The 59,391-nt window shown below is 51.6% G+C and overlaps 4 protein-coding genes across 10 annotated transcripts; 1 reads left to right on the plus strand and 3 right to left on the minus strand.

Moving 5' to 3' along the window:
* Positions 1-14,218: 14,218 nt before the first annotated feature.
* Positions 14,219-19,794, minus strand: bisc (TM2 domain-containing protein 1 biscotti). Of its 2 annotated transcripts, XM_037213945.1 has the most exons (5): positions 19,527-19,794; positions 18,825-18,959; positions 16,350-16,542; positions 15,801-15,882; positions 14,219-15,325 (listed from the first exon to the last, which is right to left on the minus strand). In XM_037213945.1, exons 3-5 carry the CDS (start codon positions 16,540-16,542, stop codon positions 15,049-15,051), a joined length of 552 nt encoding a protein of 183 aa, XP_037069840.1. In that variant the 5' UTR covers positions 18,825-18,959; positions 19,527-19,794; the 3' UTR covers positions 14,219-15,048. The 2 variants fall into 2 exon arrangements, with proteins under 2 accessions (XP_037069840.1, XP_037069839.1); XM_037213944.1 differs by lacking the exon at positions 18,825-18,959.
* A 650-nt stretch (positions 19,795-20,444) lies between these two features.
* On the plus strand, positions 20,445-28,561 carry LOC119091263 (staphylococcal nuclease domain-containing protein 1-like). The gene is given in 10 exon segments (XM_037213936.1): positions 20,445-20,550; positions 21,964-22,225; positions 22,735-22,889; positions 23,615-23,813; positions 24,320-24,459; positions 24,971-25,135; positions 25,408-26,310; positions 26,312-26,597; positions 27,307-27,518; positions 27,980-28,561. Coding segments are annotated over 10 exon segments (2,673 nt in total). The 5' UTR covers positions 20,445-20,499; the 3' UTR covers positions 28,280-28,561.
* LOC119091264 (methylosome protein 50) lies at positions 28,555-37,886 on the minus strand. 6 transcript variants are annotated; one of them, XM_037213942.1, is made up of 7 exons: positions 37,863-37,886; positions 33,041-33,201; positions 31,569-31,753; positions 30,739-30,938; positions 30,106-30,278; positions 28,991-29,243; positions 28,555-28,740 (listed from the first exon to the last, which is right to left on the minus strand). In XM_037213942.1, the coding sequence occupies exons 2-7, from the start codon at positions 33,186-33,188 to the stop codon at positions 28,626-28,628; spliced, it is 1,074 nt and encodes a 357-aa protein (XP_037069837.1). In that variant the 5' UTR covers positions 33,189-33,201; positions 37,863-37,886; the 3' UTR covers positions 28,555-28,625. The 6 variants fall into 6 exon arrangements, with proteins under 6 accessions (XP_037069837.1, XP_037069832.1, XP_037069835.1 ...); XM_037213937.1 differs by lacking the exon at positions 37,863-37,886 and adding an exon at positions 34,381-34,450; XM_037213940.1 differs by lacking the exon at positions 37,863-37,886 and adding an exon at positions 34,422-34,435.
* A 5,405-nt stretch (positions 37,887-43,291) lies between these two features.
* On the minus strand, positions 43,292-53,477 carry Jupiter (microtubule-associated protein Jupiter). The gene is made up of 3 exons (XM_037214525.1): positions 53,305-53,477; positions 44,548-44,726; positions 43,292-43,848 (listed from the first exon to the last, which is right to left on the minus strand). Exons 1-3 carry the CDS (start codon positions 53,367-53,369, stop codon positions 43,727-43,729), a joined length of 366 nt encoding a protein of 121 aa, XP_037070420.1. The 5' UTR covers positions 53,370-53,477; the 3' UTR covers positions 43,292-43,726.
* Positions 53,478-59,391: the final 5,914 nt, after the last annotated feature.

The following is a 59,391-nucleotide window of genomic DNA, read 5'->3' on the forward strand; positions in this document are numbered from 1 at the left end:
TAATCATTTTATATTTGTGTGCTTTAGATGAAATGACGATATGTGATAATACGCTGATGTGCGATGTTTCGAGTTCGCATGACTGAACGAGTTCCGTTTACACTACACATGCAATACAAAGTTTTGATCTAACTCGCATTAGAGTCTTAGATGATAACTCACCAACAAAGTGATAACCCGCAGATGACTTATCACTTTGTCGGTGTTTTCTGAGATGCCTGATTGCAATCCCCCCCCCCCCCCCCCCCCCAGATAGATATCGCCCGAGTTTGAGTCTCCGATCAGAAATACGAAAATAGTACCAATCGAAATAGAGTTAAAATGCCTGTGATTGAAGATTGATATCCGTGATATCAGTCATGAAACATAAAGCGCACGAGCCAGAAAAAGGTTATGAACATCTTTCCTGTTGTTCTTACCGATGATAAAATCCCTCTGGCAAACATCAATATACCCCCCCCCCCCCGCTCCGCCTGAATTTCATCAACCGCTTCAATAGATATCCTGAATATGAATCAGCATGAATTGGGGAAGATTACGGGCCTGATACCCATGGGATGCGTCAACAGTTTGTTACAAAGCATTGCTTTTTTGAATATTATTCAGCGTTTTCTATGACAATGCAGTAGCGCAAGGTATTTACAAATTTGCTGTGGCCTCATTCTCTGCGCTACGAAGGACATTTTCAGTGTTTTTGTTCCATGTAACGCCACAGGCGCAACGTTATTTCCGCGAAGTAGTGCCTCCCCATTCCCCTGTGTCGAGCTTTCACCCACTTCGTAGAAGTAAAATGACTGATAGTGGCTTAAACATCCCCAGCTCCACCCAGACAGAGTTGGTTTTTAATGACTAACTCTGGCTGCAATGTATGAGTGTAATGACCGTACTGTGTTGAATCCCGACTGTAATGACACGCGACCTTTTGAAGACAACAGACGGCTGGCTTATTCAGCCAGGCGCTCAATAATCCTCAGCGGAAACGAAGCTCTTCATTAAAGCTAACTGTGGCTGTTATTTGTGCCGATGTCAGAGCTCAGAAAACAACATACGTGACAGACCATTGATGATCGCCGTGCATCAGAGGCGCTGTCCGGCGTGCTGTACGGACACCATTACCAGAGCCAGCGCTAGCGTCCTGCTGAGATGGTAACCTCCGGCCTTCTGCCAAGATTGTATGGAGGTGTTTTTACTCAGTAAGTAAATCAAAGACGCGGGGACAAGATGAGATCCACCTGCGCTGTTCCGGCAGGAGCTAAGGTCGGTGGAGGTATTCAGTCTTTAGAGCCACCATCAAAACGTGGGGTTTATGGACTACAGCATATCCTCATTAGAAACCAGCCGACGAGGCGAGATTAAAGCGAGGCAGTTGTTAGGCGAAGTTCCTGTAATGTATCTTTCGTTTAAAAAAAAATCATTGACTCTCATCAATTGTGTGTTCAAGTAGCGTAGTGACCGGTCAAATCTGAGCAAAGGATTAAGACACGCTATCATTAAGATGGGAAGCAATTTTATGCGGCTGGGGGCAGTGTTGCACTGACAACAAAGGTGCCGGCTCCTCGCGCAGCAAAGCAAGCATAAAGCACAACTAAACCACGTGATCATGGATTCGTGAATGGTGTCTAAAGGTCAGGTGACGTCAGGAGACGGGACGGACCGTGCCGAGCATTGCGGCACGTTGAACTTTCGTCACCACATTTGTCGTTGACCTGGAATTATGAAATCTGGTGGTAAGGGTCGGGGCTCACACAACAATAACTGCTTAGCGTTAGCTACGATCCCAGATATTCACACTTTCAAAAATATTCAGAAAATACTGTTAACAAATAAATCCGACGTCCCGAACGTGAGGAACAGTGTTGCATGGGCAATGTGTCAAGCGTTCCGTAATTGTGAAACAGCTTGGAAACGTTAACTCGATAACGCTGATGTGGCCTCAGGTACGCAAGCTTTCACCCCTTTGCCCTCATCTAGGGACAAACCCCCTGTCCCGTGGGACAAATCATCCACGCATAACTGCAATAAGTTTATTTCGAACGGCTGGAAACTGTGGCATTGTGTGGAGCGCAGAGCTTGTTTTTTGAACCCCCAATCCGCTAACACTCTGTTACCGTCGGTTTCCAAGTCGCATCATTCCGGTGCATAAAACTTTTTTGCACTGACCATTCCGGTCAGGCAGGGTGCCGGAAGGCTTTTTGTGCCATACAATGTGGCTGGTGCAATGTGGCAATGATAGCACGTCTGATCATTCCAGGCCAGATCAGGTCAGGTCATTTCCTTGCCCTTGCCCAAGACAGGCATACTTATTACGACCACGGACTCAGGCGTTCTCAAAGTCATATTTGTTGCACAGGAGGAGCACGTTTTTGGGTCTGCCAGAACTATTCCTGACTTAAGCGTGCGTGCCTTGCCCTCTAGGTCCAAATGTAGCATTCTTGCACAGGAGGAACAACATGTCTTTGACCCATTCGGAAACAGCTCTAGCTTAATCGTGCATGCTTTCATACTAAGCTCCTTAGGCTCGGCTGCCTTGCTAGAGGGTCTTTGTTGCGAATTTTCATCGAAAAATATCCCGCCACTGAACGATCGCATAGTTACCTGATCTGGCAACCGGACCCGTTGAACATCGTTCGCATTGCTCAAACCAACATTTCCAATGGGAAATCACAACCCACCGGCCCAGAAGCTTTATGAACTATCAATTGGCACTAGACGTCAACAAACGCGATGCGGCGCCATGAGAGATTACGTCCCAAGGATTGGGGAATTGTGCGAGCTAGATTAAGTAACTTATCATATCGGGTGAGAGCTTCTCTTGAAGTCATGCAATGCTTTCTGCATGCTTTTTAAGGGATGAATAAAGATGATCGGAGAAAAAAATCCGGCATCATCATTGCCATGAGCACTGCATAGGAAGCAACGCACGGAAATTTCAAACGTCATCCGAATTTTAATCCGTGAAGGAGCCCCAAGAAGCTGTTATGGACTTATTCATGTAGCTTGCTGCGCTTCACTGGATATCGTGAGATGAATGGACCTTCGCTTGGGCACAGCTTGTTCGCTGCAGAACCCGCCCACCTGTTCGCCATTGCTTCAGCATGACTGGGTACCACATAAAGCCCGCCCTCCCTCCTCCTGCCGTGCAAATGATGCAACTGTTCTTGAGTAGACGGCCTCAGCAGATGCGTCCCGCAATAGTGAGGGTTAAGAACTGTGAGAACACGGGAATCGTTCACAGTGATGAGGATTCTCTTACTTTGTCCCTGAACAAGCTCAAGCACCATAAATACAGTGCATTGTTCCGTTGTAAAGACAGCCATCTGTACTGACAGAGCTTGTAGTATAGCATATAACTGCAAAGCCCGGCGCTCCGCCTGCTTCTGAGCCCACCTGCGTGTTTCACCACAAGGTTCTGATAATAATAGCCTCTCGGCTTGCACAGTAAATAAGTTGTTTACCCTGTAACGCACACATTCAAAACATACTCAGTGCACTTCCAAACGCTTTTAAAATTCACAGGTACCGTTCAGGACTAGCCAATCTCGGCCGGGAAAGACGAGATAGGAGTGCCAGCCAATACACCATTGCTTCGGGGTGGTGGCACAACATTAGCTTTTGACTTCACAAGTTCGTGGGGAGGCCAAGTGGGCTGGGTAGCGCGCTAGTCGGCTGGCGGGCGGTGGGTTGCGCGCGTGGCCAGCCGGCAGGGGGTGGGCAGCGCGTGTGGCTGGCCGGCCGGCACCACTGCGCCGCGCCGGTTTGCCCGACATGCTCACGCTCGCACCGCCCAGGTGAAAAGTGAGCCCGGTCTTTAACAAATCGAAGCTGCCACATAGTAGCCCAATAATGGTGGCAACAATTCAATTTTTTGTTATACCACCCCTTAGTGCATTGTACCGTATGTATGTTATGCTGCCTTTGGAAAAAGTGTGTTATTGTCCCGGAGTCATCATCGTCTTATTTAAGGCATTCCCGTCATTTGGTCATCTTCCAGGGTCATCGCCGCCGGAAAACGGCCGGGCACAGAGGTCCAAAAACTCGAGAATCGTTATCAGTGCCCGTGACAGCTCTTCATATCAAGTTTTGTCGCAACTGGCGATAGTTTAGTTGCCTGATTGAACATCGAGCATGTCCTTTTTTGCACGTGCTTTTATGCAAATGTCTAGGTTACATTCGTGGCCAAGATATCCAAAATGTCTTGACACCAATCACGTAGCGTTATTCAATTTGGCAGCAGTGGCTCCAAAAAGAACAAACGGATGATTGTTGGTCGTTGTCAATATTTCTGTAACAGATCGCACCTCTACTGGTCTCATCTTCACAACAATTTCAAACTACGACTTTCAGTACAGTTACTCTCTTCTCATTGGTACTTTTGTCATGAGCAGTGCCAAGAAGAAGAATGGAGGGGTTAAGCTGAGAACAAGTGGCATACTTCTGTATCTGTCTCCGTGGACGGGTCCACAGAAATTTAGAATGCAGGCTTATTTACGAGCACCTAGAGCTTTTGAGAACCCGTTACCACAATTTATGAAAGTGATTCGCATATTACGGACCAAACAGCCTGGGGAGGTTCTACGCCAGTTTTAAGTAAATAATAAGATTTTATGTCAGCGTAAGACCACTGATCATCTAAATAATAAGATTTTATGTCAGCGTAAGACCACTGATCATCTAAATAATAAGATTTTATGTCAGCGTAAGACCACTGATCATCTAAATAATAAGATTTTATGTCAGCGTAAGACCACTGATCATCTAGGCACCTCATAATGAAAACCTCGTTTGGGCATGTACTGCATAAAGCCTCTTTTAACCGCTATAAAAAACAAACGACATTTTACCCATGGAACTTTTCGCGATGAGACGTACAAGACATGCTATGGAGTTCCGTGGGCCGTCACGGTAGATGAGCTTGCCGCAAATAGTGCTGACGCGGCCCGACACCACGCACGCTCGCTCTACCAAGTGTACATAACTCATCTTTGTGATTTGCAACATGTCGTAAAATATCATTACATTCGTTCAGAATCAGCTTATTTTAAGGTGACTACCTGACAGGGGTGTAGCCAGGATTTCTTATAAGGGGAGGGAGGGGCGGAGCTTAACGACAACGGAACTCGCCGATATTTGCTTTCTCTCAGGAGTCATTTGTAGTGAAAAACAAGCAAGAAACTTGCAATTCAAAGGGAGCCACCTCGCTTTGCCTTGATGTCTGCTGCTGGGAGTTTTCATCTGCCAACATTTAGCAAAAAACATTGAAGTATGCCATACCGCATCCGTTCAGCATCGTTTTCCGGCAATGCAACATTTTAGACTGGCCCTGATGGCTGTTGACCCGTATAAAAACACGGTGTATGTCGGGGGTGACCCGATCGTGCATGCTGCTGTATATCCTCAGCCTGCTTTCAGTGGCCCTACATTCAGTGCCTCTGTACTTGAAGCTGTTACGCCGGGCGCGTGGGCTCGAAGTCCGTCCAATACGGCCGGCCATTTTGAAACAGGCCGGGGAGAGTAGCCTTGTATCATGTGCTCGAAAGAGTGTGCAAATGATAGACGATGATTGGATTCTTAACATCATGTTAAACCCTTTCAGAATTATTGCTACGACCTATACCGGCGATTTCGTGGCGTGGCTCTGCGGTTCAGCCGCGCGTCCGCGCCCACCAAGCTCTTACTCCCACACGCTCTGACGCTATCTCATGGGCAGGAGATGCATCTCCTTCCCATCAGCCCATGGGCGAGGCTCGGACGATTCGGCCGAGCGATCAGCCGCCGCTGGCACGCAGTGACATTTGCCGCAATCCTTCGACTAATATATTCCATGAACGTGTCAAGATCAGTTGCCGACACCGTGGAGGTGTGTCGTGTGTCTGCGCTCTGCGCAAATGTCACCATGTGCCTACCGTCGCTCGCGTCGCATAGCCAGCCGCCACCGGAGGCGGAGGGGGGGGGGGGGGGAGGGAGGGAGGGGGCGTCGGAGCTGGCGATTATTCCGGAGATTGGGGTTTCCCGAACAGATGGAGAGAGGTCGAAAGCATGGTGTTTGTGCGTATGGGAGGGAAAGGTCAGTCCATAAAGGCAGCTAAGTATGTAGGCTTAGCGCGGAGTCGCTAAGCCGCAGCGATAACTGGCCAGGCGCCTGGGCTTGAACTTTGGTGAAAATGTTATGGTGATTAAATCAGTAAGCCTTTTCATCAACAGCATGTGCCGTTCCTTGAGGAGCATTTGATAATGGTTTTCGCTTATTTATGTATCGCTTCTTGCGCAGTCAATAAATGGCCCGGTTGCACAGACCTTGATGTGATGTGATGTGATCTACGCGATTGAGCAGAACATGCCTTGTGTCAAAAACTGTTGCACATAACCTGACAAATGCTGCAGATATAGCAACCCTTCTCTTGACGTGACGAAGCGAGACACAGCCTACACCATCCAAAGTCTTGATGTCACCCCCGGTCCATTCCCGACTTGGAGGCGCCACGCCCGGCGTCAAATCAGATGACGTCAGCACAGCGGCTTATCCGGCATAGTGGCAGGATAACGGCGCGAAAGCAAGCAGAAAAAGGTAGTCGATAATAGTCTCTAGCCGCCACGGTGGTGGTTCAGCTACGTGGTATGATCAAGATTAGTGGGCAGCTATGAGGTGTTCCAGTTCGTCTTAACGCGACCTGATAACCAAGAGTATAAAGGTGCATAAAACATGTGTCCCGCTGGTGCGGAGGTGACTTGGGTGCCGACATGTCTGGCCCTGTTGTACCATACAGACATTCGAATGACCCTGCTTGGGATTGCGGGAATGACTGCTTTCCCTGAATCGCCTTTAAGGAAACATGAAAATGGCTAGACGGAAAACTGTGAAATTTGGTTCAGCTGATGATACATTCAATACGTATGCTTTGCAAAACAATGGAACTCGGCCGTGTCATATCACGGAACCATGATGCCATCACTGGAGGTTTGCGGATCAATTTTAACACAGCTTTTCGCTGCATGTTGGTAGCGGATGGCACTGTTGGGCAGAGCTAGACAGCGTATCTGAAAATGGCCTGTTTTTCTGGGCCGTTTTACGTTGGGTTTTCTATTTGAATGTCTCATGGGCCCGTTTATATGCCGTAGAATCCTAGCGAGCGTCTTAACCTGTCAAGAAAGTCCGAAGCCCCCCGGGCCCAGTTGGACCCTCATCACCTCCCGAGGCGGGGGGACGGGGTCACCATCTTCCGCGAGGGGCAGGAGGCTACGTCACTGCTGTTGAGCTTGTCATCAGTGCGTAAGAACAGCCCAAGAGCACACGACTCGTTTTTGGTGTCCCTTGGTATCCCAATAACCATTGCAGGCAGTATCTATGAAATATAGTGACCCATGGTTACCTTTTTACGTCAGGTGGGCAGAAGGCCCTCTTCGCAATCGCAGCTCGACTCGGATTACGCTCTTGTGTTGTGCTCTAACGTCAAAGTATTGCCCTATGCTCAGAAAGCTTCATTTTTGCAATTCCTTGTTTCCATGCATTCTGAGTGACCTGCCCTATACGCTCGTCGGACGATTCCAGGGCTTTAAATCGGGCATCGTTAAATGCCTTTGACACCAAGCACTATCTACGACGCATAATCGTGGCCCTTTTGGGCCAAATGTCGGGCGGGTTGCCTACCATAATCACCCACAGACAAAACAAAATACTACAGCGTGAGTGTTGACTGCTTTTTAACTAAAATCCTGGGATTGGGGTTATAGATAGGCACAGGGAAGTAAGTTTGCAAAATGAGTGCGACGGGGAGGGCGAAAAACAGAAAGTGACGCAACCTAGCTCCCAAAATAGTCAACGAACGGGTGTCTCCCTAGATTTGGCCCACATTTTTCTCAGCGTTGTGGGAGCCGAGCCCAAGTCACGGGAAGATCACAAAACTGATAAGGAAGCTGCGCACTGGTTATGCCTTCAGATGGAGAGCGTGTTAAGTACGCTCTTTCGAAAATCAGCGTTTAGTCAGGTTTCATACTTCAGCGGCCCTTTTCCTTTTAACTGCTTTTTAAACTGCTTTTTTAACTGCTTAACTGCTTTTTAACTGCTAATTTTCCTAATTTAACTTCTAATTTATAAGCTTGTCCGGCATATCTGTCACATATGCTTCCAACTAAGCGAACTGACTGAAATATGATGTTTGCATACTGCGAACAGAAATGAGATCACGGTGCCGTGGACGGACATAAAGGTTACCGTCGTTAGGGAATACGCGCAAACATACGAAGTTATTGGCAATATTTTTTGAAAATACTATCTTGTAGTCACGATATGTTTCAGTATTCCAGAAAATCCTACGGCTGAAATCCATTTCTAAGCCTTAACAGCAGGTAATGTCTACTAGAAGAATACGGCAGTTGCTTGAACCAAGCACGTTTAACATGCTTCTGATATTAGTAATTTGCAGCCAGGGACAACAATATTTAGAGAATGAGTGATGGAAATTAATTATGGAGAGCCAACAGCCAGCACATGCTGTAAATGAAAATGAGTGGATTACTGACAGGGTACAGATGTCAGCGCTGGGCACATTACATAATCCTGAAAGCTGTTCTGGCCCATGTATATAGCTATGAAACATAACTTGGTTGCAAATAAATGACAGGGTGTCAATAAGTGTAAATTATATATGAGATCTAAAATAGTTGTGGATCATTCCACGACAAATCAACCGGAGGGATACGCGTTACCCCTTTTACATTTAACGAAACCCCGTATATGAGGCACAATTAAACGGCCAAAATGATTCCTTAAGTTTTAGAGCCCTACGTCGTACCGATAAGGAACTAGCACCAGATGAAAATACGCGCTGACGTCAGGAGTCCTGTTTTCAAACTCGCTCTAGGGCAAACAGTTGGCAGAGCCATAACATTTGGGACAAGTGCATGGCAAAGCTGAATGTCTGGTTTTTCTGAAGCATGACTCAATATAACATTCAAGGTTAATAAAATACATGTAGGCGCATACTTCGGCCTTTGACCTAGTCTTCTAAAAAACACTTAAAAATTTTTATGTTATAAGACCGACATGAAATGAGAGGCAACTAAATTGCCCTTCAGGAAACGAAAGAATTCGATGAGATCTTTTTTATCTCGATAGTAAATCGAATCTGAACATTGGCACACACAGCGGCACACCATGACCCGACTGACCGGGCGGCAGCGGGTGGCCGGGGGTGATCGGCTCACTCCGTCGGGAACTGTGACCGTGGACTCAAAATCGTCCATTTCAGTTTTAGACCCAGCCACTGACACATTCTCCCGAAACTCTACAATACCTGGACGAAAGGTGCGTGTGAATCGACCTTACACACATGTCGTCCTCCGCGAGTCGCGCAGATGGCAAGGCTGTGTGCTCCGAGTCCTCGTAGCGCATCGATAACTCTTGTATAAAGTCGGGCTGAAGCTCAGCACGAGAAGAAGCAAACTACTGGTCTGAATTTACTTCGTTATTTGCCAATCTAGCATTGAGCCGGAGTAAGGCCGTTTTGGGTGCTGGCCCAGCACGGCTGGAACCGCACACGTCGAATTCGACACGGCACGCATCTAATTCGACGCCGGCTCCGGGTAAGCCAGGCCGGGACCCAAACAAGGGCCAAAGTATGAAGAGCCGCGTTGCCGGGAGTCGGCAATACAAATACCTACAGTTCAGCCGCTTTTAAGAGGTGGCTCTAGGGAATGCTCAATAAAAATGACCATTTGAAATATGCCGAAGAACAGAAAGATTGTTCATATGGCGAGGCAATGTTGTGGTGAGTGCGGTTCGAACCATTCGCAATCGTCACAAACAATATTTGTTTGCTTGCTAAGTTGTTACAAATGTTCAGAATTTTCCTGCTAAACTGAATAAATTTGCAGAGCCATTTGAACTGAAGCACAAAGCAACAAAGAGGAGCTTGAGCAAAATCCTCGGTAGTTTTCTAGATAAGAATTCTGTAAAGGGTTTGGAAGAAATTGAGGATAAACGGCATAGACCTGCTAGAAAAGGCATAGCCATTCACCAGTTCAAATATTTATACAACCTGGCCAACAAGTGGGTATCTCGGAGCCATGGAATCTATGGACAAAAGCCCGGAATCAACAGCAGGATCGAACTCAGCACAGGAAGAGCGAACCCGGATCGCGTGATCGTGACCTCACGATTCCTGATTCTCGCGATCATGATTCCAAGGTGCATGTTGACACAATCACACGCAAAAATTCCATGACTGGATCCATTTCTATTCATTCATGTGAGAACAAACCTACTGCTTTGACCATGCAAATGTTCAACAGGCGAAATGAGCATGCTCCCCGTCCCCGGCACATGCCTGCGTGTGTTGATCGGGTACAATAATTTTGATGGTGGCGTTTGTGTGGAACACTTGATACAGAATAATTCAGCACAATTTCTCGACCTTGTTTTGTATGCTTGCCAGGTTGACAACGACACCATGGTCTGGAATGGGTTGTTTGTCGTTGCAGGGAACTATGGAAATCGCAACGGCTCGAGATGAGACAAATCGAACAAAGTTGCAAAAACACTCAAGCCAGTAGGGACTTAGCAGTACACATCTATTTGCGCCATGCTTCAAAACGGCCAGTGATCTCGTCAGCCAAACTATCTGCATGATCATTGATGTTATGTCTGTTTAACAGCCGCAGTATACAACCGCCATGAAAAGGTGCTACCCATGATGAAAAGTTTCCACCCAAGTAGAAAACCAGTTCTTTGCTTTACCTTTTGCTGCCTGACCCAATATGAAACAAAAGCAATTTTCTCAACATGCGTCACCATATTGAGGATTTGGGCCTTAAATTTGTATTGCACTTCCTTGCGACCTCTCATTGGAAAGGCCCGAACACCGAAATCGGGGCAGCGTTAATTGCCTGACGTCACCGTTAATCGCCTGAAATCTGTAATGCTCAAGAATCATATCCTAACGTCACAGGATATGTTTCGCAGCTGCACCTACCACATTGCTGGTTAGGTAGCAAGCAAACCATGGACGCAGTTTATGAAATCCTCTGCAGAACACATCACGGGCAGGAACAAATTGGTACGCTTCAATCGTGATTTATCTGCCGTAAACATGCGTGCACGCTTTCTTTATGCGAATGATCCTGTGGTTTGTTTCGTAACAACGTAGTTTGGGCTTGCCGTTTCATTTCCATTCGTAGGCGTACTTGACATGTATGTGAGAGTTGAAGAAATCCATAAAACGGAGTGACGCTTAGGATACAAGTCAAAAAAAAAAACGTACGAACGCTGAAGGGAACGTGCAGCTGGAGTCGCCTTCCCCATTAATCATGGAGAAGCACATCTCGGCTACAATTACATCGGTGAGCATGGCTGCTCGAATATCCGAGGCAATCCCGTGAGAGATGAATGCAATGATGAACATTGATTGTAACGAATTAGTTGAACAAAGCCTACTACGCATAGCAAACAACGAAGAGTTTAAAGGTACTCGTTTTACTTTTTTCACATTTATATCAATCGAGATGAGCAAGTGGTCACTGGCATAGCATGCTGCAAACGACGACGTTGGAACTGGTGATTTATGGCTGCACGGCTGCACGGCTGCGTCATTGAAATACAATTTAGTTTTCTATCTACGTGACTCAGGATGGATGACAAGTACTTAAATCCAACAAATATACAGGCTTCATTTAAACATTGCTCCGGAACCCCGTTTGATTTTAAGGTCGCTGTCACAGTTCCCGGCGGAGTGAGGCGATCGCGTCCGAGCACCCGATTACTGGTCGGTCGGCTTGTGGCGTGCCGCCGTGCGTGATCCGCCGTGTGTGATCGGCCGTGCGTGATCGGCCGTGCGGGATCCGCCGTGCGTGATCCGCCGTGTGTGATCCGCCGTGTGTGATCCGCCATGCGGGATCCGCCGATGTTTGAGGTCGATTTGCGACCGGGTAAGAAGAGATCCAGTTTCTTTCTTTGTGTCTGAACGGCAATTGACCACTCTTCAATTGTGTATCGGTTTTAATGAATTTTTGAGCATCATACCTTCAGAGAATTAGACGAAAGGTCAAACTAGGTAACTCTATGAACCTTGTTGACTTTGAATGCTGCATTGGGCCATGCTTAACAAAAAAGTGTTCAGTTGCCAGAATACTTTTCCAAAACATTACACTCCGCAACATGTTTCACCAGAATAAGTTGAAAAGTAGGATTCGTGACGTCGTTGCGGGATTTCGTCTGCTCCTAGTACCTTATTGGGTACAACACATGATTCTTAACCTGCACATTCGTATTGTGGCGATATGATTACCGCATAAATGTGTTTTCCTCAAATTTGAATGAGTACCGTGTTGAAATGCACGGTACCCATTCAAAGCACAAACCAGTGCCCGTCCGCGGTCGATCCGTCGTGGAATGACCATCATGTCAGTGATAAAAGTCAATATTCGAACCCTCAAATTATAACAGCCATGCTGACCACGAACTTGACAAACATACGCAACTAAAATTATTTGCTCAGTTGCACGAATGGGCCCCAAAGGATTATTTGGCAAAATGTGAAGGAAACTTTAAGATCTCAATAGATCCTCCAGGACAAATTACAACATGCGAAATTCCTTAGATCCTGCTGCAAACTTAAAAAATACCCAAGATCTTAGAAGCTCCTGCGACAAAAGTTTAAAACATGTCCCAGGCTCAAGATCTTTCAACAATATTTTGGAGAGGATTTAAGATCTCAGCGGATCATTTGATAAAATTTCAAAAAATTGGTTCTCAATTATCATATCCGGACTTAATGCAGTGCTTCTACTACTTAAGCCACCCAAACTGTTTAAAACACCCATGAACATGGTAACCCTAGATATCAATTAACATCACACACATTTTCCTAGGGATGCACCATTTTATGGTCATGGAAACGCACACCACACAATTGAGGATATATTGATGGGAACCAGAATCTCTGCTGCACTTGGCTGGTGTCACGGAATGAACACACGTCTTAAATGGGCTGGCTCTGTTCTGGCTCCAATGTTCCATTACGCAGCTACTTAATGAACGTTTCTAATGGCTTAGTAGTAAGAGATCGCGACTTCTACTGTTGCCTAGGTTACAGAACTATCACGTCCGATGCCGCGATAAAACTCGAATGAATTACGTAAGATGTCGGCTAGCGTCTCATGGCCAGGATTCCAGCCATGCTCGCGTCTCCCACGCTGAGTCATGGAGCTAGTCAAAGTCAACGACTGACATCACTTTTCTATCGCGAACGACTGACACCACTTTTCTATCGCGAACGACTGACACCACTTCTATCGCGGTAATGTCACGGAAGGCTAGCCAAAGTCCATACCTGGGCGGTTCGCGCGACCCGTTCATGTGCAGGTGCACTGGTGTGGTGCTCAAATGCTCTCGTAAAGTTCTCTAAGATACCTCTGCATGTTTAAGACTTATTAAACGCTATTGTACGAAGGATTAATTAACTAGCATCAACGTTTGCGTCTGTCACGCGAACCTTAAGTAACCGGAATGATGCGTGCTGATGTGTATCTTGCGAGTGTCCCGCTTCTTTGGAGGAGGAAAAGCAAGCCAAACCAAGCCTTCCTTTCCACAGTAGAAATATGAACTATTGTCAGGAACAGCACCCGCCATCCTGGCTCATTCTCTCACCACGCCGACCTCGGACTATTCTGGATGTTTTGCCAGCCGTCGCCGCCGCCGGAGCTGGTGATAACGGCCAGATCCCGCGCGATTCTACGCGAGCGCGTGAAAATGGGGGGGGGGGGGGGGGTCGAGCGTCGCCGACGCGTGTTTATTGGCTGACCGCTGCTCGTACGGTCGATTTGAGTGTGCGCGTCATTGGGGCTTCACGACGCGCTCACCTGCTGCGGCTTCACAGCGTCACGCGCTCCTCAACCCGACAAGGAAGGCGGACATCGCGCAAAGTCCAACCTCCTACCTCTCTACCACGACCGAATATCTCAGTAATCACAAACTGATGGACAACTGAATCCTTGCCGGGGACAAATAAAATCATATTTTCCACTTAAATGGGCTCGTAATGCAGGTAATCATGTGAAAATGTCTTCAAATCCAACTTAGAATCTACCGACGCAGCAGTAAGTTCATCACACGTCATGAGCCAGTGGCATTGAGCTTTCGTGTGACAGTGGATAAAACGCTGAATCAGGGCCATATTTCACACACATAATTCCTTCCACAAAAGCACCATTTCCAGAGACAACACCCTGGACAATCCTCATTGTAATTCGCACATAGTGTTCGGCACTACCCAAAGTAGCACCCTTCCTTTCCGAGGTAATAAATCCTATAGGCATATCACTACGCTCGGACGACCAAAGCACCGATGTACACACAGGAATGTTCACTGTCATGCCAAGGACAAGCCATCACACTGACTTGCATTCCAGGGTACACAAGACTGCTACAGTAGTTTCCCCCATATAGAGTATTGTGCTAAACTGTTGTAAAGCCGTCAAATCGGGCAAGATCCGCAAAAAACGCATTTGATTAAAATTGGAGCGCAAACAAAATCCCATCACGCTTCGACGCCGCATCAATTTGAAGCACAATATGTTATGACCGTTTCGGCATGCATCAGAACTAGTTCTGTGAAAGGAGAAGTGTATATCAAATGAAGAGAGATATCTCGAACGTTCTACGGCAAGCTGCATCCAAAGTAAAACGGCTGTCGACTTCAGCCACACCAAAAACGTGCCAAACCATGCCCTCACGGGTCCTTTCTGGTGCACCACCATGACAATGCGGATAACCAACTGCCTTCCTGTCGCAAGATCAGGCAACCACTGCTGGTCTTCATGATACGATCACACACACACACACACACAGGTAGCGCCGGCTGGCTCACACAAACCCAAACAGAAAGAACAAGTCCGTGTGTATCCACACACACACACAGACGCGCTCACTTCCCATCCCAGCGCACGTATCACAGCCTAAGCGTCGGCGAAGCACGTGCCAGCACGCGCTGCAACCGCGGTCGTGTCCTCCTGGCGTGGCTCCCGGCCGGACGGGCGCGGCCCGGGCCGGTCCGCGGCCTACCAGTCCGGCTGCGTCACCCGGTACGTCATGTTATCCATGCTGCGGATGTCGAGGCCCGCGCCGTAGTAGCTGATGACATAGTCGGAGCCGTCCGCCGGCTTCACCACCTGGGTGGCGATCAGGATGATGTCGACCAGCTGGCCGACGAACATGAAGCCGAGCGTGCAGAACTTGAAGAGGCCCAGGCCCGGGTAGCCGAGGTAGAAGCGGTCGGCGCCCAACATGCCGAGGAACACGGAGAGCAGCAGTGATGTCTCGAACGAATAGCCGTTCCTGTCGGCAGCGCATCCATCGACTGGAGTGGGAGCTCCGGGGACGGCTCGGATGCGGGTCTCGCCAGGTCAGTGACCTTTGTCCGTATGGCGCGCATTGTCCCAGCACTGGCGCTGTTACTCGGACCGCCGTTGGCACTGTCAGGTTGGAAATGATAAGCATACCGCAATTTTGCATGTTTTCCGATCCGCTGATTCAGTACGTGCACTACAATAACCGGTTCATGATGGAATGACGAGGACAAACGGCATTCAAAATTTATACGCCCAAGAGCATGTCAAATAAAGTATATACGCACATCACGCAGCCAGAACGTCTAATCACAGCCGTGCAGCACAAATCCTTACTCTGAGCAGACCTGTGAGCGACACAAGCCCTATTTGACTTTTATCGATATGATGTGTGTTAGCTTTACCACAAACAGTGCGATCGATACACTCAGCATTTCGGAAACCCTACTTCTTAACACACTCACGTGTACTTGCACGGTATGTGTTTCTCGAAGGTATTGTTTCCAGACTCCTTACAGATGATTCCATTCGCAACGGTGCAGTTAACTGAAAGCAAATATTAATTCGTCACGGCTGCTCACGACGAATGGTTAGAACACATTGGCTTCCGTTGCGGGAGTATTTTTACACATGACATCGAACGTTCATAATCTGACCAAGTCGCAAACACAACAACCAAGCTAAGATCTCGTTCTCCAAGGTCTACATCGCGAAAGGTCGGTGTAGAATCGGCATCAGTGTTTACATAGTGTATGCCATACATAGGGATGACCTTGCTAAAGGCTATTTCACGTCGATATGTTATAGGTGAAATCCTCAAGGTTATCAGGATACCAATTTATAAACATTCCCGCAAGACCCCTTCACCATGATCTAGAATAAATGGCAAATGCCACTATTAACGTAAATATAATTCGAGATCAAGGCTCCATCACGCAAAAATAGCATGCCACACGCAACAGGGTGCATACATCAAACACACATTCAGGCGACATCTGCGGTTCAACACGCACCCAGTGCCTTTCCCTCCGGCGTACATCCGGCTGGCTGCTGTGTCTTGGGGTCGATATTGAGGTCCAGACACAGGTACTGGCCCATCTGCAGCGTGGCCGCACACTCCGTCTCATAGACCGCGCCGACATGATGGACGATCGCGCAGATTGCGATCATCGCCGGCACCCACCGCAGATTCATCACGCTCCTCATCTGTGGAGGAGGCAGACACATCGGCCGGGGTTTCCATCTGACACTGATCAATCTGCTCGCCGAATTGCATTACGGCCCGCAGCGTCCGTTACCGAGCGAGAAAATTCCTACCGCGTTCAGGACCGGCAGGTACACGAAACAAAGAACGGGGAGGCGTGCAAACCAGCGGGCCCCTACATTCGGCTCCGGAACGAGGAATTTTAGTTCAGAAACACGGGGACAGATTTGCGGTATCATGAGAGGCCGTGGGCACAAAAAAAAATGACAGCCGCAGAACTTGGCGATGGATGACGACGCTGTTTGATACAAGTCTCTGGACTTTGACGAGTCCTTTCCTTTCAATGTTGTAAAGAGGGTTTTTACGCTGGAAGACTTGGCTGGTACGCTGACGTCCATTCATCCGGAGTAATGGGGATTTGAACATACCAAGTAAAAATTCATGGTAACTGACACAACACAGCAGCACATTTGGGAATCTGCAAGTTCACTCACCGAAGAGCCTTCGGTCGGAAGCATGCAATAACAACAGCAATCACAACACCGGACACCATTAATCTAGAAGCTCCCTTGTGAGTTTGTAACATTCCCTTGGCAAATGTTGAATGAGGCATCTTCGTTTTGGTCATAATCATTTAAGATTGAATTAGGCGGAATACACCGTTCGCCACGTGCATACTCTCATTGGACGGTTAACACAGGGGCATGCTGGCTGCAATTCGTGTGCATCAACTACAACCGAAATTGGCCAGGGAGCACTCAGACACGACCAAGGGAAGGCTGGAAGCCTGACTGGTAGGGCGGATCCAGAAATGCGGGCATGAAACTATGGCCCTTTAAGGACCTTCGAAACAACACGCGGGGAGAAACGCAGAGTTGCCCAGTGTTTCAAAGATGCTGCTACCCACGGTACCAACGCACAGATGCTCAAACTTGTTTACAATGAGGCCACATGTCTTGGCGCCAGAGGTGTCATGGTCACGCATGGGTCTCCGTTATCGCGCCAGCTTTAGCCGACTTCATGCCTGAGAATGCCACCGCCGTGATTAAGTACGGGAATGTGAGGGTGTTGAGCGTTTTTGCATGCAAGGCGCCCTGATCACGACGGCTGGTCACATGGAGCTCTGACTCCTAGCGCCTGGCGACCCGCGGTCCGGCGCGGGCGCCCGTGATCGCGCAAATTGTCAGGTTGCATACCAACGCACAATAGCTTGCAGTCTCACACCAGGCACATCACAACAGTATTGATCTCCACAGCAATCTTGATTTTTGACACCAATTTTGACACCGAAACAATGATTTAATGCCATCATACTAACACACTAATTGAAATAAAGATATTCTCTGTCTCGCCATTACCCCCAAACATGTCACACCCTGCCTGCTTGTACATTTCCAAGGGATTTTGTGAACTCCCTGTTTTTTTCATGTGCCACTCAGGTCAGGGAAGAGATGAGGAGTCCAAGCGGGTGAGATGGCAGTGACATCCTCAAGCACATTGACAAGATGCTGCATGTTGCTGCTATTCAATGCAGTGCTTTAAAAAAAGCAAATGTCACCAAATAGCACGGATTCACATAGGCAGTTTGCATCTCTGAGACAAGTTGGTTCACTTGGGCCAATACATGTTTGATATAGACAAAATGAAAAACTAAGTTCAGAAGCATAAACACCTCTGAAACAAAAACAATCACCCCATGTGGCAAACATGGAACAAGGGATAGAGTTTGTGTGCAGAGCAGACACAGGTGTGGAAAATCTGGCATGGGAAATAGGTATAACCAATGCCCTAATTATATATAACCATGCATGTGGGATGACCTCAGTTAAAATCAAATGTATTATACCACCCAATTCACTGTTCACCCATCATTCTTCCCACATGGCGAAAAACAACCATTAAACCAGTTATATCCTGCATGACTGTCAATCAATATTCAGGAATGATCAGCATTGTAAAATCACAATAATGTTATATGGAAAGTAAGATCAAACAGTCCTCTTCTGATTTTTTTTTTGCTATCATGGCTGGGCAGGTGAGTAGCTGCTGACTGAATTCTTTGCAGTGGTATTTGTACTGACATTAAATGGGCCAGAAGATAGTTCCAAGACAACTGCCAGAGGATGTTTTTTAAACTACTTCTGCATGTTTCTTATAACATATGCTGATGTAATAATATAATTAATGCATAAATATAGCTATCTTTTTTGGCATGCTGGTTAGGTAACATTCTCTAGGGTTGTTTAGTAAGCTTTCTGCATTTACATCAGCAGCAAAAACAGACCTGTTTTGCTAGTTCTTCCAGAAGAGAGTTAAGAGTTTACAACATTTCTTTCATTTCGTGTTTGACCATCCTAAAATCTTGAACTCTATCGCCACAACAGTTATAATTCCCACATCACAACTTGATCAAGAGTACCTGAAACCCATAGAATGTTTTACTGATGTCATTTTTTAATGCCTGGATAATGCCAAAAATTTGAGCTGATAGCAGCAAGAGCACACATCTGAATGTGGGCCTGCTCTCTAGACAGACACACATTCTAACTACATTTTCTTCACATCATGCCCGTTATAGTGTCTGGATTAGCCTTATGAATAGGCCAATCCAGACACTTATATCAGAGCATAACAAAGACTTCAGGATGTGTTTGTGTTCATCCTGAGGGCTCACTAAGTTGGTAAGAGCACCTGCATTTTAATCACCCACTTGTGGCATGGTGGGTTTCAGTCCCTACAGGTGTTTGCAATTTGTCCTTGACAGACACACACATGGTGGCAGCCACACAATGAGGGCTGTGTGGACCATACAAATCATTGTGGCATGTTGAACTTTCTCCAAACAATTCTGCATTTTCCCTGGAAGTGCACATGAAGGTGGTAGGGGCCACGGCTCATACAAGCACTGCCAAGTGGCCCCGGATCCTTTAAATCCATGCATTCAAAGGCCTCATAAAATCCTTAAAAATATTTCAACATATTTTACCTTATCTCGAGTTCCTGCAGACAACCATCGCACTGGGTTCAGCAGCCAATGATATGCTCCATCCGTAAATCGTGATGTTGCAATTATTAAGGCGGCATGGTGCACAAACACATGGTAAAATTCAAACAAAACAGCTACACCTCAGGACATCTCCAAAGCTTACGGAATGTAGCAATTAATGTAACACCCACGAGCCTCCAAGAACTGGTGAACACGATGGTTAAGATGCGAGCAATAGTATCAACAGAATTCGCTTCGTGTTCGTATATCGACGTGCCACAAATGATTATAGCGCCACATTTGAACAAAAAGCGGTGTAAATGGTGTAATTGTGCAAGTCTAAAAGCTGCTAATTTATATAAGTATTCTTTACCGTAAACATCCCCTGATTTTGTTGGTATAAACAAAACGATTCAGACGTAATCACGGACCATTGTGCACTCAAATTATTCTATGAAACTTCAGTCCTAAATGTACCGTCCGTATACCTTCTCTGTTGCGCCTGATTTTGTTTGGATGAAAAAATACATAACTATAATTGCTGTATTTGATTGCGACCTACAACCATGCCAAATATGTCCTAGACTTATGATGCATTTTAAAACCATAAAACACAGTTGATTTGCAGGAAATCCATCCGCAGTTTTGACGACAGTTTTATACGTCATGTACTAGTCATCTATGTGATATTTATTTCACTACTAGTATACAGAGCTGTGGATAGGTGTCGCTAAGTATGGATTATTTGATGTGACTGGTGCCACATCATCATGCCTTGATAAAGTACGTTTTACGTCCAATTGTGATTTTGTTTAGTTAACACCTCACTATGCTGCAATTCAAACTGTATTAATTGAAGAGAGTATCTAAAACACGCTCAATACTCCTGTATAGATAATAAAAGCCATTCTGGTCACGTGACCACTCACTCGCTTTCGCCAATCTGTCTTTACGGTAAACCGGGCCAGCAGAGATGAGTGCTCCAAATCAGTCCCAGTTGGTTTTTAAGGGAATCTGCAAGCAGGTACGCAAACAGCTGAAAACACATTCGTAGACAAACGTTTTGGCACGTAGGGTTGCCAAAGGGCTGGTTCGTGGCGTGTTGATTACCGCTGCTTGCAACAACTGTAACGGATAAAAGCGAGCCATGTGGTCCACATGAACAGCTGATCAGCGGTCCTGACCAATTGTAGTGGGAATATTTGCCTTGTTGCCTACCAGCGATGATGTGTTTTGTAATCATGCATGTGACACCGCAGCCAGTAGTGCCACCCAGCCTCTTATTCTGAGGCAAGTCCAACATTGCATTGTCAGGTCTAATTACTTCAGAAACCTATTTCCAGATCAGTTTTGGCTTTGTGGGCAGGACTTTCCATACCAGTTGCTTTGCCCATTTAACCAACCAAGTAGCATAAGTTTATGATGGCCACTCTGCTTTCCCTTTTTGGTGGTTGACAATTGCCTGGTGTGAACACATGCTCAATATGGATATGCATGAGACAAAGGATAGGCATGCAGTATGAATCACATGTGACTTTGCTTATGCTTCTAATTTTGCTGGCAGCACTTTGCAATGCCATCTAGTGATATGTGGTAATGCTGCCCAAACAGCAACAGATAGGGTCATGGACCATTTATGGGTCCTACTCACTCCCTGGCCCTCTCACCAATGCCCTATGGGCTCCAAAGGCCCTGGCATCAGCTGGACAGATTATTATTTCTAACACAAGCTGCTTGAAAAGTGGGTTGTCTGCAGAGGTCCAGAAAACCAGGAAATGCATCAAGCAAATAGTGGGGTTCATGTTTAGATAAAAAAGGCATTTGGCTGATTGAGAAGGATGTGGTTAGAAGACTTTTTGGACCCATCATGGTGTGCAGGGGCCCCATGTATTCACTGGCTGTGACATCCTTGATTGCTCAGAGCCCTCCCATATTGGTCTAATGTTCTTCCCCATTTTAAAGAAGAACTAGATGGGGCAGAGGAAAGGTTAAGTGCTTGTGATGATACCTTTGTATCAATCCTTACCATCATGCATGTAAATTCAGACTCATGGTGCTTCACCCAAATACTCATGGAATTACTCACAGCTGCATTCAGCCACTGGCCTTTTCAGAGCATTGGGGCTTCTGTCAGTGGGGCAAGGGTACAGATGTTGATGGTGCTCTATAAATTTGAATGCTCCTCTTGGCCAAATCTTGGATCTCCCGATCATTCCAGTTCATGGCTCGTCAATGTCAAAAGCCAATAAAAGTGAGGCCCAATATTCACTCAACTGGCAACCTTCTTGACTGCCTGAAATAGCCAGTTTATCACCTTACCTGAAATGGCCATTTCCTTCACATTTGCTACAAGCTTACACCCATGACACTGCAGCCTGATGATATATGCATAGTACCAGTCACCTGCCTCAGCCCTGACCAGACATGTCATCTACAGGTTCTCTCTGGTGATGCCATCACCATCCGGAGTCAGCCGCGGGGCGGCCGGCCCAAGGAGCGGCAGCTGAACCTCAGCAATGTGACGGCGCCGCGGCCGGCGCGGCGCGGCGCCGGCAACGCTGACGCCACGGCCGACGAGCCGTGCGCCTGGGCCAGCCGCGAGTTTCTGCGCAAGAAGCTCGTCGGCAAGGAAGTGCTCTTCACTGTGGAAACGTCCACCAACACTGGCCGCGAGTACGGCTACGTCTACCTCGGGGCCGGTAAGTGGCTGCGGCTTCCTATGAGGAGGGTGAGTCCGGCTACGCTGATGACATGGAGTGTGGAGTATGGAGACGCGTTTGTGGGCGGCTTCACATGTTACAGACATGCTTGAGCATGTCACATCGACCAGGGGCGCTGTGGATACTGCTATATGTACATCAAGAGTGCTGAGGATGGCTAAATGTACCTCCTGCATTGCGAGTATGGCTATGTTTCAAGGACTGTTACTGCGTGTGCTACTTATGAATGTAAGTTGTAGTTTGGTTGTGTGTACCTCAGAGACGATGGGTGTGTCGGTGGCCTCGTCGGGTAAGTGATAGGTCCTGTTAAGCAGAGTTTTGTTTCCTGCGGAGCTCTTGTTTCCTGACTTCGCCAGCCCAGCGCTGCCCACGCAGGCCGCTGCGGTCGGTGTGTGGCGCCCGGCCGTGGCCGCGTGCGGGCTGGCGGAGCGTCGCCGCCCCACCCCGCCGCACGAGCGTCTGCTGACCCCGGCGGCTGTGCCCCGCAGATATCGCCACCGGGGAGAACCTGGTGGAGACGCTGGTGTCGGAGGGTCTGGTGCAGGTGCGGCGCGAGAACCTGCGCGAGTCGGCCGCCAAGCTGGTGGAGCTGGAGGACACGGCCAAGGCGCAGGGCAAGGGCAAGTGGGCGCCCGACGCCTCAGTGAGTCTCCAGAGCTGTTATCTTCTCACTCTCTCGCGCTCTCCCCGCTTGCTGTCGACCCCTCTGCCTGGCTGTCAGTTGTTTTGATCGTGTGAGTTCTGGGCTGTCTGAGGCTCGAGACGCCTTCTATTGACAGTCTGTTCTGTAGTGCTTGTGTGATGGTATCACACAATTTCGAGTTCAGATAGCGCGTAAAGATTTCCCGTGTTGTAAGTATCCTCGAACAAGGAGTCGAAGGACGTCCATAATCTATCACAGTTTTCCGCCTCAAAAGAAGGGAAACGCGTGCGTCAACTTGGCTAAATGGTGTTCACGAGCTATATGGATCGATTCCGATTAACCACGTGGTGACCTATTTGAAGTGCAAATTTGAAAGGTGGGCGTCGATGCTTGAAACGGGTTTTACAGTGATATCGTTTGCACGGGAAACTTCACCACCGCTTGCGCCGCAGGGGCCGATATTTGGTGGCAGTAACATTATAAAGCGAGAGGTCATTTGCGAGATTGCTCTCGTCAATTTAAAACTGCTTACGTAAAGAAACTCAGCATATAATAGTTAATGATTGTTGACTATGACGTTTGAGCGCATAGTTCATAATACATAATTGCGAATCGTTCTATAGCCACGTGGTCAGCGGTGGCATACTGTTGATCTCGGGTCTCTTAACGGCGGTTCTCCATGACCGTGAGCCCCCATGACCCTGCTCCGCCCTCCGCCGCCGCAGTCGCAGGTGCGGGACATCACCTGGTCGGTGGAGAACCCGCGTGTGCTGGTGGAGAAGTTCGGCGGCAAGCCCGTGTCGGCCGTGATCGAGCACGTGCGCGACGGCTCCACTATGCGCGCCTTCCTGCTGCCCGACATGTACCACGTGACCGTGATGCTGTCGGGCGTGCGCTGTCCCACCGTGCGGCTCGGCCCCGACGGTGAGGCCCAGCCCGGCCCGGCCCGGCCCCGGCGCCGGGCCCCGGCGCCGGGCAACGGCGCGCCGACCGTGGGCGCTTCGGACCCTGTGGGGGAGTGGTAGTGGGTGGTGTGGGTCAGTGGCATCGGGACAGTTCCGGTCTGTCTCTTGCCAGTCGTGGGAATGGCGCTGGCGTTGTGGGTTTGCTCGTGGGAGGTCGGTCGTGCCGCACGTGCTTCCTGTCCGATAGCCAACGGCCGATAACCGGCGCTCGATTAAATGGAACGCTGTTTTGTTTTGGGCGGCGCCTGAACGCGATGCGCCGCATCTGTCAGCAGGGGCATCACCACCCCATGTACACCGTACTGTACTGGGAAACCAACTCATGACGGCACCGCGGCGCCTGTCCGAATGTCGCCCCACCCCGCTCCCCCCCCCCCCCTCCCCCAAGCCAGCCGATGGGCGTGGCTGGAGCGCCAGTGGAGCCGCGCCTCCCACCGGTCCGCTGACGGCCCGCCTCCGCTCCAGGCAAGCCGGACCAGGCGCTGGCCGAGCCGTACTGCGAGGAGGCGCGCTTCTTCGTCGAGTCGCGCCTGCTGCAGCGGGACGTGCAGATCGTGCTGGAGTCGGTCAACAACGCCAACTACATCGGCAGCGTGCTGCACCCGGTAGGCACGCCGCTGCTTGCGGGGGCGGCGGGCGGCGGATCGGGCCGCCGGTGCGCTGCTGATCGGGCCACCAGTGCGCTACCAATCGGGCCACCGGTGCGCTACCGATCGGGCTGCCGATGCGCTACCGATCGGGCCACCGATGCCCTGCCGATCGGGCTGCCGATGCGTTGTCGAATGCGAGGGATGCTGTGACGCTAGAGCCCTGACGATGGCCGGGGACCTGGCTGGGCTGGGGCCTGATGGCTGGGCTGGGGCCTTTACATGTGGCAATCGGTGGTCGGTGTGGAGGTGGAACTTTTGTTAGAGCCGCACCACTTGACCAGGAGTAGTTCTTTGTGGAAGAAGTTCACGCGAAGTCGCTATTGTGGGTGGATCTGTAACCACTAGGTTTGTACATGACTGACATGTCCCAATTAGCCTTTTTTCAACGTTGTGATACAGATTCGCGCATTAGCCCCAATACGCAAAACCGTGATTGGTATCCGGCATGATTGGCGCGGTTTTTCAGAATGGCAACATCGCGGAACTCCTTCTGCGTGATGGATTCGCCCGCTGCGTTGACTGGTCGATTGCGCATGCGCACTGCGGAGTGGAAGCGTTGCGGAGCGCCGAGCGTGTCGCCAAAGAGAAGAAGCTCAGGATATGGAAGGACTACAAGCCTTCCGCGGCTCTGGTATGTCGCCAACTTCTGTGTGCTGGACGATTGGTTTGGTGGGTGCTGGGTTTGCCCTGGTTGTACATTGTCTGCCTATCTATTTATTGGTCGACCGTTAACCGTGTATCAAAGCCGCCATGTTATGGATGATCACTTCTCCGAATCGATATGTTGATCTTATGTTCATAATGATACATTCAGAATGATATGTTCATAATGAATCGATATGCTCATAGTGATAAAGTGCTGAAATCTGTCCTCCGTGCCTAACGGCTTTCGTTCTCGCGCAGAGCTCCGTTAAGGACAAGGACCTGACGGGCAAGGTGGTCGAGGTGGTGAACGCGGACGCCATGGTCATTCGGCTGCCGGACAACTCCACCAAGAAGTTCTTCTTGTCGTCGGTGCGTTCGCCGCGGCTCGAGAGCAAGGACGGCGAGCAGGTGCAGCGACCCAAGCGAATGCGTCCGCTGTACGACATCCCGTTCCTGTACGAGGCGCGCGAGTTCCTGCGGCGCAAGGTCATCGGCCAGAAGGTGCACGTACACGTGGACTACGTGCAGCCGGCGTCGGACAACTTCCCCGAGAAGACGTGCTGCACCATCAAGCTGGGCGGCGTGAACATGGCCGAGGCGCTGGTCAGCAAGGGCCTGGCCACCGTGGTACGCTACCGGCAGGACGAGGAGCGCCGCTCGTCGCAGTACGACGCCCTGCTCGCTGCCGAGATGAAGGCTCAGAAGAGCGGCAATGGCCTTTGGGGCAAGAAGGAGAACACCACCGTCAAGGTGCAGGACTGCGCCGGCGATCTGCAGAAGTCGAAGCAGTTCCTGCCGTTCCTGACGCGCGTCGGTCGCGCCGACGGCATTGTCGAGTTCGTGGCCAGCGGCTCGCGCATGCGCATCTACGTGCCGCGCGAGACGTGCCTGATCACGTTCCTGCTGGCGGGCGTGTCGTGCCCGCGCGGCGCGCGGCCCGGCCCCGGCGGCACCACGACCGAGGCCGAGCCGTTCGGCGAGGAGGCGGCCGCCTTCACGCGCGACCTCTGCCTCCAGCACGAGGTGCAGATCGAGGTCGACTCGATGGACAAGGTCGGTAACTTCATCGGCTGGCTGTACGTGGACGGCAAGAACCTGGCTGTCGAGCTGGTGACGGCCGGCCTGTCGTCGATGCACTTCTCGGCCGAGAACTCGAAGCACTTACACGGCGATCCAGCGCGCTGTCGACCAGGCCAAGGCCGCCAAGAAGGGCATCTGGAAGAACTACGTAGAGAAGGCGCCCGTGGCGGACGAGTCGTCGGCAGAGGCCGAGTCGGGCGAGCGCAAGGAGCACTACCGCTCTGTGGTCATCACTGAGGTGGGCGATGACTGCCGTTTCTTCGCGCAGAGCGTCGACAAGGGCCAGGAGCTGGAGACCATGATGGAGAAGATGCGTGCCGAGCTGGCCAACAACCCGCCGCTGGCCGGCGCCTACCGGCCCAAGAAAGGTATGCTCGCTCAAGCGCCGCCGGGTTAACTGCGGAGCTCATGAGCCAAAACATGTGTGACGATCACGCGTTGGACATACTCTGTGCACGATCAAAGCCAACATAGCTGTGGAAGACCTACTGTTTAATTGTGTACTGGTTTATACGCATCCTGTGTCGAGCGGAGTGTGCAAATTTATTGTCACAGTTCAGTATTGGCCTATTTCCGTCGAAATTATGGAGCCGCAATGTGATGGTACTCATGCTTATACCTCTAGATCACCCATTAGGAATCGGACGTTATTACATTTCGGTCTCACTGATCTGCTTGGGTGAAATGATTGTTGAAATGGTCATCATAACAGCAAGTGCTCGCGACATCAGTGTGCCATTAATCTTACTCTTAAGGTCCATGAACACATTGGACCATGACTGTCGCACCAGACTGGATAATGCCGACTGGGGAAGGAAAATTCGTTTGCACGAAAATTTGCAAAAAAAAATGCGTTGCACGTGCTGAAGAGGGGACGCGGCCCACGTTCTCCTGTGCGCGCGCAGGAGAGGGTGGGCCATTCGCCGACCGGCAATCCGGACCTCACTGGTCCGTCCCCGGCGGTGGTGCCCTGCGCCGGACTTCGCCTTGCCCTGTTCCACCCCGACAAACCAGCGTACGGCCCATGTGCCGCCCCTGCACGGCCCCGATCTGACCCGCGTGCCGCTGCGTGGCCAGGGGACCAGTGCGCGGCGAAGTTCGTCGACGGCGGGTGGTACCGGGCGCGCGTCGAGCGGATAGTGCAGGGCCAGGTCAGCCTCATCTACGTCGACTACGGCAACCGCGCCACGGTGCCGGTGACGGACTGCGCCGCGCTGCCCGGCATGTTCGCCGCGGCGCCGCGCTACGCCAAGGAGTACCGCCTCGCCTGTGTCAAGATGCCCAAGGACGTGAGTGTTGGCCAGCGCACGGTGACGCCGGTGTCGGTGTCAGTTAGCTAGAGTGTGGGGAAGCGGACGCGGGGCTCATGGCCATCGTGGCCCTGTTTTTTGTGTGATTGATATAGTTTTGTGGCGTGGCATAGCGATAATCGGCTTTTAAGTATCATGTAACGTGCGGGGACATCCAAATGTGACTACAGTTGGTGGGTGCCATTGGTGTCAGGTGCGGGTGCCCGTGGTCTGCCGGGCCAGCTCTGTGAGCGACCTCACCCGGAAAATTAGCGTTGCAAACCAGCCTGACCACTTCCAAAATGGGACAGTTGGGAGCCGGAACGGATTGGGACAGCGGTTCCGACTCTATCCCGGCCATTTACCCTCCGGACATGCTCCCAGCGAGCCGGTTGTGGAGCCGCGGCGTGCGGGGCCGCCGGCGCCCTCTCTGTGTGACCCGCGCCGCCTCCCCGCCGCAGGAGGACCTGGCCAAGGAGTCGCGCGACGCCTTCGCCGACGACTGCTGCGACCGCGAGGTGGAGATGAACGTCGAGTACCGCGACGGCCTGGAGTACGTCACGCTGCGGTCGAACCAGCAGGACGTGGCCAAGGCGCTGCTGGAGGAGGGCCTGCTGATGGTGGCGCAGCGGCGCGACGCCCGCCTGCGGCCGCTGCTCGCCGAGTACCAGGCAGCGCAGGACCGCGCGCGCCACGAGCATAAGAACATCTGGCAGTACGGCGACATCACGGACGATGACGCCACGGAGTTCGGACGCTAGGTGGTGCCGCGTTTTAACGCCGCCGCGGGCGGCGACCGGCCGGCGGGGGGTGTACTGTTACAGGGCGGGTCAGTCCGAGGAGGCGATAGCTATGGAATTATTCATTCCTGCCGTTTGCTTTTGTACGGATTGTTAATTTGCGTCGCCGGGGCGGTGTTGGGTTACGTGCCACTGGCTCCATTCTTGGAAAGACTATTTTTCAATTGGCGGTGGCGTTTACCGGTATTCTCTGCATGCGTGATTAAATTTACCTATGCAAAGAATAAATCCCGAGGTCGAGGAGACACGTGTATTAATGAACGACGGGGGATGAACGAGACGCAGGGCGGGTCGGGCCAGCCGCCGGTCAGCCCACCGGCCGGCTCAGCACGCGCTTGTCCCAGCCGCACGAGTAGAGCGTGTCCGAGTCGGGCTGCCAGGCCAGGCCGCGCACCATGTCCGTGTGCAGCTCGTCCGAGTGTCTGCCAGCCAACGAGGCGTAGGTCAGGCGGGCGCGCGGCTGACGCGGGTCACGTCTGTTGTGAGCAGGACAAGAAAGGAACCGAGCGTGCACAGTTCTTAACGCATGCGTCATTTTAGCGGACTATAAAGCCAAACTCGCGTCTAACAGAGCCACCTTTGCACTGCGGTCACAACTAATGACAGCAGAAACTATTAGCAGAGCGCACCCCACGCCGGGTGCGTCTCCTATCGACGCGTGGGCGCACTCACAGCGTCTGGATGCGGTCGGAGGCAGCCAGGACGTCCACCCTCGCCTCGTCGCCGCAGGCGGCCAGCCAGGGCCGGCGCGGGTGCCAGCAGAGCCGGTGCAGAGGCCGGCCGCGCGCCGCCGCCGCCGTCTCGCCCCCGCCGACGGCGTTCAGCAGCGAGACGCGACCCGACTCCCAGCCCACGGCGACGGTGGTGCTATCTGTCGGCGACCAGGCGACACACAGCGGCCGGTCGCCGCCGCCGCCGGCCAGCTCTGCCGGGAAAGAGTGAGTCAGGCGGTGGAACTGCTACCGTCAGGTCGTGACATGCCGACGCTCCTATCCTGGGGTGCCGATGAGCGTCATGGTGAAAGCTCAAATTCGGCGTCTACGGTGAGGAACGTGGGTGGGATCCACGGCGCCAGACACGGGCCGGGCTGGCCGGTGCCAGTACCACCTCTACCGGATTTCTCTTAAACTGCACAACGCGAAAACAAATGTTGAAACTAGCGCAACAGTTATCTATGGCGGCGGCAATGTCTTCAGCTGAATTTGGCCCAAATGCGGATTTAGGTGGTTTCGGCATCGTGAGTTCAGGGTTCTCATCCAGAAAAAAATCGACCTTCAAAATTTTGAGGGTACTGGTTCGGCAATGCTACCGAACAAATATTGGTTCTGCTGTCAAAACCGTTGCAAGCTGTGTCCATGGTCACGAGCGACCTAGCCCGTAAACCAAGGAGGTGGAAAGAAATGGAGTTTCAACACTTCTGAGAATGAGTGTAGTTTGAAATGCCGAGTTTTGGCAATAGAGCCGATGCTTTTTCAATAATGTCGTTTAGCCAGTATTTCCTGGCTTAAAGAAGGCCGATTATTGTCAGCATGGGAACTCCACCCAAAAATGCCGAGAAACTAGGGGCTCAATGCCTTTATTGCTTACATTTAGTTGGTTTTTCTTTCATTCGATGCCAGCAATTGTCGCGCGACAACATTTTCCAAAGCTGGGAAGGACTGGCCCCCCACCACCTAAAATCCAACGCCTCTGCCCCTTTCCCCCTCCCAGGACGAGTACAAAGTCAAGCCGGCTGCGTTCCCACTCAGAGCACGGCTGCCAGTACCGGATGGCATGCGCGTACTCACGTGAGGCGGGTCGGGCGGCGCGCGTGTCCCACATGAGCACCTGGCCGTCCAGGCCGCACGACACCATCTGGTGGGGCAGGCTCGGGTGGCAGGTGACGCCCGTCACCCAGTGGCAGTGTGCGCCCGGGTACGAGGCGTCCGCCACCAGCGTCTCCAGGTCCCACACCTTGATCCTGGAACAGCGGGTGGGCGCTCGATCCAACTCCACGGCGGCCGCGGCGGCTGGCGACGTTGCCCAATATTTCGGGACGTCGTGTGGACACACTGTGCGTATACACAGCAGACGTATGGTTACACCTACTTTCCAAGGCCTCCAAGGGGAGTAGAAGTCCGACATAAAAAAACAATACGATAAGGAAGCGTTCCACAGTAACCTGCCTTTCAAGGATCCAAAGGTGGTCCAAGTCTGGCATAAACCCCACAATACAATAAGGAAGTCTACCTTTCAAGGATAAAACGAATGGTCCAAGTCCAGTGTGATAAAAATACTCAAAGGATGCTATCAACGAAAACGATCTGGTAATGGATCGGGAGTGTCCATGTCATCACCGCACTGATGACCGAACGGCGCGAAAACGTTCTGAGCGCCAAGATCGCCGCAGCGGCGACGGCCGGGCCCGCGCGTCCACTCACGCGCCGTCGGCGCTGCCGGTGACGGCGCGCACGGCGTCGGCGTCAGCGTCGCCGGCGCCGCCGTCGCCGGCCGGCAGCGTGTCGAGCGCCAGCACGGCACCGTCGTGCTCGAGGCTGCGGCCGTGCGTGATGAGCAGGCGCTCGTCCGTGGCGTCCTCGTCCGGCTCCTCCCAGCCGAGGACCTCCACCACGCCCAGGTCCTGCCGGCCGTGCGGGCCCGTGTACCGACCACTCTCATCCAGCACAACAGGATACCCAATCAAGGTTGACTGTGGGAGAGGCCTGGCGTGTTGCGCATCACCTTATCAAGTGCAGCACCCGCCACGCCCGCGTCCTAGCGGTGGTAAAGGTCCCTGCACGGCACCAACTCCCTAGACCACGAGACTGGCCAGCACACTGACTGCTCTCACCAACTTCAGCATCTTAACTATCGTATGTTCTAGAGGTTGGAATAATCAACGCACTGCACCCACCCACTTTTACACAGGCCAGCACGTGCATCACATAGAGGTTCGGACCATTGATAGTATCAGAATACTGTTTGCCCTAGAGTTCATTACAAACCCAAGGCCTGATGCCAGACCAAACTCTGCGCACTACTCCCCCTCTGACGACACCCGCGCCCGGCCCTCTGAATGTCCCACACCCGGTCCTCTGACCACACCCACGCCCGGCCCTCTGAATGTCCCACACGCGGTCCTCTGGCCACACCCACACCCGGCCCTCTGAATGTCCCACACCCGGTCCTCTGGCCACACCCACGCCCGGCCCTCTGAATGTCCCACACGCGGTCCTCTGGCCACACCCACGCCCGGTCCTCTGACACTCACCTGACACACAACGGCGCGGACGCCGAGTCCGTCGATGAACTTGCCGCAGGACGTGCCGCTCTCGAGCTCGCGGGCCGCCGAGAAGAGGCCAATGTCGGGCGCGTCCGCCGCCTTGTTGAACAGCCACACGTCGCCAGTCCAGTAGCGTGACGTCAGGCTGGAGGCGCCCAGCAGCAGGCGGCCGTCTGACGGGTACGCGGCAGACGCCGTGACAAGCCTCATACATGGCTGCATGTGCATGTTGATGGCATGGCTGACCAGGGTGACATGCAATCACTGATAACAGTCATGACATCAGTTGCTTCTTTGATTGGTTTGACTGACTGCTGTTGCTGATGCCATTGGTGAATAATCACCAACAGGATTAAAAGGGCCATGCACCTGTGCAGTGCAAGCTGGTTTTAAGAAGGTTGGGCCCACAAAGTGGTCTAGAATAACTGTATGTAGAGCAAGAGAAAAATTGATTTCACAAGTTGCATTTTCCATCCCTAACAGATGCAATACAGAAAAACTGCCACATCTGCCTTGTTGCTTTCCTGCCCCTGAATTGATTCAGCTGACAGATTCTTTGCACGATATGAATGCAAATTCTGCCATATCTGAGATTTTTTCAATTGAACCCATCTCACAGCCAACACACTGCAGAGCCATTACAATGTAATGGCAAAATGCCTATTACCAATTCAGGCATAATTGTAATCGAATTACTTGATGCCACCCTACCTGCACCTGAAACAAAACATGACTTATTTTGGGCCCAATTCCTTGATGATGATGATTATTTGGGGTTTTAGGGCGCATCGGCTGCTGAAGGTCATGCAGCGCCCATAACTATCAATTTATGCAGGGCCGTCAAGCAGAGAAGTGCATCAATCAGGTCACACTATAGAGCCTTGATGATCGGCCCTAGCATCACGATGAAAAGATTACTGGGAAATCTATAGCGCGAAGAAACTGGAGCACTTTATCAAACTCGACGACGTTCGAAGAATCCCCTAAAAAGTCGCATAGCGTGCGACTCTGGACGTGGCGTCCGAAAAACTGCGCTCTCGTTGCAGTAAGGTGGCAGCAAGCGACCAGTACGTGATGCACGGTCAGTGGATCAGAGCACCGACCGCAGCATGGTCTGTCGCCAGCCATTAGCAGGTGACGGTGCGTAGCATATGTGTGACCTATGCGTAACCGGCAAAGGGCAACTTCTTCCCCCTATTGTCCCGAAAGCACGACTGCCATAATCCAATATGGGGTTTCACCAACTGCAGCTTGTTGGCACTCAGCGAGTTCCAGTGGAACTGCCATCCCTTCTGCATAAACAATGACACTGCTGGGTACATGTCTTGAGCAGATAGTGGTGTTATAGGAATTCTAGTCCCTGTCAGGCCCAGTTCCTTTTGACTGCAATTTTATGATGAGACGCAGGCATAATATGACATAATTTGTTAATTGTTCCACTGAGGAAATGTAGAACAAACCTTTTCTAATATCTATGAAGTCAAAATGTCTTTTCATCTCAGCAGGAATGTAAGACGCATCATCAATCTGCATGTTGCCATTTGCCAAATCCTGTTCTGGCTGATTCCATGGTGAAGGGCTATGATCAGGAGCTGGTGAACTGTCCATAGTGTTCCTGGAGCTGAAAGCAAAAGGAAACAGATTAAAATTGTTGTGATACATAGATCAAATAAGAAGTGTTATAATCTTGAACATATCACAAATGTCACTGGTTAACAACAAACAGAATTTATAAAAACAACATACAATTCCACTAATAAAGTGCAATCAATGACTGCTACTGCCATAAAGTTTTTTTTTAAAATATGCTCAACACCCGAAACTATAAGACAGCACTGTCCTCTTACAAAATGGAGAGCAATGCTGGATATAAATCCCTCCACTTCTACTTTCCCTGACAACCAACTTAGCCACTGCCCTATTAACCCCCTCCCCCAATTTCCTGACAGCACCCCTCTGGCTCAAATTATCCTATTAATAACTACAGGCAAGGCTATGATTCAGGAGAATGACAAGTGCAGCTACAACTATTTAGCAGAATGGAAACTTGCAAGAATGTGTTAGAATTGCACTTCTTGTTTGCATCTTATTTGTTTAAATTAGCAGAATGGGTCATCATTTAGTAGCCGCATGCTTGCCATAATCAGGACTGACTGTTCCTAAGGACTGGTCCCCAGCATACCACCTCCTGCCCCAAAGACCAGACATCCTATGCATTTTTAAAGACTGAAAGTTGGAAACTGATAGAAGGATGATCCTTATGTCCTGAATAAATATTCCTGGAAATTAATAGTTCAGAAGCCAGTGCTATTTGTGCCTATTAATGACACATCCTTGGCCTATCCTGTTGGCAGTTAGGGTTGCCTTAGCCAAGACACCATTCATAGTGCAAATTACCCTATGCCAACACCACTTCAGCATGTTTAAGCTCTTTCCCATGGGAGCTATCATGATGGAATAACTTGAGTCACCAAACTGACAGACCTACAGCACCTTAGTCCTTACAGCTTCAGTAAACCACCTGCTACATGTTGTGATGCCACATTACACATCAGGAACTGGACAATGCTGAATGGGTATCCATCACATCACTGGTAAATGCCAAATCTACCGGTTCTCGTACTGGACAGTGACAAAATACCCCATGTTCGAAGCTGATGTGAGGGCAAATTTAGTAAATCAGTAACACTCATTCAGATTCACAAAAAAACAAAAGTCACAAAGGTATGGGACGGATCCTGTGTGCAGACATCTGTCATCACAGATAATCTACGCATCTTGTAGATAATAAAGTACTGACACGAATGGCAAGTGTACCCTTCACACCCCAACCCCGAGCACACCGGAACACTGCTGCGTTTGGCGCACCCGTGGAGTTTCGACGAGCCTTGTGTGTCGCACATTTTCCGGCAGTGTATCAAGACCGTCATAAAAGGTGATGTTACCCGCCACGAAAAGTTACCAAACAAGGGAAAACTTTTTATGACAGAATATTTTACCATGGAGAGATCGCGCTGCATTCGGCCTGTTGTTCAGCACGTTTGCCCGCACCAATCAATTGGAATAATGTGCCAAGCCGCTTGCTGTAACGCATTACACGTTTGGGGAAGGTCAGTGATCAACATTTCACTTGAAATTACACGTCATTCCTTCTTTCTATAGATCAAGGAAACCTCGGTCTGAAGACCGGCGGCTTAATTTCCTTCTAACCTCATTCTGCATCACCAAAGTAACTTAACTTGGCTCAAAATAACCTAGCCCAGTATAACCTGGCCTTAGCTAACTTAACCTACCTCATTCTAAGCTGACCCGACATGACCTAGGTCATGTCTGGTCAACATCCAGCAAGGCCAGGTCAGGATAGGCCTAACCCGACCTGGCCTTGCCGGATGTGACCTGGCCTACCAAAACTTAACCTGTCAACCGAACCGAACCGAAGGAGACCGAACCTTAATGTAGCAACAGCTTTACAGTTGATCATAATATTCTTGTTTTTTCTTTGGTGTATCCAGATGCCTTGGGCGGAAATGGGGCAGCCTTGGTGTGTGCTCGCCTTTCCAAAGTTCTTCTTTCGTGCTTTCTGCGGATGCTCTGGCCTTTTTGCTAGGAGATGCACATGTATGCATCCTGTGCGCGTGTGTCACCCAATTGCGTGCGCTTCTTTCTGACTTATTCTGTCCGTTCCCATAGTGCCGTTGGTTAGAGCGCCCACGTTCCGATTCACCCACCAGGGCCTGCACCGGAAGGCAGGCGTTCTATCAAGAGGGGCTCTAGCCGATTCGAGTTCACGTTATTTGTCCCTCACTGGAATGCTCTGCAGCCGGTGGCAGCAGCCGTGCTGAAGGTCACTTGGTGTCAGCGAAAAGGAAGAACTCTGCCAAGCATTTACCATTGGATGCTGGGATCATGACTCAAGAACAAGGAATACTTAAAGTGGGCGCTGGCCTCAAAAATCTATCACATTTAAGGGTTTGTATTAAATCTTTAGAAAATGTGCAGACTTAAAAAGCAACAGAATCTGTCGCGATGTTTCAAAAATTTCATTCCAAATCGGAGCTTTGGAGCATGGTGTATGTGAAAATCGTGATGATCTGTTCGCACTTTACCGCCTTTCTTTGAAAATCAGAGCGTAATCGGTTGCGGCCGCTTTAACATCAATGAAAATAAATTAACATTTAATTCCCAATCATACTACTTATTTAACGCAGTAATTAGCATAAAGGCTTTTAAAAGCTGTAGTTGATAAACAAAATAAAATCATTCAGCTTCTAGCTTCTCGGCATTATGAGTTCAAAGTTCTTATGCTGAGTTAACGGGCTTCAGTTTGTCAAGCAGTGCTTGTTAAGCGACGTTATAGTGGTGAAGAACGATTATATTCGCGGTACTTAATAATTTTAGTTGCGTTCATCCTGTCAATTATATATATATATATATATATATATATATATATATATATATATATATTGTGTGTGTGTGTGTGTGTGTGTGTGTGTGTGTGCGTGTGTGTGTGCGTGTGTGTATGTATACCAGGAAGTACCGAGTTATCTCCTGGTTTAACGTATAGCCAATTGAGTTAGCACGCGCCCGGGTGGCCAGTTGAATGCCCTTCGTTCGGATGGGGCTCAATTCGACCTCCCTGATATCTCAAAAACTAACAGAACTAGATACACCAAATTCGCAGGGTGGTTGAACTATACGTGACCTCACTGTTGTCAAAATGTGAAGTTCTTAGGTGATGACAATCGGGTCAAATAAGGTAAAACAAAATCAGACTACAGATTCGTATCCAAAGTACCCCTAGACCACCTCATGCAACCGCCTCGATCCTAGATTCCTGTTCTAAGCAGAAGCTGACTGGTTTCCACTTGAGGTCAGTGACCATTTTATCCTAAGAAGATCAAGATGACCAAAACCTGCAAGACCTGCATCTATTTTACCATTCGGATAAGCGCCAGAACTTACGCTAGTTGGTATGCAACAAAATATTGATCTGGGTCAGTTCCGGTGAGGACCTACTCTTCCTTAAGAAGTCCATGAGACATATGTGTTGCGATTACCGTTCTTAATAAATTCAAAATGGGGACCATACGCTACCCATACAGCAAACTTTCGTGTAAAAAGCCAGTTATTTTTTACTCAGCTTGACCTTCATACGTTGCTTTAGGTCAATGAAATTTGTTTTAATTGTTTTAATTTAAAGAATGATTGTACTGCCTAGAAAACTATGTCGGAGATGTAAGGCTACACCAAACACTCCGTTGTCGCATCATATTAAACGAGCCCCCAGAAATGGCCCTCGCTGATAGCCACACCCTCACTTTGACCTGACGTAGGTTAACGACCATACAAGACACATTTACTTTTAGTACGAAAGGATCTGCATTTCAGTTGCTTTCAACCAAGCAAAGTTTGGCGCGGCTACACTGTGTCGTTCGAAAGTCACTCTGGAAAAACCCGCGGGCTCAACTGACCCCCACTCAGGCGCGTAGTAGTCTTATACCATTTACTTCCTGATATGTAGTATATCCAGCGCTTGCAGGGATGATCGTAGCGCGAAATATAAAGTGTCTCCAATAGAATGATTTATCAGCATTATAATGTCCCTCAACCAACACCTCCCGGTATATTGCAAATTGTGGAATCGGCACAAGAATTTTGAAAGCATGAGACTCTAAGTGGCCAAGCTTCTACATTCACTCTTCATTCAGTTTGGATGATATTCCTGAACGTACTGTTGAATGCAATGATTTCTCAACAAATATTTCGATCCCCCCATGGGTATTGGGGTCCCGGGTTTCATTCTTTCCTCGCGTCAGGGCCCAGGTTTTCGGCCTTAACAAAGCGAGCGCGTCTTCAACTCAACAACATGTCGCGTGGAGCATTTGCTGCAAAATCCTGCCGTGTCCGACGAGAGCTGCCCCCCCCCCCCCCCCAAATTCGAGTGACACACAAGAGACACTGGACGCTTCCGTCAGAACTCCGAGAGTCGCACGTTACGCGGGGCTGGGAGGTGAAGTGCCTGGCGCCTTCAGTTCGGGGGACAGGTTCGAATTCCGTTGTTCCGTGATCCTGGTTGTTAGTATGGTAACAGGAATATCTGAGAGGACATGAAAAGGTGTGCAATGACCTGCGTCGCGACCGCAAAGGCGCGTCCATGTACTTCCATTTCCAGGAGGAATGCTCTCAGCTTGGCTATTTTACCATTGAAACGTGAAGAAACTGATTTCTTGACCGTCTCCGTGAACTTTTCATCAGCCCAAATGACCCAAGTTAGTATATCACCGAACAGAGGAGAGTTCGCTGGCTTGATTCCGCCGTCGTTCTGTGCGAGGCTTTAGCTACTCTTTGAGACTATGTCATAACTGCGTCATTATCACCATCATCAATACTGCCAAGGTGGGGTGTGGCGATAGGGATGGCTTTAAACAGCTGCTGATCCTTATGAAGATCGGGATAAAGCGACAAAACGATAGGGCAACGTGTACCTAATTACTGCCGTGGCAGTATCCTTTTTGTACAAGAAATGAGACCCGCCATCACGTTGTTTCCAGCGGTTTCCAAAAACTACCTGAAATAAAGAATAGACGCTTATCAGTGAATTTCTATTCTTGTGTCAGTCACTTATCTTCTAAAACCAGTTTGGTCTCGACTCCCCTCATCCGGAGCAGCTGACTGGGGTCCAAGGCATTTATTGGTGTTGGAGAACAAAAAACATGAAATGTCAATTAACATTTTGATATTTTGCTGTTTATTTAGCGAACTATACAGCATAAATTAAAGTCCTGGGACGCGAAAAAGCATAACAAATGAACAACACGAACCAGCAGCTTTATGCTATTAAGCTCAGCATGTTTTCGTCTTTCATTCATTGGCCGTTGAGGTTTAAGGTTAAATGGTATCAAGTAGGTATGCTTTTTTGGTTTGTGTGTAAGCTCTCTGATACTTAGCATGCATTATTTTCGTAACCTTATATACTAAATGGGAGACACGTACCTACGCGGTTGTTTAGCCACGTCATCAAATAATTACGGCGCGACAAGCAGTAAGTGGCAAGCAGAACGGCGGTAGGTATCCCACCACCGACGTGTGCGCCATTAAATGGGGACAAAACACCGGGGCAGTTCACCAACCAACTCTTACAAGTTGGCAGCAGCCAGGTCCAGGGCCAAGGCAGCCAAATCAAGCGTCCCTTCCACGTAAACGTAAAATTTTCGATGATGTTGCCAAAGCCTTCTCGACCTGGAAGACCGGTGCCAAGACTCAACCTGGCTCAGCGAGCAAGTCATCTTTGCACCGAAAACCTTCGCTACTGTTAATTTAAACTGTGAGCTTCTGGAAAAGTCGTATGGAGAGGTAAGAGCCTGCCAGTTGATGGGCACTGGCCCAGACCAAGAGGGGCTGTGAACTACCTGTTGCAGCTTCTCAGGAGCCTGGAGTCATCATGACTGTTATCACACAACTCGGTGCTCAAGCAAGGCAATCCCATCATAGTTCTACCAAATCTAGATTTTCCCAAGCGCCGTGATGGAGGACCATTATGACAGACAAGGCCAAGGGGGCGAACATCCTCACTCCAAGAATCACCCTCGTCTCACCCGACACGCCCTTCAAGCCCAAGCGGGCACAGTTTTCTGTCAAGAAGGGCTACATCATGACTTTGAACCAGAGCCAATGCCAGTCCCTGAGATCATCGCCTCGACCTGACCGAGCCAGTGTTTTTTCCCGGGGCTGCCTGTACGTCTGCTGTTCAAGAGTAAGCAGCTGACGTGAAGCGGGAGGTGGAAATCTGCAGGAAATCCCTGCAATTGTAGGATTCATTGGCGCGGGAATTCATCTGCAGCAGGATCGCAACGCACGCCGACATCCAGCCCGCACTTGCCCATCGCCAGATTGCGTCCTGTTTGGCCTCCGTCGCCCAGCGTTCAGAGTCCTCCTGACCGCTGCCAGAAGTGCCGGAGGCGGGTAGCGCACCGCACTCGGGGTGTCATGCACTCCCACCGACTGGTCAGCTGGTCAAACGGCAAAACAGTTGGACGGGACGCCTGTTTCGTGTCACACCCTTCGTGGGTGATCTGAAACTTGCGTGTAACGTTTGCAAACTGCACCCGGCCGTTTTCCTATAGTTTCTTTGTGGTTGAGCGTCTAGTACCGTGTTATTTTTATGTCGCATGACAGTTCTGCTTCAGCACAGGATTGGCGGCCAACAAGCTCGGTAGAGCGTGTCATACTATCAATAGCAGGCACAAATGCAAACGTCTACAAGACAAACAGGATCAGTTTTGATCGTAGCACCAAATACGACTTCTCAAATAGCTACTTTGCGATATACTATTCTTAATTACCAGAGCATCACCGGACGTCTTAACCAGTGGTACAACATTGTACTGACTGCAGTATTTTTACCGCCGCTAAAGCGCTTCAAGATAAAAGGTTTCCGGTGACATCATGCTGGTCGACACGCATGATACCACTTCAGATTAATCGAGAGGTTTATATGAGGCTGACTGACAAGCCCTGGCAAGACAAGGGTAACTAACGTCACCAGTGATGCACCTGATAGATTTGAAACGTGAGCGGATAATGTAATTCCACACAAGTTCTGGTGAGTGGGCTTACGTTCGCGCAATGTGCAATTGTACATACACGCTAAGCTAGAAACAGGTTATATGATTGGGGTACGCGATTCAGCCGCTCCCAGTTAGGGCATACGAGTTGACTAACCTGGGTCACAACTGATTCCCAGTTCTGACCGCCAGAATAACATGCAACCAGCCGTCACACTGTGACCCACCCAGACCAACTGTCACACTGTGACCCCCTGAGACCAGCCGTCACAATGACTCGCCCAGACCAGCCGTCACAATATGACTCGCCCAGACCAGTCGTCACACTGTGATCCTTTCAGACCCGTCGTCACGGTGATCCGCCCAGACCAGCCGTCACACTATGACCCCCCAGACCAGCCGTCATCATGTAACCACCCAGACCAACCGTCACACTGTGATCCCTCAGACCAACCGTCACACTGTGGCCCGTTCAATCCACATCCTACCGGCCAACGCATCAATCTAACCGTGACACATGCCTGACCTGGCCGGCTGAGATCGCAGGGACACTGTTCCAGACCCCTGCCATCCATCAGCGTCTGGGCCTACCGGGGGAGGAGTGGGAGTGATGGACGGCCCTCTGGGGGCGGTACAGCGGGAGCCGACAGGCGGCGTGCCCGGTGCCGTTTGTTACTGTCCCCGCCTACGCGATACGAGCAGATCGTCCGACGGTGCGCTGCCGTGAGGCACTCTCACGGCCCATGCACCAAGGCACACTTTACACACTTCTCGCACGTGCACGGAAGCCCACACACCCACGTCGAAGATGTTGGTGGGGGGGGGGAGGGGGGAGGGGGAGTCTTGCATCCGTCTGCTACCAACACAGCGACAGCGTGGGAACTGGTTTTGTGGTGTTCAGTTTTTGCTAAAATGCTTAGTTCCATCAGTCGCGAGAGCAGCAGTAATAATCTACTTTTCTGCAACACACTCCCACAAGCCTGCACGACTAACACAGGCAACGTTACCAGCTGGAGCGTCTCGTCTCAGCCGGAGGGCGTTGCATGCCTGGACTGCATTTGGCATTTTCGCAAGTCGTGTTCAGTATGCATCGCACATAATGGAACAACTCGATCTCATGCTATGCAGTCCCATGTCGGTGCCAGTCGTTTGTTTGCCTACATTGCTCTGACCGTGGTAAAACCCCGCCTGATTTGGAGCATTACTTGGGTTGTTTGTTTTGTGTTTTGAGTATGTTAGACGGCATCAAGATCTGAAAAAGGAACCAAACGTCTTTGAAACTCATATACTTAAGTCTTATTGCTGCCTAGATCCGTCCCGTATAAGAGTTTAATAAGCATATAGCGTCACACACGTCACGTGCACGCACATACACACTCACTAATAACATTGCTTCAGTATTAACAGGCTACAAATATGGATTTTTAGCTGATTTAATGAAGAACATGCAATTATTTGCGCCTGCGGTAACTATGAAAATATCAATAGCAAGCATTCTAATATGCTGACTGAATATTTACCAAGCTTTATTGCGCTATGAGCCTGTGGTGTCTTCAAGAAGCTTAGCTGGCGTTAGGGGTAACAGGCTATAGTCAATACCACCCCTTTAAAAGGCGAGACGTCCTGCTTTTCTGTCAGCTGGTGTCCAGCCAGTGGGTCGTACAGGCCTCGGCCGCCTAATCAATATGCAGATGGCTACCGAAATATATGACCCTAATTACAACATACGGCATCGACACTGTTGAAGCCATGGCTGGCGCTCAAATGTGATGACATTCTGCGCCAAACGATGAAGCGTATTTGCAGGTTCTGCGATGACTTCGCCGTTTGCACAGCTAAACTGTGTTTATCTCCTGCCAATGCGTGCCCTGATTGCCGAAGCTGGGATACAGTTCCGACCTCTGTGTTTCCCAATTATCATCACCGATGTGAGCATATCATTTATAGGAATGCAATAATATGCTGACAAGCCCCGTTAAACACCTCACGTGTAATATACTTGGAAACGGTGTGGGACAGCTTTCAAAGAGTTGTGTATATGTCTGCATGCAGTTGCCATCCGTAGATACCACAAAGGGGATTGTAATGCAGAGGAGTTTGGCTGTTAGGGCGGCCCGTCCCGCCGACAGTTTTCCTACAGTTCAGGTAAAGCCTCGAAATCTACGCGCTTGCATGCACTGTAGTAAAGCAGATAGACATCTTTCGTTATTCATAGGGGAAATTACATTCTGCTAAGCAAATATGTAAACATAAGAATAAAATGGGACATATTTTACGAGTCCGAGACTGCGTGCCGTTATCCACGGCTACTGGTGCTAGAGAACACCATAGCCGTGACGCCCGTGCCTTTTGTATTGAGTGACATGCTTCCCGATATACATGCTTAGCTTACAGGCCGCACTTATCACGGTGCAGAGCTTCTCACAGCAGACTTACTGGAGTCGAGCGCTATCAGGTCAATGCTTATCCGAGCCAAAGCTCCCATAAATCGCTGCAGGTGATGACGGTGACGTGCGAAGTCCGATGCGTGGCCAGGCTTACAGCGATAAATGTATCGCGCGAAGGGTGTGCTAAGAGTGCAGGTGAGCCAACACTCCTCGCGCACTACTCCCACAGCCTAGACAGCTTATCTTGCTGCTTGCCTGCTTGCTTGCCCTACTCATCAAGTGCTATGCATACGGTAGCCAGCTAACAGAAAGATAAAAGGGTGATGCATTTTGCACGCAAGGGTGTGAATATGCGCCACGTGCCCTGATAGCTGGTCTCCTCGAAAATGTATGGTCTTGGCTCCGATCTGGCATATGCTATTGCTGTGTTAAACACGTATATACTCGTGCTAAAATATCGGTACGTGAGACGTATGTACCTGCCAGAGTGATCGCATGCCTGGCATAGCGATTGAAAAGGTATTCACTGCCCGACTTAGTGACTGAACCCGTGTGTGATATCCATGACGATTGAACGTGCCAGCGTGGTTACCTCCGTATTAAATGAGAAAAGCCCTGATCTCATGCAGAGTTGAGCACGTTCTACGTTCAAAAGGAGAGCCAGTCCAGGACCACATCACAGGGTTACACGAACAAGGGAAGCTTAAAACGACCTTACCTTCCATATTTTCGACACAGATGAAGGCCAGTAATCGAAACATCTTGTATAAAATCATGTATTTATACAAAAGAACGGAGAGTTAATAAAACACTCGATACAAACACCTCCGATTTCCACCAGGATGAAGTCAATTACCACGAGACCAAACGGTGGGAATTACATCATAATGATGATAGCAACACGCACACCACTCACATGACGGTGCAGATATTTGGAACCTGCCGTGAAATCTTCACGAAGAAGATTTCGGCGGTTCGACTTATCACTATCGCGAATTTATCGCTACAATACCAAACCACCCTGTCGTCATAGCAGGAGTGCGATGTGGATTATGTAGTAAACGCATTGACACGATTTAGCTGACGTGAGAGGCTCCTCAAGCCTCGCGCCGTATCGTTCCGGCTGTCGAGAGTGTGCCGCGGCGGCCGCAGCCGAGCTTCCGGGCTCGGCCACCAGGGGCGGTCGGGTCGCCGCTCACCAGAGCGGGCTCGAGAAGCCCCCGGGGGGCACGCGCCGGCGCGGCTGGGACGGTAGCGGCGTGGTCTTCTTGTCCTCGCCCGGCTCGTAACCCTGGCCAGTGACCGGGTTCGGAGAAGCTACCGGGACACGATATGGTCAGTTAGGTGCGAACCAGCTTTTTCATAACCGCCGGTCGAACGCTACGTTTACAAGACTCGATAACTCTCCTGCAGGCTGTGCACAGGAAGCGTGGTATTTTGAGCGTAAAGACACTGCCGCCGTATAAATACGCCAAGCTAGTAATTTATGATGACTGCCGACACGATTACCATGTGTCCAAGCCAGATGATCGCCTCAAGGAGCCTGAGAAAATGGACAGAGTGGAAGGGCGGCGGAGTGGCGCAGTGGGACAGGAGTCTACCCACCGACGCGGACAGGAGCTGGGGTGGCGGCGAGGACGGGCAGGTTTGCATGAGTGTGATCACCCGCATCGAGCGGTATTGCAGGCGCTGAAACACGTGTCGGGAGCGAACATTGTCTCTCTGACAAAATGCCACTGTCGATCAGTGCAGAACAAGATGCCGAGGCTCGATTACATTGGTCAACGCCGGACACGTGCAAGGCAAAACGTCAAATTCACTGCATAAAATACGACACGTATGTCGAAAAGATCGACATATTCCGTTGTGCATGGATAGCAGTGTGCAAATATCGCACCAGAACATTCATATATGCCGGCCTGCTCCACCAGAATGGAAGCCGGACGTCTGGCGCGTCGCACAGCCTGCTCCGGCAGGATGAGCCGGCCGCACAGACCGGCCGGCCATCACCCTCACCTGTCTTGACCGGCGTGGGCGGCGGGCTGGAGCCGTTGCTAGAGGGCGGCGAGTCCACCGTGTCGCCGAACGGGATGCTGGAAGCCATCTTGCTGGCGCGGCCGGGGCGGCTGGGCGTGGTCTCCTCCTCGGGCGGCCCAAAGATGTTGCTCGCGGCGCCGCCCGGCGGCTGCCTCACCCTGCCGGCCAGCACGAGCGGTCAGCGGCGAGCAGAGGGGAGGGCACCAGGTGATTTGGCGTGCATTCGGATGCCGTGGGGAGCATGAGATCGCCCCGTGTGGCCCATGACTGGCGATATTTCGTAGGGTAGATTAGATCGGAGGCATTCCTTTCCAAATGAGATCGCGGTCTCATTGCTTGCTCAGGTGTCACGCACCACTTGTGCTGCCCCCAGATCGATCCCGTTAGCATCAGCCCGACCGTACGTTGAATCGCGCCGAATGCCAGTTTTAGAGCGATGTCGGCTAATGTTTCAACCCAAGAGCATTTATTGTGTTTAAAAAGCTACCGAGTTGTGCTTCCTCAATGTGACAGCTATAGCGATGCGCGTAAGTCAGGCAACAACAAAAAGCAAAAGAGAAACTCGGATTTCCTCCTTACACTGTGCTTTCACCGGCTGGCGACCGTCTGTTGTGATGGTAAAGAATGAGTCGGCATGTGTGGAATGCGCGCCGCGTAATACTCCATGTGCAAACTGAATTAGGATCGCGCTGGTTCTTTCGTTCCTTTGTGTCATCAAGAGACACAGAGTTACAGACCATGGCGATCCAATATCCGGGACCGAAATTCGAGCTACGTAGTCAAGTTTCTACCGAGCATAACAGCCGCGTCAGAAGCCATGAAGCCACCGCGAAAGTGCAAGCTCAGTATGCGGGCACACTAGCGCAGCCAGACAAGTGACGCTAACTGAAAGGGCGCGTTGGTCAAGCACGAGTCACCGCCGGCAGCTGAAAAACGGCATCGCTGCGCCTGGCATACGAGGCGGCTGGGATGGCGCGGAGACCAGTCCCGGCTACTGGTCGCACGCAGCGACCCCGGGCGCCACGTGGCGGGCTCCGGCGCGAGGAGCGAGGAGCCAGGACTAGGTGCCTGACATACGAGGCGGCTGGGATGGCGCGGAGGCCAGTCCCGGCTACTGGTCGCACGCACGACCCCGGGCGCCACGTGGCGGGGCTCCGGCGCGCGGAGCGAGGAGCCAAGACTAGGTGCCTGGCATACGAGGCGGCTGGGAAGGCGCGGAGGCCGGTCCCGGCTACTGGTCGCACGCACGACCCCGGGCCCCACGTGGCGGGGCTCCGGCGCGCGGAGCGAGGAGCCAGGACCAGAGTCCCTGCGGGGTAGCGGGCTGCGAGGCGGGGTCGCACGAGCCAGCAGCACGGTCCTGGCACGCTTGCCTGGGCTGGCTCTGGGAGTTAGAGACGGCGTGGGGCTCGGCAGTCAACAAATCACTCAGCCCGAGGTAAGGCTTCCTGAAAACGAAACGGTGAAGTGATGGTGACGCTACAGGCCAGCGTAACGTCAGTGGGATGTGCAGCGTAAGGTCAGTGGGATGTGCATTGTAAGGTCAGTGGGATGTGCATTGTAAGGTCAGTGGGATATGGAGTATCATCCCCAGTCCGGTTGGGCTTTCATAAGGAACACATTCCGTTTCGTTTTGGTCCGTGTTAATTTCGGTCTGCTGATCAAGTACATGATCGTCATGGGTTTCTCTTATTTGTTCTCAGCCTGTAGTCGAGTCTGATCTAGTACATGTTCGTGCGAATGTAAAAGTTGCTCGACTAGATCCCGTGAACTACAATGACACGTTCAGCCATACAATGGAGCCATCTCACTGGACCCGGCGTTTTTGCATCTCACGAATTGAAACTGGAAACCTAATCACAGTCATATCGACCTGAATCCCTGCCGGAGTACAATGACTTGCGTGCCGATTGAAGCAGTGCCAATTTAGAGCTGTGGTTAAAAAATGAACCTTAACTGCCATGGGATGGCGGCTGCAATGCTCATTGTGAGAGAGAGAAGAAACGCAACAAGCACGTTTCCCATTTATTTGAGCACCCACAATGTCCAGAGACTGATTGCGTTCATCCGTTCGAGCCCCGTGACCAAGCCATCACAGCAAACAGCACCAGCGTCCACTGCTGCACAGATGTAGCCAATTCTCCGAACCAGCGACCGAGCCCCTACAATCGTCGCGCCAAATAACACCAATTAGACCTCCACGGCGAAAAGGGTTGCTCGCGATTGCCCCGTCTGCCATTGTCCGCCATTACGCCCGGGGGCGATTGAGGGGACGCGCGGTCCGTGATGAGAAAATCGCCGACCCAGCTGGCAGCACAATACTGCCGGCGCAGTGACAATTGCGGCGCGGGTCACCGGAAGGGACGGGGCAGGGCCGGGCCGGTAATCGGCCCAGGTGCGGTCGCGGCCGCCGACGCGGCCCGCTTGCGACGCTTTGTTTTCGGCCGCGTGCGCGCGCGGCGAACAGTAGCGGGCGGGGCCGGCGGCGTCTCGAGTCATGACGAGAGTCATGGCTCGCTGACGACGCCGTCAGCCGCGCCGCCGCACAAACAGCCGGTGATGGCGCACATTTCGATTTCGTGCTCCGATTCACGCGGCGTCTGCGACTGCGCGCCGGCCGCGGGAAGAGCGCGGGCTGGAGGAAGCCGGCTGTGGCGGGAGAGGGGCGGGGAGGGGGCCGGCTGGGCCACCGGCTCCGAGGCAGCCAGGTGGCGAAGCCCCAGGTATGTCGGCCGGACGACATGCAACACCTGCCGGTGCCGTCAGCCACGCCGACAGACGGGTCTCCCTCCCCGGCTGCCGCCGTGTGACAGCGGCCGCCCGTGCCGGTACGCCGACCGCTCGCGTCGTGAGCGGTTGCCACGCAGACTCACAACACGCGACCTCGCAGCAAAACCATAGCAGTGACATGACCTGGCAGCTGAGCCACTGACCCGCACCGAACCGATTCGTCGCGCCGCGCCGTTGTCGACCGCGCGAGACAACCTGGCCCAGCGGAGCTTGCCCGGAGTCGCCGATACAGATCCACGCGTACGGCAGCTTCCGCGTGGCGTGGCTAACGGGGCGCGTCAAGTCTGGCGGCGCAGCCACATCGCGGCCGATCCGGGCGCGAGATTGGCCGCCTGTCGGCGGGATCGGGCGGCGGGAGGCGCCGCTCCGACACGGCCGGCCGCTCACGGCGGCGCGTCGGCGCGCTCGGCCGGCACGGCTCCGCTCCTCCGCTCCGGCGACGGCGTCACGGCGGCCGTGGCCGGACGGGTCGGAGCGTCCCCTGTGACCCGGAACGGCTCCGCCCCGCTCCGGCGGCCCGCGACGCACGGGGTCGCGAGAAGCGGCGACCGGCTCCGGCGCCGGCGCCGGGACAGATGACTGGCTGAGCGCGGACGCCGGCTCCGCGTCATCGACGCGGCGACGGCAGGCCGTAAAAGGCGACCTCGCCGCCGGCGCGGCCCGCCGCATACCACTGGGGTGGAGCAGCCCCGAAAAACGGCCCCGATCGGCCACGGCCGAGACGGGCGACGCCTGGCGCCGCGTGCCGCGCATGGGCTGCCGTGAGCAGCTAGAGCGGCGCCTCGCCGGCCCACCTCCCGGCCGAGAGAGGACGAGCCGGCCGAAACAGAGCGGCGCAGAGACGGCCAACGACCTAGCGCCGTTCGCTGTCCCTCGGAGCCTGAAATGAGGCGGTGGTCCCCTCGGCGTCCGTCCGGGGGCCGGCCGCCGGACGGACGTGGTTCCCTGGGCCAAGTCATTACGGCGGCGGCGGCGGGAAGGGAGCGCGGTCGGCTGCGCGCGGTCGGTCATCCTCGGGACATCAGCACCACCTGTCCCTCGCTCCCCCGCCGTCACGCGCGGCTGCCGGGAAACCCGCGCCGCCGCCGCTCAGACGCCGCCGGACCGCCGGCGACCAGCGTGTCTCAGCGTCCCCGTCCGGCCGCCAGCCGTCCCCCAGAGGGCCGCGGCGTGAATCACGGCCTCGGAGGGGCGGCAGCAGTTTGGCCGGGTGTGAGTCATGGTGCCAGCAGACGTCTGGCCGTCTTTGGAGACCGCTACGGGTCCGCTGGTGCATGCTGAGCGGCGTTACAGCGCCAGCGATGCCCAAAAGCCGCGGCCGCCTTCCACTGTCCGCGTGACCTATTCCGCACGCGACTCCCGTGGTGTCCTGTCAGGCGACGGACACGCTCCGACGGCAGACGCCTCACTGCACGGTCGCTGGAGAGCTGCAATGCGCGGCACGTCGGCCCGGCTCCATCCCGAGCCGTGTTTACCCGGCGCCGTTTGTTTGTGCCCGCGCTGGCTGTGTGACTCACCGGCGGGAAATCAATCACATCGACAGGGAGTCAGTCAGTGGTCAGGCCGGCGACAGACTGCGCCGCGATTATCAGCCCAACATCGCACGCAGGCCGACACACAATGACGGCGTAATCTGCGCCATCCATCAGAGCAAAGCTACGACCTAACTTGCGACGCAAAATATGTCAGAGGAAAGAAATAACAACGCTTGGTTACGGGCCGAACGTTCAGCGGTGACCTTATAAGTGTATTGGTTGCCTGGCATTGTTCAAAGCGACGTCGTAGAATATGAGTGAGGTAAAAGAAGCCCGCGATTTGAACAACAATGGCACGAAATTACAAGGACCACGGATCGAGCCACTGACGGCGCTCCGCTCATTACTCCACGCGCTCGCGGACGTCGAGCTATCTCTCACTTCCCTCGTCAAGTGTCCCCCATCTCCCAGGAACGCTGCACCAGCTCAGGCCCCGGGTCCATCAATACGTCCATTGTGCCGGACCACCCGGCTCGCCTGAGCCTGGCGGGTCGGCGGCCGCAGACGGCGAGGGCCGAACCCTTCCCCGGGCCGGGGGAGCCGTGTAATTAGAGGGCGGCGAGGGGCCGAGGCCGCCATCAGGGGCTCACTAGATCGATCGGCTCGCCGTCTGCTCTCACCGACACTGCCGCGCGCGACACAAAGGACGCCCGCCGTCGCCGCCATGGCGGTGCGGCTGTCACCCCTCCCCTCTCTGCCCGACTGACTGTAACACGTGCTTAGGTGCGGTTCCTGGGCGTATGCCCGCGTTGACGCCTGCTCTACATTTATCGAGGGTGCTTCGGTTAGTTTCAATAGGGGAACTGGCCAAGAGCTGTTTAATTCGAAAGAATTGTGCCACAATAAAATGCCGATCACAATGGCGCGAGATTACAGTAACGGGCGTCAAACTGCCGCAGACACTTCAAGCATTGTTTCCCGTGTGCAGCGATCTTATGCTGTGACCTGTTTAAGAGGTGAAAATATCTTTGTGAAACTGCTCCGCAGCAGCTGAAAGGACAAGCACGGATTTGCCACCAACGTGACCAACGTTCTGTGACTGATCCCTCATCACGAAAAGTTAAGTGCTTGAGGAAAGGAAACGCGCGTTTTCTCGTGCGTGAAATCCATTTGACCAAATGATAAGAGTGACTGAAATATGGCTGCTCAAAGGAACAAATTTTCACGAACCCTTCCATTCGGATCTAAGAAGGCTTTGGCCGGTCCAGTCGCCTCAAAAGCGCCGCCTGTGCAGCACGCCACGGCCGATGTAATCCCGGCGACGACCCGGCGCCGTGCTCCGCGGTGTCACCGGAAGCGGGGTTCAATCCCCGCCGCGTGCAGTGTCGAGTGCAGCCAGCACGACCGCACGTCAACTCGTGCCGCGCGGCGGGCAGCGCGGCAGCCGAGCGGCACGCGCGGGCCCGTGCATGGCAGACACGCCGCTCCGCTGAGTAAACTCAAAAGGCGCCGGCCCACAAAAAGACAACACCGACAAATTGACCGTCGTTCCCACGGCTGTATCAGCCAAGCAGAACGAGAAGATGGCAAAAAGCGCGCTCCTCGGCAGTGAAGTGTCGTTGACGTCGATGCCAAGCCTGCGTCAACGACATCGGGCTCGGTTCGACGTCCAGAAGTCATCGCTCATGGCAGCCATTTGTCCCGACCTGAGGCCGATCAAATTTCATTTTTCTTGGAAAAAGCAGGGACTTGACGGCAAAATAACACAGATTGGCATTAGCGCCGCTTTAGTCTCACTAACGGACTACTTTGATGGGAATCTGACCATTCATTTCACTTGACGTAGAGCGAATGATGAAACTAATCAACGTATTACAGTCGCAATTAGTTTCAAGTTCATGGACAATGTTTCATGCATCTGACAATGAATGCTCTATTTTAATCATTGTATCCTTGCAGCAACTGCTAGCAAATTAATATGCGTTTTGAGGTGAGATATCAGCATTTGTCGATGTGGAAACGGCATGACAATTTTTTAATGAAATCAATGGAAGTGAACATCTAAGGGGCCTCTAGTTACTATAAAGTTCATCATTCTGTCACAACCAGCAGTACCTGCTGGAACAAAAGTTTTTTTCCGGTTTGCAGAGGCAATTGTCATGTCAACATATTGTTCCATGTCAGGTAAGCTGCGCCGAATAAAATAAAACTATCTAAGATTAGGAAGTTCAACACTTTAATGAGTATTGCCAATCGCAACGAGCGTTATAAAAATCTTTTAGGTTCACTATGTCATTAAATGTATCATGTTCCGGCGCTTTTCTGCACTTAAGACCCACCAAAGCCCGGAATATATCTTCTAACCTATCGTCTGTTTTCAGTTTTATAGCACTATCGTCATCCCTATCGTAATTGCTAACTAGACATTGTCGTGATAACATTATCGTCGAGTGATAACATAGGATCGCTTGCTTTTCACTGCTCCCAGTTCATCATATTTCCCACAAACAGTATATCAAAGAGTTCTTGCGAAGACATAAGCTTTGCGACACTGGATGGGGTACCCGTGCTCACCCGTGACGTTTGCCATATGCCGTTATCATTATAGAGCTTTAAGGGCGCATCAGCTACATGAGTCAAACTACGGCAAATATGGCATGTACTCCGACTTATTTCCTTTTTTAAGACATTGGTGTCAGGAAAGCTTCGACGGGATTCTAGGTTTCCTGAACATTAGCCATATTCCAATGCGTACGTCGACTTGGGCCTTATGTATCTTGTCCAGACTCATAAACATCAAGCAAGCGTTTAACCAGCTACACCACTGATCCGAACGACGGCAAACGAGTCCAGTCGAGTACCCAACTGTCGGCTACATGAATCACAGAAGTAAACACCTAATCTTCGAACAGATGCGCAATCTCTGAGGCATGTCATCAGCTGACTCGTGCTAGACTCCAGATGAGCAGAATCGACTCAAAATCTGCACCGCAGTGGGCAGAGTCGATACCCATTCTGGTTCCAGCCGGAGGTCGGAGACGACTTCATACCTTACGGACTGTCTATAAATAAATGAAATGGGTCCTGACTCTGACAAATCAGCGCGTTGTACCAATTTCAGCCATAATACTAACTTGCGTTTAATTTAATTTCTTATAAAATACAAACATTTTGGCTAAAAAATTGGACTATTAATTGCGAGTCGGACCGAACTTTCGACAACAGCTCGAATCAGCGGCTAATTCAAAGAAATTGGCGTGGCTGATTTTGAATCTGACTCTGAATCAAACAGTAAGATAAATTTATTCATGATGAATGATATCGACATGATGATTGATATCAACATGATAATGAAACAAGGTTCGTGACTGAAGAATGGTTCAAGTCAGCGTGTTGTGAATGCAGTGTACGTTTCCATCACATGCAGCATGACCGTCAACAAACAAATTTAAAACACGGAAGTCAAAACAAATTCACACTGATTGGACTGGTGCGCTGGGCCCAACGGGTAAGCAAACAGAAGTTTTTTACGTTGGGTAAAAGCTAGAACAACGTTTTTATATCATGTGCACCACAACATTGTTTTGTTGTGCGATGTTCTGGAGCTCTGTGTATGAATGTGAAGAAAATGTATACACTCTCGGAAACATTACGCATGAACCATGACAAATCTTAATGAGGTGTAAATAAAGTCAGAATTTTGATTATTTTTTCTCAAAGATCTTGCACGCTGCTAGAATACTGATCAACATATACATGTGTATATATGTATATACACATACATATATATATATATATATATATATATATATATATATATATATATATATATATATATATATGTGTGTGTGGGGGGAGGGGGTTGTGTGTGTGCGTGAGTATATCGTCTGTATCCAGATGCATTGTAATTAAAGCTCATAGGTAAGACAATACTAATAAATCATTCCTCGTAGAAAAGCCGGAAGAATGGAGAGCTGCATGGATTGATGTTCGGCTACATGCTTTTATCCAAACGAATATCAGTAGTGATGCCCCCCTACAGTACAGTAAGTAATTCCCAGCTGCAGGAATTCCCCTCTCCCCGTAATTGAATTCACTACTGGTATCCGTCTGAAAAAGCCATGTGGCCGAAATACCAACCCACCTATCTCTCCACTCATTCTGGTTAATCTAGGAGGAATAAGGCGATAAGTATTGCCTTGTCTGTACGCATTATTTTCCTCGCAAATGCACTTAACAACTTCGTAATTCAAGTTTATCCAAACTGAATCTGTGTGACATTGTTTAATAACTTCGACGTGGGCTAGAAAATAATTCAGTGGAAACAACTAAGCCCTGAACCAGCAGAATTTGGACTGGTGCCAGAGCCGGCCCCGTTAAAGTCGAGAGATAATCACAGGTCTGGACGGCAATGCCCAACAAATGTACATTTCGAACATGTCAGCACAGAGGACTACGGCCGCTTGCTTACCTCTTCTTTCCGCTGCCGACGTTGGCGAGCTCGACATGCTGGAACTCGTAGTAGGCGTGACCCATAGCTGCCGTGGTGAAGCCGATCTGCCGAGACCAAACTGCAGCACTGTTACTCTCCGCTCTATCCCTGACGCGCCACCGACGAGACGCCGGCCAGTATGAAGCAGGCCGGTCCCGCGGCGCCGGTATTTAAACGGGGGACGGCATCCGGCGACGCCAGCGCCAGCCTCCGCCTGGCGGAGCCGGTCGGAACTAACGGGCGCCGTCGCGCCGTGCCGGGGCGTGACGCGCATTGGGGGCGGTCTAGATCGCGCCAAATATCGAAGGCAAACAGCGCTAGCACGCACCAGGAGCCCACAACGGATTAGCGATATGCATGCATCGATTGGCTGCCATACGTGGCCAGTTCCGATCGGTGCAATTGGACGCGTCGGTGCACTCGTTCCCAGCACTCGTCCGGAAACAGGTGAAGGCTCAAACGCCCGCGGCGTTTAAACGCCGAGAAATTAGTGGCCCCGTACAGGAAGACTGGGCAATTACTCCAGGATGCCGATGGAAAAGAGAGGAAGCATCGGAAGCCGGAAGCCAGCTGGCGCAGCCGCGCCACCACATTGGCCGAAGGCGGGCCGATTTACGGCACGAGCGCATCTTCCTCGGAAATGCCCCGTTACACGAGGCGTCCACAAACGCTCCAGCGCATCGAGCATCGCCAGCCTGTCCAGTCCAATAACACTCAGGATCCCGTGCCGGGCCGACCCAGCCGCGGTGACCCGAGCTCGACACAGAGCGGCACCATCACGGTCCAGTTGGTGGCGGGGGGGGGGGGGGGGGGCGGCAACCGGGGACATCTGGGGCCATCACGGCGCGGCGGGGTCCGCCAGCGCGTCGCCATCAATTTAGACGGCGGCGGCGGCGCGCAGCCGGCGTGACAGGTGGCGGCGCCCCGCGCGGCCGCCGCGGCCGGCTCCTCCCGAAGCCATCAGCGCCGCCGGCTGAGCCGGCAGGATACACCGAGCCGCCGATAATGGCCTGGCCTGGTGCAGCGGCCACCTGACGCCCCTCATCCCCCCGCGCCCTCTCCCTGCGACTCCCCGCTCTGCCCCGGACGCGGGGTAATCAGGCTCCACCGACCACCCCTTCGTCCGCGCGCGGCGCACACGCGACTCCCACCGAATCCTTTAGCGGCGTTAAACCGTCATCAGGCGGACATTGTCGGCGGGCGGGCCCATTAAGCCGACCGTGCTCCGAAAGGGTGACGATCCGTCACCTGGCCAGCCAACGGAAAATTCGGGACAGCGCCCGGCAGGACCGCGCCCGCCAGCGCGGGCGGAGCGCACCGCGGCCGGAGACATGGCCCGCACGGGTGTCCGCCTGACACGGACCTTGGCACAGCGGCCAGCCGGCCATGGCGGACTGGCACGAACGCGCAGAGCGGCGCAGAACGCCGGCACGACGGGGCGACGCTGCACGCGGCGGCACTTTTGCGTCGCCACCGACTGCACGCCGCGTTATTAACTCGGGCTTGTCCGGTCTCTCTCCACGGCCCGCGGCCGTCTGGCGTGACACCGATGAAAGGAAAAACCAGCTAATGGCAGAGTGGGCGGCTTTTTGACCGCAGTACCGACTCTATTCACAATCGCAGGAAGGGCACGTTGCGAAGAATAGACGCCGAGCCGTTGCTTCTTTCTCGCTGCGGGCGTGTGAACCGAGCAGTGGCAACACCGCCCGCGACCTACCGCCACCCCACTTTCAGCGGCGGGGCAGATATGATCACCGCTAGTGTCATCGCCATTCCCACGACTCCCGGCACCGTCCCCAGAGCAGGAAGCAACAGCCCAGCGCGACCGGCGCCAGCCTGGGGCCAGATCGGCCCGGGAGGTCTACTCCGTCTGGCAACGTCACTGCCCACCGCGGCAAAAAACGGTCCGCGCCCGGGACGTTGACAAAGAGCCGGCGAGGGACTGGCCGCCGTGGCCAGCAGACAACCACGCCTGATGAATGTTGAGGTACCGCCGACAGCAGTCAAACAAAGGCGAAAGAAGGAGTGGCGGCTGCCGGCAGGAGCGTCAGATAACGATTTCAAAATACGGCTGGCCAGAGAAAGATCGGAGCAGCTTGAAGACTATTTCTCAGATGCTCGGGCGAGGAATACACATCAGAGCCTGTTCCTGGCAAAAGGTAGGATCCGAGCAAGCGAAACTTCGTAAATACCAGAGCTGAAAGCTCTACGGGCTAATGAACGCTCAAACGATTTAACGTCAGCATTACATGTCATTTATACCATTATAGTACGGAAGTCGTTGGAATGCGCAGGTTTTCTTCAGTCAGCCTCTGGGTCATTTGACCGGGCCTCAGACCAATAGCGCCAGTCACGGCCGCCAATGCCAGTGATACGGCACAGATTCCCGGGCCACGCGTCGCCGTCACGACAAGCCACAGATTGTGGCGCGGGTGACGCTCCCGGCAGCAGCGCTGGCCCGCCGACGGGGACGTGGTCGGAAGAGGCGAATGGCCGGCCGGCCGCGCCTGCCGAGGGACCTCGCATTCAGTGCCAGCCAACTGTATCGGGGGCTCGCCCGCCACGGCCAGGCGCGCCGCCGAGGACCCTCGGAACCGGCCCAGCGGTGTCCGAGATGTACCACGGGTGACCTGCTTCGCGCAAGTGAGACGTCATTGTGCTCTGTGTGTGTGACGCTCGCCTGAGCCCACTTCTCGGTCAATCGATTTGCAGACGACGCCTTCGCTGTCGCGCGAGCTGAACGCGTCCCGTCTCGCGGAGAGGAGCATTATCCTAACATGGAGCGTCATCGGATATCGTTGTAGGAGCATCATCGCACATCAAAGCAGCACACACCAAATCATGCGGGGGAGCGGTGGGTGCCAAACAACTCACGCGTGGCATCATTCCTGTGACAGACAGGGCAGGACTTCAGCCATTATGTTCGTCCTGGGAACAGTTGTCAGCGACAATAGCCAGATGACTTCCGGACTGTGCTAATTAACTACTACCGTGGTGAACAACAACACATTTCACCGGGGGGGTGAATCGCACCACGCGTTTCAATGTCTTGTTTGTGACCCATTTCGCCGGTGAACCTTGCTGGGTTTCACACGCCTGTAGGCACCGCCGGAGATGCGCTTAATTGGAGCCGGGAAAGTCTATGTTGACCTGGAAAGTTCGTACCACCGGCTCCTCGCGAAAGCGAAAAATTGCATGGCGCGCTGTTGATCCAGAGGGGACAAACTGATATCGTAGCAAAAGAACAAAGAAAAGCTGCGGTCAACAGCTATGATATTCAACGTAGTTAGGTACTAATTGGTCAGATTGTTTACCACGATGCTAGCGAACTAGTATCATAAAGGAAAGAGACGATACTCAACTGGCATTTAAAGAAGTAACACACTGCTGCAACATACCTTTAAGCAGTTTAGCAAAACCTTGCGGCGTCTATACTCTTCAGATATTGCAAACGTTAAACAGAATTTAACAGTGATTTAGAGCATGTTCTAATCAAACCGCACAGCTTTAAAAAGCATCGCTGCTCGCCATGCCTAACTGCGTCATTTCGGACAACAAAATGCAACTAATCTCGCCCTACACGGACTATCCGAAACAGCCACTTCCAGTCAGGGGAGCTTCGCAACAGAAAGCTTGCGTAAGAACCCGACATATTTGATTGGTCGTACCTAAAAAGTGCTTTGAGCCTTGCCAACAATGAATAAGCTTGCAATTTCAGACTTACGTTACATTAACCGGTGTGCCTACCTGAAACCCACATGCGACCACATGAGGAAAATCTCGATACAAGTTGGCGTGACGAAACCATTTGATGCAACATACTTCAATGGGATGATGAAATTTTGACGAATTGATCAAGTTAGGTTAATTTCGATGGAAGCTGGTGTGACCTCTGCAAGATCTACCATACCGCATTCACTACCCAGGTATACGTCCGCATGCCTTGACAACAGCAAGTGCTTACTTCATGTAGTCATTGGATACGTTGGGTAAAACTGGGTCCGTTTTTTGTTCACACCATATATTTACTTCATTACCTACTCCATGAACACTCTATTTGCAAGGAAATTACCTTGAAAAAGCCCAACAGAAGGACAGCACTGCATTTCAACTGTTTGCGACATTCGCAGCAGGATCTTATTTCCCACAGTGATCGAAATGTCCTGCCACATGGATACATTTTGGCAGACTGGTGATAACTCGACTCGAATTATTGGTCCGTACCAGGAGGGCATACACCACTTACCTTCGGGGCGGCAGCGACGCTGAACCTGAAACGACATGTGAGGTGCAAATGGTCCTGCGCATCTGTTTTTAGACGGCGGCCGTTATCTCAAGTCTGGAAGCCAGAGACGTGACGGAGAAAGCTCGACCGGGACTACAGACTTTTCGTGCCAGCTCGCAGCATCCGCGGCTTTGAATCTGCCCCCGCTTTAGAGGCCAGCTGTTCCTGATACAGTGCACTCCTGTGATGACTTAAACCCATCACCAGTGCGCCGGGCGTCGTCCACAAGATGACCTACGGCATGGCCAACTCGAGCTCCCTAAAAAAAAAAACACTTAACCATAAAACTCCCAATAAAAAGGTGCGTGATGACGGATCATATACGCGACATCAGCAGCACCCTTCCTGGTACCCCGTACCCGATCTGTATCGCCTGACTTTCGCCTGACCCTAGCCGAAAAACCGGACGACTGGCACGATTTCGACGTCGCGAAGCTCCGCAGAACCGCGGAAAAACGGCCGTAACCGGCCGCTGTCGGCAGCGATGCGATCTGGCGCAGAGGCGGTCCATCGCTCGCGTTCTGACCGAGCGCACGCCAGACCCGTCTCATCAAGATGGCAGCGGCCGGCCGGGCCCGATCTGGACCCGGCCCGGCCTACGCGGCTCGACAGCGATAAACGGGCGGCCAGTAGTGCTGCCCGCCGCCAGCCGTCAGCCGCCGTCGCGGACATGTGTCCGACCGCGGGCGCCACGGTCCGTGGTGTCCACTGGCCTCGCCCGCGGACAGCGGAGGAGGATGTGGCGAGGGGAGGGAGGGAGGGGGATAAAAACGGCGTCGGAATGGGAGAAGCCGATTGGATTTCGGGATGGATATGGCGACCTTCAAGCGTCAGAGCGAGAGATGCGAAAGATGGTTTGAATGCCTGGACCTCTGATGCCAATCGGTGTATGTCAAAACGGTTTACATGGTGCTTGAACAAAGACAGTTGATGCTAACTATAGACGAGCTAAGATTTTTGGCAGAGGACCATGGTGAAAGGCTGAGAGGAACGCGTGAGGCTGCCGATAACTCCCAGCATTCATGCAAGGGACAGGCTGCGTGTGGTCCATTTGCGTTACAGCACGAACAACTGTAAATAAAGTCGTGCAACAGCCCAAATTGCATTACCGACCCCTCACTTAGAGTTAAGAACTGCGCACATACAACTTGTTGCATCACTGACATGACAGGTTTATTTTACTTGTTCCACAGTCACTTTTGAAATCATGAAAGAGTTAACACGTTTATTATAGGATCACACACCATGCATACTGCATATTGCGCGCAAAGTGCACACAGTAACTATAGAACAATCACACACAAGGTTTACATTTAAACCGCTTCCAAAACTTTTAGTTCTGCCAGCTGGTAAGTTGGTGCTCTAGATCACAAACCGCATCGCTCTCGTGTTTATCGCACATCCTGACATCGCATGAAAATTTCGCGGTATTTACAAGCGCAAGCAACTGAAAGCACAATGGTTTTCTAAAAGACACTTCGTCGCTTTGCGTGAAGGACGAAGAGCTGCTCACATAACCTTTTTTCTCCAGATTCTTCGACCGATGACTTGATAGATTTGGTCTGATCGAATTCCAGGGAGCCTTTTGCGACACGACAAATGATATGTGTGCCCGGCCGACATGATATATGGCAAGATATGACCTATGTGTGGAGGCATGATGATGTGATCTATTACATGCGTATGCATGAGCACACATATTTGGGATGTCTGCGAACCGCCGTATGCACGTAAGCTAATAACCCAACTTGTATCTGACTGTATAACATACCATTTAAAGA

This window comes from Pollicipes pollicipes, unplaced genomic scaffold (genome assembly GCF_011947565.3).
Source record: "Pollicipes pollicipes isolate AB1234 unplaced genomic scaffold, Ppol_2.1 Scaffold_3447;HRSCAF=4054_pilon_pilon_pilon, whole genome shotgun sequence".
Taxonomy (NCBI): Eukaryota; Metazoa; Arthropoda; class Thecostraca; order Pollicipedomorpha; family Pollicipedidae; genus Pollicipes; species Pollicipes pollicipes.

Bases quoted from the DNA above. Each gene is read 5' to 3' on its own strand.
- LOC119091264 (XM_037213942.1), bottom strand. From the start codon at position 33,188: ATGGACAGTTCACCAGCTCCTGATCATAGCCCTTCACCATGGAATCAG. The intron at 31,754-33,040 runs GTTTGTTCTACA...CGTACCCGTCAG, and splicing joins CTTCATAGATATTAGAAAAG to ACGGCCGCCTGCTGCTGGGC. The intron at 30,939-31,568 runs GTGAGTGTCAGA...CACGGCCGGCAG, and splicing joins TCCGCGCCGTTGTGTGTCAG to GACCTGGGCGTGGTGGAGGT.
- bisc (XM_037213944.1), bottom strand. From the start codon at position 16,542: ATGAGGAGCGTGATGAATCTGCGGTGGGTGCCGGCGATGATCGCAATC. The intron at 15,883-16,349 runs GTGCGTGTTGAA...ATTTGCTTTCAG, and splicing joins GCCGGAGGGAAAGGCACTGG to TTAACTGCACCGTTGCGAAT. The intron at 15,326-15,800 runs GTGAGTGTGTTA...CGCTGCCGACAG, and splicing joins CACATACCGTGCAAGTACAC to GAACGGCTATTCGTTCGAGA.
- Jupiter (XM_037214525.1), bottom strand. From the start codon at position 53,369: ATGGGTCACGCCTACTACGAGTTCCAGCATGTCGAGCTCGCCAACGTC. The intron at 44,727-53,304 runs GTAAGCAAGCGG...GCTGGCCGGCAG, and splicing joins GTCGGCAGCGGAAAGAAGAG to GGTGAGGCAGCCGCCGGGCG. The intron at 43,849-44,547 runs GTGAGGGTGATG...GTGTCCCGGTAG, and splicing joins GCCCACGCCGGTCAAGACAG to CTTCTCCGAACCCGGTCACT.